The 72,089-nt window shown below is 41.0% G+C and overlaps 1 protein-coding gene across 5 annotated transcripts; it reads right to left on the reverse strand.

The window, feature by feature from the left end:
* Positions 1-21,948: 21,948 nt before the first annotated feature.
* LOC142181649 (uncharacterized) lies at positions 21,949-54,308 on the reverse strand. 5 transcript variants are annotated; one of them, XR_012710508.1, is made up of 3 exons: positions 53,493-54,212; positions 42,513-44,523; positions 21,949-22,211 (listed from the first exon to the last, which is right to left on the reverse strand). XR_012710508.1 is itself a non-coding variant. In XM_075255001.1 (2 exons), the coding sequence occupies exon 2, from the start codon at positions 49,484-49,486 to the stop codon at positions 48,569-48,571; it is 918 nt and encodes a 305-aa protein (XP_075111102.1). In that variant the 5' UTR covers positions 49,487-50,274; positions 53,493-54,236; the 3' UTR covers positions 47,945-48,568. The 5 variants fall into 5 exon arrangements, 1 of the variants encoding a protein (XP_075111102.1); XR_012710507.1 differs by lacking the exon at positions 21,949-22,211 and adding an exon at positions 38,352-38,656; XR_012710506.1 differs by lacking the exon at positions 21,949-22,211 and having other exon boundaries at positions 42,159-44,488; positions 53,493-54,308.
* Between the last annotated feature and the right edge of the window lie 17,781 nt (positions 54,309-72,089).

Here is a 72,089-nt window from a genome sequence, read left to right on the forward strand (position 1 = left end):
TGCAAGTATGGAGTCAAGGATTAGACTCATGCAAACGTGGAGTCAGAGATTAGACTCCTGCAAATGGGAGACAAGGGTTAGCCTTATACAAATACGGAGTCAGGGATTAGACTCATGCAAACATGGAGTAAAGGATTATACTCATGCAAACGTGGAGTCAGAGATTAGACTCATGCAAATGGGAGGCAAGGGTTAGCCTTATGCAAATATGGAGTCAGGGATTAGACTCATGCAGATATGGAGCCCAGGATTAGACTCATGCAAATATGGAGGCAAAGATTAGCCTCATGCAAATGTGGGGGACAAGGATTTGTCCCATGCAAATGTGGGGGACAAGGATTTGTCCCATGCAAATATGGGGGATAGGGATTAGTCCCAAGCAAAGAGCGAATAATAGATAAGGGTAGCGTATGTCGTAGCTGGAGATATATTAGTGTCTGATGGCCGGATGGATGGTGAATTTGCCTTATGTATACATGTTTTGCGAATGCTACCATTACGCCAAATGTGCCTGCGTTCAAAGAAAAATTGTTAGTTTTGTGAGGGGAGGTTGTTTCTTGCTTTGTCTGTCGGCCTTGCTCTGCTTCATTTTGAAAGCCTTTCAAGTTTCCCTAGGTGACACCTGACTATTATGGAAGTAGAGTTTTCGAAAATATTCAATATTTGAAAAATAGAGTTGTTTTAGAAACGTATTGATGTATCAAGTAATTTTGATGAACTAGTAACTGTGACACATCTCAGAGATGTTGCAGCTCTTTTATGGAGTTTTAAGGGTCCTCCTCAAAATTCTCCCCCAGTTTGGTAGATGATCTTTGACTGTTTGTGGATGGCGGACCCTACTGAATCTTCTTTGAAATTTTGAGAATCCTTCTCAAAATTTTGCCCCAGTTCTTGACTGATTGCTAACTTCCTGACGTGCGTCAGCGATGGCTGGACTGGCTCCAGAATTTTGAGGACCCTCCTAAAAATTTTGCCTCAGTTTCTAATTTTGGGGGAAATGAAAATTTTATTATGATTTGACCGAACACATAAGGCTACCTACGTATCCCCTCATAAACGAGAATCAAGTCAAGCGTAGTTCAATTACATCAAAAAACAAATGTGAAATATTCTAGGCATAGTATCTCTTGACTGCGTCTGGATTGATTGGTTTTGGCCAGATTTTCCCATCCATTTCTGCAAGTATGAGTGCTCCTCCTGTCAGGACCCTGTGAACTATGTACGGACCTTGCCAGTTGGGAGAGGATTTCCCTTTGGCTTCATCTTGATGCGGGAAGATTTTCTTCAATACCAGCTGCCCTGGTGCGAAATATCTTGGTTTGACTCTTTTGTTGAAAGATCTAGACATTCTGTTCTGGTAAAGTTGGTCGTGACATACTGCGTTCATCCTCTTTCCATCGATAAGAGCCAATTGTTCATAGCAACTCCTTATCCACTCTGTATCGCTGAGTTCAGCTTCCTGTATGATTCTTAAAGAAGGAATTTCCACCTCGGCTGGGATGACAACCTCGGTACCATAAACCAGCATGTAGGGGGTTGCCCCGGTGGACGTGCAAACTGTGTGCGGTACCCTAACAGAGCAAAGGGTAACTTCTCATGCCACTGATTGTTAATCTCTACCATTTTCCTTAGTATCTTCTTAATATTGTTATTAGCGGCTTCTACGACTCCATTCATCTGTGGTCTGTAGGCGGTGGAATTCAGGTGCTTCATTTTGAAAGTTGCGCATATAGCTTTCATCATATCACTATTGAGGTTGGCGGTATTGTTAGTAATAATGGACTCAGGAACTCCGAATCGGCAAACAATACGATCCTTGACAAAATTTGTGACAACTTTCTTGGTTACAGCTTTGTAAGATGCAGCTTCTACCCATTTTGTGAACTAATCAATGGCTACCAGAATAAACCGGTATCCGTTCGAATCAGTGGGCTCAATCTGACCAATAACATCCATTCCACATGCGACGAATGGCCAAGGTGAGCTTGTTGCATTGAGCTCGTACGACGACACTTTTATCATATCGGCATGCACTTGACATTGAAAGCATTTGCGGACATACTGAATGCAATTTGTATCCATGGCCATCCAGAAGTAATAGGCCCCGAGTATCTTTTTAGTCAAGACGAAGCCATTCATGTGTGGACCACAGGTCCCAGTATGTACCTCTTCAAGTAATTTAGAAGCCTCTTTTGCGTCGACACATCTCAATAAACCCAAGTCAGGAGTTCTTTTGTACAAGTTCCCTCTGCTGTGGAAGAATTGATTTGACAATCTCTGGAGTGTGCGTTTCTGAGTGTGATTTGCATGCTCCGGGTATTTTCTTTTTGATAAGTACTCCTTGATGTCATGGAACCAAGGCTTTCCATCTGCTTCTTCCTCGACATGAGCACAATATGCCGGTTGATTATGGATCCTCGCTAGAATGGGATCAATATAGTTCTTATCTAGATGTTGTATCACTAATGACAAAGTGGCTAATGCGTCAACAAACTCATTCTTAATTATGGGCACATGTCGGAATTCTATCTTTGTAAATCTCTTCCTCAATTCCTATACGTGGTGCAGATATGGCCATATCTTAGAATTCTTGGTGGCCCACTCTACTTGTACCTGGTGCACAAGCAAATCTGAATCTCCGATCACCAACAACTCCTGAATGTTCATGTCAATTTCCATGTTGAGCCCTAGTATACAGGCTTCGTACTCTGCCATGTTGTTGGTGCAGGGAAATCTGAGTTTAGCAGATACAGGATAATGTTGATCCATTTTTGATACCAAAACGGCTCCAATGCCCACTCCTCTAAAATTTGTAGCTCCGTCAAAGAACATCCTCCAACTATCGTATGCCTCGGTAATGTCTTCTCCTACAAATGATACTTCTTTATTATGAAAATACGTTTTCAAGGGTTCGTATTCTCCTTCCACCGGATTTTCAGCGAGGTGATTTGCTAATGCTTGTCCCTTGACCTCCTCTTGAGTTACATAGACGATATCGAACTCACTTAGTAGTATCTGCCATTTGGACAAGTTCCCAGTAGGCATGGGTTTCTGAAATATGTACTTCAGAGGATCCATCCTATATATGAGGTATGTAGTGTAGGCACAGACGTAATCCCTCAATTTCTGGGCTGTCCAGTTCAAAGCACATCAAGTGCATTCAAGTAGAGAATACCGTGCTTCATAGGGTGTGAACTTCTTGCTCTAATAATATATGGCCTGCTCGTTTATTCCTGTCTCGTCATGTTGTCCCAAAACACATCCGAAGGCTCCATCTAACACGGATAGATAAAGTAGCAAAGGTCGTCCTGGTTCTGGCCGGACCAGAACTGGTAGTGTGGACAGGTACTTCTTGATCTTGTCAAAAGCTTTCTGACAATCCTCGGTCTAACTTGTCTTGGTATCTTTCCTCAGCATCTTGAAGATGGGTTCACATATGACTGTGGACTGTGCTATGAATCGACGGATGTAGTTGAGTCGTCCTAGGAAGCTCATCACATCCTTTTTGCTTTTAGGTGGTGGTAACTCCTAAATAGCTTTGACTTTAGTCAGATCTTGCTCGATCCATCGACGACTGACAATGAATCCCAATAATTTTACTGTGGGAACCCCAAATGCACACTTTGCGGGGTTCAACTTCAAATTGTACCTCCTCATCCTGTCGAAGAACTTCCTTAAGTCTGCTATGTTATCTGCGGCCCTTTTGGATTTGATAATAACATCGTCCACATACACCTCTATTTCTTTGTGTATCATATCATGGAAGATGGTTGTCATGGCTCTCATGTAGGTGGCCCCAGCGTTCTTCAAACCGAATGGCATCATCTTATAACAATATACACCCCATAGTGTAATGAAAGTTGTCTTCTCTACATCTCCTTTATCCATCCAGATCTGGTGATAACCCGCGAAGCAATCTACGAAGGATTGGAGTTCATGCTTGGTGTAGTTATCGATTAGGATGTGTATATTTGGCAGTGAAAAATCATCCTTGGGACTTGCTCTATTTAAATCTCGATAATCAACACATACCCTGACCTTCCCTTCCTTCTTCAGAACTAGCATGATGTTAGCTAACCAAGTTGGATATTCGACTACCCTGAGAACTTTGGCTTTAATCTGCTTGGTGACTTCCTCCTTGATTTTCGGACTCATGTCTGGTTTGAATGTTCTATGTTTCTGCTTGACTGGCGGATACATGGGATTAGTAGGCAACTTGTGAGCCACTATAGATGTGCTCAAACTGGTTATATCGTCATACGACCATGCGAAGATGTCCTCACATTCCTTTAGAAAACGGATGTATTCTTCCTTATCTATTGGTGACAAATGAATACTGATGCGAGTTTCCTTGATGGTCTCGGTGTCTCCCAAGTTTACTGCTTCTGTTTCGTCCAAGTTGGACTTAGGCTTGTTCTCATAATTCTCGACTTCTCTGATAATTTCCTCGGGTATTTTATCTTCTTCCTTTGAGTCACAATTCTCATGTTGCATTACCTCATTACATGTCACAATTACTGGTTCATCAGGAAAAGTAATAATAGTGCGGTGGAAAGAAAAAGTGTAAAGACAGTAGTGAATAATAAAGAGCAAATGCATTTGATTAAACTTGCGAAATTGTTCAGGCAAATCAGGGCTCGATGAATCGAGTATTTATTTTTGAAATAAGTAAAGATTAAAATGAAATTGCAGAAATTTTAAATGCCTAAAACGGCTATAGAAGTAAATCCTGCCAAGCTAACCAAGGACTCGGCGGGCTCGGGATAGTGTGGCGATCCAGTTTCTGAGAACATCTCCCTTTTCCATAGTCTGAATGGTGAGGCCTTCTTCCTCTTCTTCCTCAATTATGGCACAACAATCCATGTGCTCGTCTTCCAAGAACAAATCCTTCAGCCCAGCTAGTGCTTCTTCTTCTGCAGTTCCCCATATTGTGCCGGCCTGGTGGAAAGCTTGTTCCAAACGTGGTACCGATTGCTCAAGAGGGTAATATGGTCCACGGCATGGAGGAGACCACTCCCTGTACTCTTTCCATGTATACTGGTATCCGAGCCCAAAGGTGGTACCATGATTTTTCAGCCGTATCGTCTTGGTGATACCCAAGAGGTTCTTTCCCAACCCTTTGTCGGGTTCATATCCAGACCATGCTAGTATGCTTTTTATTTTGTTACTCCACCCTTATCCTTCTCGACAACATAGACCCGTTCGATGTGATGATAGGTTTCCCTTTCTAGCCTTCTTCTATGTCCAATGGCCGGGATGGTTTGACTAGGGTAGATGGGGCTACTCCCATCTCCATGAATGATTACCTCCTGATAGTTCCATTTGAATTTTACGACTTGATGTAGTGTGGAGGGCAAGACTCTAGCAGCATGGATCCATGGTCGTCCCAACAGAAAATTATATGAGGCTGGTATGTCAAGCACTTGGAATTCAACGTCGAACCAAGTTAGCCTCATCTGCAAGCAAAGATTGATTTCTCCGATCGTGGCCCTCTACGACCCATCAAAAGCCTTCACATTCATGTTGTCTGTCCGTATTTCATGGAAATCTTTGTCCAACCTTTTTAGGGTGTCCAGTGGACAAATATTTAGACTCTAACCTCCATCAACTAGGACCCTGGCTATGAACTTGTTTTCAAATTATACCGTAATATGCAATGCTCGATTGTGGTTCAGACCTTCGGGCGGTAGCTCATCTTCGTGGAAGATAATCTTATGGCTCTCCAGCACTTGACTGACCATGTTGGCCATTTCTCCACCAGTGATATTATTGGGTACATAAGCCTCTCTCAGTACTTTCATCAAGGCGTTCTTGTGTGCCTCTGAATTCTGTAATAGTGACAGGATAGATATCTAAGCAAGGACTTTGTTCAGATGGTCAACAACAGAATACTCTTTTGCTTGTTCTTTCCTCCATAGTTCATCTGGCCCGGTCTCAATGATAGGCGACCTAGAAGTTGTATCCTTACTTGAACCTCCCAGGTGTTCAGGTGTATAGACTTTTTCAGTTCTAGTCGTTCCTTGTGCGCGTCAGATACCTCTATCTTAGTCTTCCCTTTTCGCCGGCCCTCGGATACATAATCCCAGGTTATTGCTTTTGAGTTGAATGGGGGTGTGGTTGACATCGACACAGTAAAAGGTGTGACCACTTCTACTTCAAATGGAGCGGAGGTGGCTGTGGGTGGAGTAACTTCTACCTCGAATGGAGCTGATGCAGTTACCTCAACATCAATAGGTGCCTAAGTTTGAACCACGATAGGAGTAAGTGTGATTGCAACCTTAAAATCATCGCCTTCTCGAATGAGCCTGATTCACCCCTCAGGGTCACATTCTTCATTTGTTTCTATAACATGTACACCGTCACCTCTATGATCAGGGAGGGGATTGTTGCGGACATTAGGTGCGGCTTTCTTTGCTTGTATGACCTTGTTTTCAATGAGTGTCTAGCTCTTATCCTTCAATGTTTGGCACTCAGTGGTGGTGTGCCCTTTCATACTGGAATGGTACACACAAGTTTTGTTTGAATTGACCCACTGGGATGGATTTTCTATTGCCACAACGGGAACAGGAGTGACGTAACCTATGGCCTTTAACCTTTCATACAATTTTTTGATGGGCTCAACAATGGCAGTGTATTGTCTGGCCAGCTTGCGGTTGAAGTTGCCTCATGATCTTGGATAATTTTGCCGAGTTGGTGGTGATTTGAAGTGGGATGGTTGGGAATTATAGGTGTGATGGACAGTGGATGTTTAGGAATATTTGGGAGATGAAGGTTGATATGTAGGTGGTGATGCTTGGTATGTGGGTGGAGGTGTTTGATAGGTGGGTGGAGGTGTTTGATATATGAGTGGAGTTGTTTTATAGGTGGGTGGAGGTGTTTGATATGTAAGTGGAGTTTTTGGGCCCTGGGCCACCTTTACCGCCCCAACATCTCTCTTCTTTGACATGCCACCTGATTGTAGTGCCTTATTTGTGACCTGTAGTGCCTCGAAATTCGTTACCATCCCGCTCTTGATTCCTTCCTCGATCCTTTCCTCAAGCTTGATAATATTAGAGAATTTGTGATTTTCGATGACCATCAGTCTCTCATACTATTGTGGATCGTGCCCTGACGAAGAATTTATTCATATGTTCTTCATCCAAAGCGGGTCTGACCTTGGCGGCTTCCGACCTCCAACGAGTAGCATATTCGCGGAAAGTCTCAATAGGTTTCTTCTTGAGATTCTGAATGTAGAAGACATCCAGTGCATTCTCTGTATAGAACCTAAACCGGTCCATGAAATCCAATGCCATGCTTACCCAAATACACCATTGCTTGGGATTCTGGCTGATATACCAAGACAAAGCGTCCCCAATAAGGCTTCTCATAAAGAGCTTCATCCGAATCTTTTCATCTTTTCCAACCCCAACAAGCTTGTCATAGTAGGTCCTTAGGTGAACCTTGGGATCACCTGTACCATCAAACATTTCGAACTTGGGAGGTTTGTACCTCTCTGGCAATTCCACATCCGGCTGTATGCACAGATCTTCATAGTTCAAACCTTCTATTCCTCTATAGCCCTCAACACCTTGAACTCGGCTTGTTAACTTCTTGAGTTCTTCGGCCATGTTCTTAATGAGCAGGTCTTTCTCGGAGGGTTCCGGTGCACAGGAGATTTTTTGGGTAGAATGTGGTATAGTTTCCACGTATATGGGGTTACTTTGATGGGTCCCAAGGACTTGGGTATAATAATGGTCAATGGTGGAGTTTTGTGAATCAGGAATGAGTGGTTGTGTATCTTGGGGAGTATGGTAAGTAGTGGTTGGTGGGTACGAAATTGGTTGATGATGATGTTGTGGTGGAGTTGGTATTGGCAATGGATTGATATTTTGCGGTGGAGTTGCATATTGATTTGGCACTTTGCCTTATTACATTTTAGGAAAAGCAAGTAAAATCCGAACTCCATCATACAGATCTCCCAGCAAGTAATCTATTTGGTCCCAAAAAGACCTTCCTCAGATTCGATCATCCGAACTCCATCATACAGATCTCCCAGCTCGCAGTCCCAATAGCAAGTAGGTTCTGGCCAGATGTCCTCCCTCAGCTCCCTTAGCATTCTGGTAATTTTCAATCCTCTTTATGAATTTGCCCTCCAGCTCAACTATTCCTCGCTCTAGATATTCCAATTTTATATTGGAAGTGATTACCATCTCTTTCCATTCCTCGATCAACCTCACATTCCTCTCATGTATTTCCCGATGCTCATTCTCAGAGTCGTGGACCCGCTTGCGTAGCCTGTTGTATTTGACTTGGGCTTCAGCTTCCTTATCTATGATTCTGTTCCTTCAACCAGTCCCTAGTGTCACCATCCCTTTCAGATTGTCCTCCAACCATGCCGGATAGAGAGGCTCGCACCCCGCATGATATCTGTCTAGCTCAATAGTGCATTTTTCCACAATGATTTTGCAGTGCCACATGTGCTGAGCTTGGCACTTGTAAGGGACGTCGTTATCTTGGAAATCTGCCCTAAAATTACTCATCTTGACGACCCTTGGTACAACCTATTTTCTGCATGCTTGCCTCATAACTCATATAAGGACATATGGATATATCCCTCTCAACTCGATCAACACCAAGTGCTGAGCATCCCTGGACCTGATAATAAACTCGTCTATTGAGAACCATTCAACCATCCACTGCACCTGTCCCTCGGTCAGATTGTTGAAGAACTCTACCCATTCGCTGGCACTTTCTGGCTGAGCAAATTTGTCTGGAATGTAGGTCATCTTCTTAGGGTGATGGAAGGCAATGTGGTCGTTCCAAGCCCTTCGTAGAAATTCTTGACGATAGTGAACCTTTTGGAGATGCTCCAACAACCATAACTACAGCAATAAATTACAACCCTCGAAATGCTTGACCCCTCTTTGATAGCGCTCCAGGGCCCTGTAGATGTCAGCTATGATCATGGGGACTATGGTATATGTCCGCCCATTAATCCCTTCCATTAGAGTCTTGGCGACCATGGCCAACCTAGTGTGGATTCTTCCCTTTTTCATTAGGAACACTATCAGGCCTAGAAAGCACACAATGAACAAAAAAGTGTGGGCGATCTCATCATGGTAAGTGCGGAAAGACTTGCTATGGCCATACCTCTCGTACAGATATTCAAAAGGTATGTAGGAATCCTCCAAGCACACTAGGTCTACATTCATTTTTAGCCCTATCATTTTCAAAAATCCCCTGCCCATACGGTTTTCTAGTACCAAAAGGTCGATACTGTCCCAAGTCAACCCCGCAAGTCCTCCTATTTCCTCTAGAGGCGGTGTCATCTCTATGTCACCAAAACGGAATACAGCTCTTTCACTATCCCAGAACAAGTTAGCAACCTCGATCAATTTGTTGTTTGGTTAAATATCTAGCAAGTAAGGCAAGTTACCCAGGTACTTTTTCACATGCTTCTTGTCACTTGAGGAAAGGCCCTCCCACCAATCTAGCAGTAATGGTGGGATGTTGCTAACCATACCGAATCTGGGGACCTCGTACCTCATTTTCTGCAAAATAAAAGGGTGAGACCTTACCCCCACCGGACTCGACTATTTTATACATTTATGATCAACATATCGACATTTAGTTCTCCAAATTAATGCACAAACCGTGGTTGCGTCCATTGGGATTATAGAAAACCTGATGGACTTTGGATAAGGCTTATCTTAAAGGATTATTATGTGAAAAACATAACTGATCCGACTAGGTTTGACCATGATGCATGCACAATTTAAACAGAGTAAGGTTTTTATGGGGTTTTAGACTGATATCCTTAAGTGGACAACTTGAGGGGGAAGGCACAGAACCATCGACCGCACCGCTGATCGACTGGTTTTACCGCAAATAAGCCTTTCCGAATTTAAGAGCACAACCACTCATTAAAGCGTTGCCATAGGATTTGAGACGCACAAGTGGAATATGATGCGGAGCATAATTTATGTAGCAATTCATAACATGTAGTCAAGTATTTTCACGTAGGAAAATAAATACAGTATTTAAATAATTGAAAGACAGTTACATGAAAAAGGAAATAAAGAGACAAGTCAGTTTCGGGGTAATAAAGAAATCATAAATGCTTGAAAAATAGACAGTTAAATTCAAATAAGGGAGAAGGGTACGAGATAAACATATTTGGACTAATTTGTAAAAGACAAATTTGTTATGGTAAGAGCCTAAATATATCCCCAGTAGAGTCGCCATGATGTCGTGCCCCCTTTTTTCCTCTCTTTTGATGGGGAAGTCCGGGTTTCGACATTCACGGGGTGTAATGACTCATCTCCTTTTGGGAATTGGGTATTCTATGAGTCACCACCTAACGGATTATGGTGCGTTAGGGCACCTAGAGCAATTAACTCTTGGGTTGGTGTGCATTACCAGAGATTAGAGTAAGGGCTCGAAGTAACCTCGAGGGGAAGGTGTTAGGCACCCCTCTTGGTCCGCAACTGTGGGTCCTGCCCGAACATATATTCACAAATTAGACCATTACAAGTAAACATTTGAATCAAATAGGTTTCAAGTAAAGCACGTTAGATAACTCAAGTAATAAGATTTAGACAAATTGTAAAACAAAGGTTTAAATAAAGAAAGGATTTGGTAAAGATGGATCCTAGGTTGGTTATCCTATAGGATCACCCTACACAATGTCCGGTAAACACTCCTCAATGAGGGGCTACATGTGATGTTAGCGCGTAGTCATCATATCACATGTCTACCCTTCCCATGCCCTTATTGGTCATGCAAAGAGAGTTTCGTCAACTATTTCTGTTGTGTGCTGCTACCCGTCCCTTCTTAATGGTCTTGGAGGGAGTTATGACATCTGCGTATAGTTGGTTCTAGACGTACCCCTAAGGTTTTAAAAGGCAAAAATTCTAAGGCGACAATAAAAAAACATTTAGGACTTTCAACACATAAAGGTAGCAATTAGAGGCTCAGAGTTTCCTCCTCAAACAAACACATAAGCAGCACGACTCAAGCATAGTTAAGGTCTTTTATTAGACAATGTCCTAAAGCAGGATATCTAGGTGAATATGCAGAAGACAAATAACCTCTTTTAGACTCAGAAGTTATAACCCTAGCAGTTGCCTATGAATTTTTAAAGCCTGTTAGGAATCAGAAAACATTAAGCAATAGAAACAATTTCAGAGATGCAATTTTGAAAACGCCCTAAGGGCTTGCCTATACGTGGAGTACTAATGTCTATATTAGTACAGAAACAAAGAAGGTTTTGAAATGGATTCCTTTAATATCTATAGTCAAGATATCTAATGAGATTGAGGCAGTTTGAAAGAACTTGTTTCAGTAAATACTTAATACTTAATAAAACCAATTCAGAAATAAACTAGGCGTGATCAAGTTGACTTATTTAGACTAAATTAGATTGAAAGGCAGAATTTCAATTATGATTCAGAGTATGCCAGAGTTCAAAGGGTTCTCAAGAGGATCCCAAGGTAGTACATATACTGGAAGGGGCAGAACTTATTGAGTAAGAGTAGAGAGAAAGTGATTTACACAAGTTGAAAAGTTTTAGTAAATAACTGTATTAAAACAAAAGTCTTTTTGAAAGTAATTTAGTAAAGCAACAGAGACTGTTTGAAAAAAATATAAGGAGTAGTTAACAAAGTCCAAACACCTTAGGACAAGTTCATACATAACCAGGAGTCACAACATCAAGGCAGGTTTGGTAATCACAAACAGGGGTAAATGGGGTTTGGGAATACATAGGACACATAATTAAGCAAAGACCTGAGAATTACTATAGTCATGCCCAGAAGCAGCTAACTCGACATAGTCACAAAATCAGACATAAAGAACAGACTCACAAGCAGGGGGTAGGGATTTGGGGAATTCATGATGGTACATATAACAAGTCAGAGATGATTGGTGTAGACATGCTCAGAAACAAACAGAAGTGGAAATATATTGATCTCAAGGGAGGGGAAGACATGATGACATGCTAGTAATGTAACCCTCAACTACAAGTTTCACAACAAAATCACAAATAGAAGCAAATTAGAAACAAGATGAATTGAAACAATAAGAGAATCATATTGTTGTTGGAACTTTGAATTGAAACTAGGACATACCAGTAAAGAGGACAGTGAGCAGAATGAAATAACAAGAGAACACAAATGGTTAGCCTTGGCTTGCAGCCAGCTATCTTAAAGCAGTAGCAAGTAGCACAGGAGAGAGAGCAGAAATTGTTAAGTATAAGAGATAGTTTTGAACAAAGAGTTCCTGTCGGTATGTGTTAATGAGAGAGCATATATATAGTTTGAAACTAGGTAGAATAGTAAGGTAAGAATCAAAATCAAGCAGCAATTATGGAACTAGGTATCAATTAGTATAAAATTAGTAGAAGTACTCCCTTAATTAAGGGAGTTAATTTCAAACGGTAAGGACAAATAAGGAAAGAGATCACATAAGACTGAAATATAACACACATGGAAATAGTTTCAGCATAGTGCAAGTATAGAACATGTAATTAAGGCTAAGTACATAATATCTAAATTAAGGAAATAACAAAAGAGTTGGTTGACAGCATAGTCAACCATAAAATAATGCAAGGAAAATAACTTAGAGGCTGAAAATTAGTAGTGAATATTACAAGAGATTAGAAGGATATTAATCACAGGGAATCAAGTATTCCGATGGACAATAGTACTGATTTAGGGGGGAATTACCATAAATTTCTATGAACAAATGGAATAAACACACAATAGGCTAGAAGAGGCAAAAATCAGAAACCTCAATAGCACAGTAGGGTAAAAATTACACAAAATCAGGGATTTGCCTAGAACATAGTACTGATTAGAGGAGTTTAACAGAATGAACAGTAGTGACGGAAGAAGCAAAAATTAGAAACCCTAATGAGCATAGTAGGGTAAAATCATAGAAAACTCAGGGATTCGTGAGAAACAAGGAAGCATATTGATTAAACGAACAAATCATCAAATATAGACTCAGAACCCAGGGTTAAGACCAAGAACTAGGGTTTTCACATAGACGAGTTGAAAAAGGAGTAGAAATACAGAATCGGTCGAGATATGCAAAGGATAGAGGTTTAAACATAAAGAAAAATCGATTTAAACAAGTGTAGAAGAAGCTCCTAGAAACCCTAACTTTAAAGAAAGTAAAAACAGCCTGAAGTCGACGATTTTTCAAAATAGGTTCGAGAACAGTGTAAAACATAGAAGGAACAGACTCGAATCGTTTAAAATGGTCTAGATCTAAGAGATACAAACGAAAATTAGGGTTTCAAAAGAAACCTAAATAGAGATGGAAGTACCTGCTTAAAACTTCAAAGATTTGCCCAAAATCACACTGGAGAAGCCATGAACAGCCAAAACAACAACCCTAGATACAAGTCAGCATGTCTCAAGGCCCTTGAAGGCCTAAAAGAGGATGATCAAGGCAATGGAGGAGCCATTGGAGGCTTAGGGTTGAAGAGTGGTCGCCGGAGAAGACCGGAGAAGGGAGGCAGTTGAAAAGGATTTAGGGTTAGGTTGAGAGAAGAGAGGAGACGAGAGGATTCATAGGCGGCGGGTCGTAAAGAATGGCTAGGGTTAGGGGGTATTAGGATTCAAAAAGGAAAAAATGGATGTGGACTGTTGATCTAGAAGATCAACGACCAGGATTTGATCGGGTAGATGGGTTCCGGGTTTGGGTAAGCGCATATAGGGTCTGGGTCAGGTATTTTAATAAGAAATTGGGTTGGGGTTGGGTCCAATTTGGGCTGCAATTAAAATGCCAAATCCGGCTATAATTTAAATAGCCACTTTTTCCTATTTAATTTATAATAAGTAATAAACGAATTCTGGAAAAAATAATTTTCTATACCAAAATGATTTAAAATATGTAATTATCATTTTAAAAATATAGGGACAAATTTTATGCATATAAAATGTAATTATACATTAAATGGGCTAACATTGCAATTATATGCAATCTAGCTTAAAAAAATACCAAATGCAATTATAAAAATGCATAAAAAATATATTAACCATATTTTGGCATAAATATAGAAATTAAATGAATAAATAAGCATAACAATATTTTGGGAAATAATTATTGGGATTTTATGAATAAAAGGGAAGGAAATAAATCAATTTAAATCCTTAAAATTATGGAAAAATTATAAAAAACCTTGTGCATGCTTATATATGCATATATATGCTATTTCAAAGGTATTTATGCATATAAAAAATATATAGGAAAAAATTGGATATCAACAACATATTAGAACACGAATGTGATCCACCCTATCTGATAACGTACCCTTCCACAATAAATGTGTTTAGTAGATAAATCTTACCCGATTTAGAACGTGCATCCTTATTAGACCTACTAATAGCCTCCAAATCAATTTTGGATCCTTCTAAAGTTCGTAGATATCCTTAAAAAAAATTACAATAACATATCTATATTACATACCATCAAGTGGCAACCTCTTAGCGTACCTTCACTTTTCAAAACAATGTAATAATATGCCTCAGGAACCCTCTTAGTCTTCAAATCCTTAGAATACTAGAATCTTCATATTCGATCACAACTACGCTACTCAAATAACTGACACATTCCTCACATATAGCCAGTCCATGAGAAGTACTTCTATAATTCTTTCATGCCACAAAGAAAAATATAGACATCAGTAGTCGATCAACCAGTACTGTAATACTAGTCAAACATCTGCAAGTCGAAACAGAGTGCGCCTTCTGGAGTGCGCACCCTTCTTAGGTTGTATCAAATGATTCTAGCATTCTTCTAAACATCTAAAATCGTCCATGTTGTCTAGAACTCGTGACCCCATCCAGGCGAAAATGATAACACGCAACACGTTCCTTATGCTGGTAGTAGACATCTAGCTCGAGTTGTGGTTGACACTATCAAGAACTCTTCAATGCCAGGTTGCACACCACCATGCCATCAGAAGTGAACTTCCCCAACTCAACCAAGTCACGTAGGCTGTCAAACCAAGAGTATTGTCATAGAACGCTGGTGAAGCATTACCACACTAGAAGAACTAGTTACCTTTGTTGCTATGCTGACTCAACACCAACGAGCTGACCTATTTCTTCGAATCCTCCTCGACTTGTCCTCAGGTAAACACTTTCCCTTGTTGGTACACAATGATCCTAAGTCAAAGCTCGCTGCGGAAGACCCTAGCATGAACCACATCGTCCGAAAGCCCATTAATCATTATATTTCCCTTTGAGCATCCATCAATGTTTCAACCGAGATATCCATCTAAAGAGACCTTCTATGAATTTGAAGATGTATGGTTAACCTCTTGATACTAGAATGTAAAATTAGCAATAATATAGATGTACCACAAGTTCCAGCACTATCCCATCAAAATCTCAGATCTTAGTCATGCACAATTTCGGGGAAACCCTTAACACTGCATATATACCTCAGACCCAAGACTGATATGACACTTGCCCATGCAATCAGATTATCGATAGTAGACTCCCCCACTTGGCGCGGAGTCATAGAGCATAACTTTTGATGATCCATATTACCAACCTTCATAAGCTCGTACAACACCAATCAGATACACGAACCAGTTGCATTCCACACTTGAACAACTAAAGATCTACCAATACGTCTACATCCTTAGTCTGGACAATACCTCGAGACAATGATCGAGCATCTATGGCTTCAAGGGATATAAGATATATGAGTGGATGTAAAGGGATATAAGATATATGATTCAAGTTGAATTAATGTTGCACGATAAGGAATGAAAAGAGTGGTTCCTAATAGTTTTGTAGCCTCTCAGTGATAAGTACAGATGTCTTTGTACCAATCCGCAAGATTCTATTAAACTTGGTTATGCCTCGTAGCACCTATGAACATAGAGCTCAAATACCAACTTGTCACGACCCCAACTTCCCACCTTAGGATGTCGTGATGATAACTAGTCTCTAAGACTAGGTAAGCCTAATACATCCTGATTCAATCATTTATCATAAACCATTAAATGACATACATAGCCGCAAACGGACAATAGTTATACATTTCCCAAAACCAATAGCACAGGGTCATAAGTACTACTAAAACACACTAGAATTTCTAAAAATAAATACTGTGTTGAATTACAATTTAGCAGTAGCATAACGAAGTAATATGGTGACTCCAAGGCCTACGAACGTCAAGCAGGTAGACCTCGAAGTATCCCACCGCGCAGACACAACTCTCAACAACACAATCAGAATACCTAGATCTGCACAACAATGTGCAGAAGTGTAGCATGAGCACAACACAATGGTAACTAGTAAGTTTAAAGTCTAACCTTGGTTAAGTAGTGACAAGGCCAGGTCAAGACACCTACTACACACAAAGAAATCTTTTAAAGATATACATAAGCTAACAATGGATAGGACATCAATGCAAGACCAACAACGGAAAAATTATTGATTTACAACCAACATAAAAATAATAAAAGCATAAATGACAACAAGTAGTAAACGAGTAAAAAAGAAATAACATGATCAAAACACCGATGAGATATAAATGAACTTAAATAAGGAAAAACTAATGACAACTCAAATAGTCAAATCGCTCCCAACGCATGGACTTACAACAAGAATTATCCCGAGGAACCACACCTCGTAAACCACGAGTCATGGACCATAATTTTCAAATCATACACATGTGGCATCTCGTGCCCACAATAACAATCTCCCTCGCACAACAAAGCTCATGTGCTACCGTGTACTTTGCAACCATGATAAATATAAATTTAGATGTCCGAAAGATATATTTAAACACCATAAAATATAATAACAATCTTGAATAAAGTAAGGTGTCAAATAAAATAGTGAGTTTATTTTAGTAATCAAGTAAAGCAATATAACATACAATTTGCACGAAATAGAGTGTAAGATGGGTTTAGTTTAGTAATCATAAAATTGAGTAAAAGCATCATTTTTAAACGAAGCAAACCATATGTTATATTAACAAATTAAATATAGAATTTGGTAAGGAACAACATGATAACAACTTTAAGTAAGGTAGACATCTACCAGGTTGATGGGTTTAATTTGAGAACCCAATTATTGAAAGTGCGATAACCATTTAGAATAATAAGGCACCGAGTGAGATAATGAGTTCTATCTTGAGAGGCACATAGACTAAACATGTTAATAATTCTTTTATTTAAACCATTATGTTACCAACAACTCAACAATTTATGATATAGTCACTCCACACAATTAAATTCATTTTCATAGTCAATTCACCAAGTTATAATGGAGACACATATCTTCATGTTAAAACAACACAACAAATCACGTAGAATACATGACTTACTCAAGAAAACACAATCGTTCCAACACCAAGATAACAACGAATAACCAAACATAGTCAAAATTCAGATGAATGATTGAAGGAAGAACAATGACTGTTCAACAACTTGTTCCAACATGGAATGTACAATGAAAATCACAACTGAGGTACCGCCTCGTACTAACATTTCACAATTTTAATTACAATATTTATTTATATCACCGTGTGAGCCTTACATTTAGTTTTCAAAATCATTTTTCCCATAATAGCTACACGCGTTTTAGACCACCTTAACTCACCGCGTGGCTTCAAGTAGTTCCCCAACTAGAAACATGCATATCAAGCCCACCTTATCTCACCTCATGCATATTAACCCCTAGCCTTATACTCTCACATGCATATCAATATCACAAAACAACCACAATTTGCACTACAAGTGCCCATATACCACAACTTGTAAAAAGTCAACAACACCACTATTTCCACAACAAATACCAAAAGGTGTACATGAATTTCAACAATAACAAAAATGAATGAGAATGCTCAACAAGGAAAGGTATCTTAACAATTAACAACTTCGCGACAATGTGATAACGGCTATTACAATTTCAACACCAATAACTCAACAAGATGATATTCCACGAAATAACAACTTCAACTAAAAGTGATTCAACAATTTAGAGGTAATAAGACAATAAGAAAGGCAATAACTACAACTAAAGCATATAAGAGCAAAATAACAAGAAAGAGGTAGAACAAGTGCTAACAACATCAAATAAAGCATGTAAGAGTAGAATCACTGTCACGACCCAAATCTCACATGTCGTAATGCGCTTATTGTAATACTAAACAACCCGACATTCAAAATAAACCACACATTTTTAAATTTGAAAACATAATAAATTAAGCTTAAGAGTAAAATCTTTTAAAATAGCGGATACGAAAAATACCGTGACTCATTAGACAACTCCCCAAAATTTGGATGTCACTCAGTACAATATAAAAATATAGACATGCTTTCAAGTTCAACAGTTTAATCTTAAACAGAAAAAATATGCCAAGTGTGGATGTAATTAGAAACAATCCATCTCTATCTCTACATGTCAGGTATACATGCTAACTATAATGCAACACATTGATAAAAATCATATGCATACTCTCGGAGCATCAATGCACTCAGTTCACCCAGTCACTCAATCCTCACAGTCACTCAATCCTCCTAATCGCTCGACACTCACTTTCGGCACACGTGCTCGGCACTCTCACTCGCACTCACACTAAGTAGGTACCTACACTCACTGCTGATAAGTCATACTCTGGAGGGGCAGATCCCGCCCAAGCGCGATAATAAACCAATCATGGCATGAATCAATAAAGGCTGCTACGACGTGTAGCCCAATCCCATAAATATCCTCACCATCAGGCCCTCGGCCTCACTAAATCATCAATCTCTCCAGTCTCTCGGGCTCATAATGTAATGAAAATCAGCCCAAATAATGATGATATGAAGTATTAATAAATGGAAACAAAGATTGGGATATGATATGTGAATAATAGATGTGTTACATAATTGCAAATTAAGAAAGTAATTTAACAGCAATACGGCCTCTAAGGGTCCTAATAGTACTAGTATATAGCCTAAACATGATTTCTAACATGAATCACAACTTAATCTCTTTAACACATGGATATATAGCTACACAGTTCCACAGAATCGACCGAGTCACAATTTCTACTATGCACACCCACACGCCCGTTACTTAGCATGTGTGTCACCTCAACATAGACCACATAACACGTAATTCAGGGATTCGTACCGTAAGAACCAAGTTTAGAAGTGTTACATACTTTAGACCGTGCAAATCTCTACTCTAACAAGCCCTTGCCTCGCGAATTGGCCCCCAAATGCCTCGAATCTAGCCACAAACAATTCGATACAATCAAACTAGCTATATAAATCAATTCCATATGAAAATATTAAGTTCTTATTCAAAGGACAAAAAGTCAACTCAAAAAGTCAACCCTGGGCCCACGCCTCAGAATCCGTCAAAATTGACAAAAATCCAAACACTCATTCAACCACGAGTCCAACCATACAACAATTACTCAAATCCGATCATAACACGACCTTCAAATACTCAAATTAAAAACTATGAGGTTTTTACAATTTTTCCCCAATTTTTTCAACCCAATGTTTTCCCAAAACCGAGTTAGAATCACTTACTCCAATGACTCTCTTGGAAATCTCTCCAAGAATCGCCTTAATCCGAGCTCCCAAAACTAAATTATGCAACATGGCTCAAACCCTTGTTTTTGATATTATATAATCTGCCTAGAAGTCCTCAATCGCGATCGCAAAGCACAAAAATAAGCTTCCAAGAATTCCTCTTACGTGAACACGGAATCTCCAACGCGAACGCGACTCACAACATCCCAGAACTATGCAATCGTGAACGACTTCATGCATTCACGATGAACAATTATACGTGAACCCCCAACCTTCTCTTTTCCTCTACGCAAACGCGACTTAACCCACACATTCGCGATTCACTGCCTCACTAACGTACGTGATCGCAGGCGAATGCGAGACCTCTCTCCCGAACGCGTACAAAGAAGCCAGCACCAGCAAAAATAACACTCCTCCAAGTTCCAAAATGTGCCGAACATGATCTGAATCATACTCGAGGCCCCCGGGACCTCAACCGGACATACCAACAAGTTATAAAATATCATAGGAACTTAGTCGAGGCCTCAAATCACATCAAACAACATAAAAAATATGAATCGCACCCCAATTCAAGCCTAATGAACTTATGAACTTCTAACCTCTACATTAGATGCCGAAACCTATCAAACCAAGTCCGATTGACCTAAAATTTTGCACACAAGTCATAAATGACACAAATGACCTATTTAAACTTTTAGAACCAAAATCCAAGCACGGTAACCACAAAGTCAACTCTCGGTTAAACCTGTCAACTCTCCAAACTTTCATTTTTCCAGCTTCCGCCAATTCAAGCAAAAATCACCCATGGACCTCCAAGTAGCTATACGGACAAACTACTAAGTCCAAAATCACCATACAGAGCTATCATAACCATCAAAACTCCATTCCAGAGTCATTTACACATAAGTCAACATCTGGTCAACTCTTTCAACTTAAGCTTCCAACCTTGAAACCAAGTGTCCCGATTCACTCCGAAACATCCCCGGAACCCAATCAACTACCCCGACAAGTCACATATCAACAATTAAGCATAGAATATGCAGTAAATGGGGGAACGAGGCTATAACACTCAAAACTACCGGTTGGGTCACTACATCCTCCCCCTCTTAAACAGACGTTCGTCCTCGAACAGGTCTAGAGACATACCTGGGGTCTCAAATAGGCGTGGACATCCACTTTGCATCTCTCGCTCGGTCTCCCAAGTAGCCTCCTCAATTGGCTGACCTTTCCACTGCACCTTCACTGATGCTATGTTCTTTGACCTTAATTTTTGAAACTGTCGATCCAAAATGGTCACCGACTCCACAGGATAAGTCAAATCACCATCCAACTAAACCGTGATAATGTCCTAAACATTAGACGGATCGCCGACAACTAAACCGTGCTAGTCCTCTCAAGCACCTCAAAAGGCCCAATATACCGAGGGCTCAACTTGCCCTTCTTCTCGAGCCTCATAATACCCTTCATGGGTAAAACTCTAAGTAGTACCTTCTCCCCCCACCATGTAAGCAACATCACAAACCTTCCGATCGGCGTAACTCTTCCTGTCAAGACTGCATCGTGCAATGTTGATCCTGAATCAACTGAACCTGTCCAAAGCATCCCAAACCAAGTCAGTACCTAATAGACTAGCCTTACTCGGCTCAAATCAACCCACCGGAGACCGAAATTGTCCCCCACACAAAGCCTCATACGGAGCCATCTTAATGCATGGTAGCAATTGTTGTAGGCAAACTCTGCAAGCGGACGAAACTGATCCAAAGAACCCTATGAAGTCAATGACACAAGCGTGTAGCATATCCTCCAATATTTGAATAGTGCACTAAGACTGTCCGTCCATCTAAGGGTGGAATGATGTGCTCAAATCAACATGTGTGCCTAACTCTCGATGCACTACTCCCAAAAACTACAATGTAAACTGCATGCCTTGATCTGAAATGATGGACATCGGCGCAGCGTGAAGGCGAACAATCTTGTGGATGTATATCTCAGCCAACCGCTCCAAAGAACAAGTAGTCCTAACTAGAATGAAATGCACAGAATTGGTCAACCGATCCATAACCACCCAAATAGCATCAAACTTCCTTGAAGTCCGTGGGAGCCCAACTACAAAATCCATGGTGATATGCTCCCATTTCAACTCCAGAATCTCAAGACTCTGAAGCAATCCACCCGGTCTCTAATGCTCGTACTTCAAGTGCTGACAATTTAGTGTCACGACCCAAACCGATGGGTTGTGACGGACACCCGGTACCCCTACTCAACTGAGTACCAACGTAATGTATCTTTCTCATTACATCAACATGTGTAAATGGGCCATAAGGGCCATATGAGGTAACAAGAATAAAACATGAGAGAACACTCGACATAAAATGACCCAACCTGATATATTGACTTATACATATGACGTATGGGGCAATAAGGCCGGCATGATCCTTTATATACTCAAAACATAGGCCGAAAAGGCCATACAAGAATCTGTATACATAACATCTATCACAAGCCTCTAAAAATACATAATATCATTAAGGTCGGGATAGGGCCCTGCCTTACCAATGAATACATGCACTAATCATACTTACCAAAGTAGCAACTCCGAAGCATATGGAGCACACCAACCCCTTCTGCTGAGCTGGTAGCCTATTTGGAAGACTCTCAACCTGTCTATTAGGACCTGCAGGTATGAAACGCAGTGTCCCCAGGAAAAAGGGACGTTAGTACAAATAATGTACAGAGTATGTAAGGAATGAAAATTAGTAAATAATAGACATGAGAGAAACATGGAGTAAAAGACTCAACATGTAAGTCTGGATAACTCTGTAAATTATGGAATACTTATAGTGTCATGCATATGTGTATGAATGTCATGTCGTGCATAGGTACATGTGTTCATAACATCATCAAGCCTCTGAGGGCATCCCATCATATCATCTCGGCCTCTGTGGGCGAAATCATCAACGCATACCACCTGATCAGATGGTGGTGCATATATATCACCATAAAATTTCCCCCGAGATCCCTATATATATATATATATATATATATATATATATATATATATATATACGCATATATAACACCATCTGGTCATGGGTCAATCTACATGTATAAATGAATGCAATGCATGAGAAGTACGTTAATAAAATCTCTCAAAACATCATAAGGCCATTATGCCTGTGATTAATATCATGAAGTAAACTTTATCAACTTACGTATTTTCTGAGACCCATGAACATATGATAGAATAATAGGATACATGGGGAATCAAGAACATAGGCATCTCTAGCATTTCTATGAATAGAGTCATTTAGGAAACTTGTGCATTTGCTCGTTTTGTTTGTATCGTATGGATCATGCCAAAAGGAAAGAAGGGATATCTTTAACATACCTGAGTCGATTCTCTTGGTAATCCTTCTAACACACGTCTTTTGCAAAAAACATGTAACGGTGGATCGAAGTAGGAAAAATTCGTATGATATTCTTGAGAAAGATTGTACCATACTACCTTAGAATTGCACGTCACGTTGCTATTACATAATTCAAAATTGTATTAATGAGATATGAATAAAGCTTACCTTAGACACCCAAATCTCTTAAAATTCCATCTAGCAATGTGACTAAAGAGTCACTTAAATCAATATTCTTGGGCTTCCACGTTTGGGAGGGTTTAATAAGCCTTATCCAAAATTTTAATTATTCATTAATTTATTATTTAACTAATTAATCTCTCGTTAACCAATAATCATCCAATTACACACATAATTAAGAATTATCTCAAATTACTTAAAATAATACTCACTTTTAACATACCTTATATACCTTACTATCATGGCCATGTGGTATCTTATATGGTACTAGTCCATAAATACCAGATATTTTAGCAGGGGCCGTATTTTATCTCAAAATGTCAAACTTCGATGAATTTTTTTTTTCGATTTTCTTACCCTCTCACCTTTATGAATTTACTCATCACTTGTTTGAAATAACATAATGCTTATAATCTCATTCATGAACTTACGTCGATTAACTTACGACAAAACTTAAACGTACAAAAAAATACGGGATGTAGTAACTCATTTTCAAGCATTCATCAATTTTCTTATGACATACTTTTACGTACAAAAATATCGGGTGTTAAATCATTTCCCCCTTTGGAATATTCATCCTTTTTTTAACTAATGTATTTATTGTCCTCATAACCCGTAGCTCTTACGAATGCTTTAATACTCTTCTTTCCATTAAGACAATTGTTCTTTGAATAAATTCAAAGGCCAGGCATTCCCCCCTTTAGGCCTCTTTCTCACACCACGATCTGTGGTCAGAATTCTTCTAACCTCTTAACTCTTGCTACTTTTTGTCATGTAGCCTGTACAACTTTTTCCTTATATCTGCGCCTATGCGACTCTTCTCCCCTTTTTCCTCCAGTTTTTGGCCAATCTCTAGGCATCACTTTGTAAGCATATACAGAGCTTGAAAAGCTATCTCTTTGGGCATTTATAGGTGTACTGAAGTTCTTTGCTCGATACTTTGTTGAACTTACGAATATTGCTATACCTTATTTCATAGACCTGGTTATCCATTCGTGTGACCTTAGTGCATCTAGGCAGGTCATGTTATACCATTACTCTTACTTCGATTAATCGTAACTGAGGTCTACTACCAAACTCCAGGTTACTTTCGTTGCTTATCCCATACTTTGTCACTCCATCCATTGTTATTCACATCAATATTGATCTACAATGTACCACTGATAACTTAAAACATTTTATGTAATACCTTGCCACTAGGGCTTATATTGCATCGATGAATGTTTGAAGTGATTTTCCCGACCCACTTTGCGGTGATATTGTACTTCAATAACCGTATTTTATAGCATCCCAATGCGATTCACTTACATAGGTATTTTAATCTCGTACAATTCATAAAATCCTCTTCAAATCATTATTCAATTGAAGGCCCAAACGTCATCTGTTATCTATCACATTTACACCATCATTATACTATCAGGGCAGCATTCCATCTCTTCTAAATGCCATTAGACTTAGACTCATTTGAGTTCATTCAGGCTATACTGAGCTTTGTATAACTTAGAGAAACCATCAGCTCTTTTGTTTTCATGGTCTTAATCCTAAGGACTTTATCCATTCTCATCACCTTCTCACTCACCCTTTCTTATCCTTACTCCTCTCTTCCTAAAACCTTGTCGCTTTACCATACTTTAGCTTGCGACCTACACATATTCATTTATACTACTCGCAACCTTCCTTCAACTTGCTTGCGCCATTGATTTCCTTATGTGATTTTGGAAAATCAAGCGAGACATCACATCGTCTCTATCTCTTCTTTACTCTCTTGGCTAGATCTCTCGGTATGTAGAAACCATAGGCCGGAAGATATGCTACTGATGATGCCACTATCATTCTTGGATACTGAATCCCCACGCTTCTAGCCTTTTATCCGAAGTATGGACTATTCATAACCTTCTGCATTTTGAGTATCTCGTATGTTGTTCACCTTTACATTACTTACCTTAATGTCTTGCATCACACCTTCTATATCTTCCACGACCTCCCTTCTACATAGGTATAATTCATATCCACAACTTGAACTTTTATTATAATACTTGCACCTCTTTACATGATTCGGTGAGTGGTTCACACTGACTTCTTATAAGGCTGGTACTCTTCTAACTGGTTTATCGTAGAGCTATTATAAAATATGGCTACTGTACCATCTCTCTTGCACCTCTGATATTAAGAGTGATTATGCAATGTTCTCAATCACGATGTACATAATTTTCTAGGTCCAATAATCAATTCCTAATTTACTTACTTGATGTAACCCTTTAGTTTCCTCTTTCCTCTGATCAACCTTTATGTAGGCTTAAGCTATCTTCCGATCTGCGGCTCATGGTATTAGTTATTACTTTTGCCCTTCATTGTCGCTATGGAATATCCATGATTCAATCTTTTAACAGTTCAATCCTTTGTCTATGCCCTAGGCTCAATTCTTTCTTTTAACTTATACCGGAGTCTTCTACGTCTGTATGAATGTCAGCATATATGCTGCATATATAAAACTCCGAACTCTTAAGTGCGTTCATAACGTACTATGGGTCATTAATCGAATAATTCTTTTTGTTCCTTCTTAGCTTTCTTTAAATGTAAGCAATTACTTTTCCTGGTCTTTTTGCCCCCTTATTGCGCGCATATTTAGCTTATCTTAGTTCCCGCACATGCTAGAGTTTTTGTGAAACTTCATATGATCTCGAATATTACTTTTGATTCTTCTTCTCGTTCAGTAGCTGAGCTTAGCTTGAAGCCTGTTATTGTACAATGTTGTTGTGAGACTATTATTATAAGAATATTCCCTATTTGGGTCACTGAGCTTAGGTTGAAGCCTTCTTCCTTACTTTCTCAGCTTGTCTTTCACTACACTACGGTTGCTTCTAAACTGAAGTTTTGACTGTCTTCCTAGTGGAACTGTCTTTTATTTCTGTAACACTCATACGGTATCTTTAACTTTCCCAACTCTTATTTTAATATACCTCAAGTATTACAATGTCATATCTGCCAGACTGAATTCCCCACGTTGGGGTTCCCTATGTTTACCTTGCACGATCTGTTGATTTGTCTGTATCCTCTTGTCTAGCCATAACTAGGCTCTTCCTGAATCAACTACTAACTACTCGTTGACCCATTCTCATATCAATATTCCGCGTAATCTTTCTTGGGTTATTTCCTTTGTCTTAACTTATGTCTTGCATACTAGCTCCTTATTTATCATTAATATGTTGGGTAGGAACCCTTACTTCCTCTTCTTGACGTCGTGTTTGCATAATGTTCTGGAATCGTAACATATTTGTAGGCTTTGAATAGGTGATATTTCATCCTTTTCTTATTTTTATCGCATTTCGTCTTTACCACTCCATAGTTACTAGAATCACTTAATTCTGACTTAATTCCACATCACTCTATATTCCCCCCATTTAAGGGATTACTAACATTTAGTGCTACGATGATTTACGTAAAAATGTTTTACCTCTTCATCTTTGGCATTTTTTCACATCATCGATGACCCTCACTCTCCTTGCGGTAATCGTTCTATACCAAGGATAACAAATTTCCTTACTCACGAGGGAGACACCTAGTGTAACTGGCACCTACAGTCCCTTAAGCTTAACTTTTCTCACATTGCTTGGTTTAGGGAAGCGTCTTCCTAAATGACCATTCTCTGAATTCCTCATGAATCTTCTTTTGTTGTCCATTCTATTATCACTGGAACACAATATGAAATTCTTATGATGCTGACTATTATCAAATCACTTAGCCCCTAATTCATGTTTAGTTTATCTTGTTCAACAGCCCATACTAATTTCTATTACTCTGGGGATTATCTCTCCTTTCTGGTAGTCGCGTTGGAGTCATGAACTTATTTCTCGAAATGAGGATATAAAATTATGGTCTATAATCCCTTGTTGTCTCAAGGCCTGTCACGTCTCGTCATTTCCTTCACTTAAATATAGACTCTATAATATTGTTATTTTTTATCTACCATTGTCATCCATGTATCACGTCTTACTCATAATGCTCCATTAACTCACTTTTTATTTCTTGCTAACACTTCCGTCAATCACTTTATTTCAAAAACTTTGACAAGGCATTCTTTTGGTTTTAGCTCCCCCTTCCTCCATCCACGGGCTCTTCAGGTTGCCTAACATTCTCTCCCTACTAGCCATACTAAGGTAATATTTATCCCTTGTAGGCTTCTAGTGCCTATGTTTATAGTACTCACATCTAGGTGTACTATTTTAGAGTGCACCATCTAGGTATCTCACAAGGAGATTTATTAGCACATTTGCAATATCCTTCGGATATGTCAACTAACGCAAACAATCCACCCATCATTTTGGGTCACTCTAACCCCAGTCGGATCTTGATATTTCTTTTTCTTATACTACTTCTGTTAGCTTCCATAGGGCATTAATGAGATGGGTGTGGCCAATTGTACATAAATCTATTAGAATTGAAGGTAACTCAAAATTCTTATATTTCTCTGCTTGAATTGTAAATAATGATAACCTTCACTAACTGGGTATCTCGTATCCTTCTTCTTCTTGCTTCTTTTACTTGTTGAAATTTGTATCTATCTTTTAAATCTCTCGTTGCCTTTCACCATAGGGTTAGATAGATATTCTTGCCTTAAGGCTCCTTATAAAGAGGCTTACATGTCTTAGTACGCACATGATTTACTGAAGACCTTACATTTACTCATCATAAACATCATGAAAAATCAATTTCCTCTAATTCAACTCTTCCAACCATATTCAATCTTGTTTACCGTGAAATGGTAACAACAATTAAATTTGTAAATGGGATTCTAAAAATACGTGATCTATTATGCTAGTTGTTAGAGTAGATGTTGCTAAGAATATGAAGTTTAATGACAAAATACAAGCTAAAACGAGGCAGTAATCAAACTGAGGGGCTTGCTATCCTGGTTTCGGATCGGTCGATGGATGACCTCGAGGTTGGTATCCTGGCTCGATCTCAATCTATCAGGGTTAGTCGGGAGTGGGAAAATCAAGTAGAATATGATCAAGCAATACTCTTTATGTCCAATACCAAACACTAAATGAAGAACAAGTATGAAAACTATAGACGCTAAGAATGGTCTCGAGCCAATAAGAACGAGGAAGTTAGAGAGAAAAGAGAAAGATATTATTGATTTTGTGGAGAAATAGTTGGAGCAACATCATACCCTTACAAAGTAGTATGGGTTCCCTTTATATAGGAGGGGAACCCGGTTATAGTACACATGCATCAATTGTAAAGTATGGAGATGAGATGGCTAGACGCGATGCTTCGGCATAGGCTCTAGATAGGCCGGCTCTATCAGACTTAGCCGTGTGCCTTGGGAACTTCCCCTTCCGTTCTAGCCTCGACCTTTGTCTTGTTCGAGTCTGGCCTCGACGAGCCTCGAGGGAGGGGACTCAGTCACAACTCCATGTCCTCGGGGTCTTGAGACATTCTTCCGAAATGGCCAAATAGCAAGGAATTAAATCCTTTGATTTCACCGCGTACAGACAGTCTCCACGTTTCTTAGAACGGAGTGATGGGAAATGATCCTGATGCCTGACTCCTCGAGCTTCTTATGGTGACGTAATACCAATGAGCAACCTGTGGCGCCAGATTGTGGCAACCGGGGTGCCCCATGGACTTGTACATTTTGACATCATTCAATGCATTGCCAATTCACGTTCTCCAAGGTGAATGTACCACCGTCGATTCGGTTCCTCAAGAACGCAGTAATTGCATCTGCCGGAAAATATTCCAAAACCTCGATGGTCGTGTCGTTACCCCCTATAAATGGGGGTGCCTTGGCCTTTTTTTTCCTATCCCAGTGCCTTCGTTGGCTCATTTGCCTATTTCTTCCTATCATCTTCTTCTATCCTTGAACACTATGGTTGGGGCTCATGGCGTCAAGGTCGTTAGGCAAAGCTTCCGTAGGCTGTGTTGTGGACTGTTGCCGGAGCTTCCCTTTATCGAACATGACCATGTTGTCCTATTGTTGCTGTGGTCATTGTTATGTTTGTCGTTGGCCCAAGACGATGATGGACGGGGAGTCAGTTTTCCCCTTGCTCGCAAAAAGAAAATTTGGATTACATACTTCTGCTCAAAAGGGGGCTCGGATTATACACCGCTGCTCACCTTCATACCCCGGCACGACGTGGTGCCTTGCCTTGAGCTGGTGGCTTTCACGACTAGATGTTCCAAGAAGTGGACTCTAAGTAGCCATGTAAGGGGGACCAAGGCTCGCTCGGTCCGCTGTCTCTCTGAGGTTCTCTTGGCCAGCGAGGTTCCTTGAGCTTCGGAGGGCTATGGTGTTTTTTCATCCCTCCTTGCTTTTCGCCCTATCCTTTGTGGATATCATTGTGGAAGGCCGGGATGAGGCAACAGAGGATGTGTGTTCAGATGTGACCGCTGTGTGATTAAGACCTTCGAAGGTAGAACCTCTAGGCTTTTACCTCGCGTGTGCATCCTTCTGTTTCTTTCTTTATGCGTAAGATCCTCTATAGGCTTTTGTAATTGTATGTAAGGACCACTCGAGGGCTGTTGTACATAGATATTTATGAATATCAAGATACTTTCTTGATTTCTGTTTTCGATTCTTGCCCCATTATTGTACGCTTTTGTGCCCTTCGAGGCCTTGAAATGTTCCCCTTTGTCGGCTGCCGACATTTAACTTGGATACGAGCATTCTTTTCGATCTTCTGCTGATTGACATGGCTCTTTTTTGAGCCCATTGTCGCACCTCGGGCCGGGCTTGAATTGATCTGATAGGCTCGGGCTATCGAGCCCTCCATGTTGCATGGAGATAGTATGCTAAGTTTTGGAGCTTTCGAGAGTGGCATCCTGAGCGAAGGTCAGCTTTGGGTACCTGGGGGTCTTCTTTGTACTTGATGTAGATAGCCTTTTAAAGCGTAGTGGATAGACTTCCGTTAAGCGGTTGCCTATGCTTAGGCAATGCCTCGATCCCTCCTAGAGCCTTCATGATCGGAGCATCGCGCGCTTAGTTTCTTTTGAGAAAGGGAAACCATGAGATCGAGCACCGCCTCGAGTTAAATGATGGCATTTAAGGCTTCTCGAAGCTTGACTTCTCTTTTGGCGGAATCCTCGAGGTCGGGCATTACCTCGAGATTGGAGACAATACAGTTGACTCGTTGAGACCTAACTTCTTGTTGATGGATGCCTCTGGGGTTAGGTACCGCTCTAGGATCTGTATCGAGGCCGTTAGCCTCCTAGGGCTTACTCTGGACAGGCGAATCGTCGTTGTTTCCTGCATATATGTGGGGTGGATTTTGTTTCTTTGGGAGATCTCATTGTTTTGGATTGATATCCCTCTGCCTTGGCATCGGGTCCTTCGTCTCTTCAGGCGCAAAAAAGTATTGGAGCACATCTTTTCCTTAGTCTATCAATTCTATCATAGCCATGGTAGCTACTTCGGGGCCGGCCCGGCAGGGAGGGGAGAGTTCCACTCTCAATGTTCAGGATCCGCAGGAGTTCACTCTGAAGACTGTGTCTTTGATAAGAGAGGAACACCTGGAGATAGTGAGGAGATACTGCGGATGGAGCGAGGGGATAGAGGTGTAGGTGCTTTCCCCAGATGAGAGTATCACGGACTCTCCTGATGGATATTTGAAAGTATACCTATATGCCTTTGCATTTGGCCCTCTTGACAGGGTCGTACTTGGTTTCTGCTTGAAGTATCGGGTTACTTTGGCGCAAATACATCCATCATTTTGGCAAGTGGTGCTGATGATGAGGTTCTTTGCGGAGAAGGCTAGGCTCATTCACGCTCAGCCACCTCGTCAGACTGTACCGGCCTTCATCATCGAGGCCTGTTAACCTTGCGGTGCTGTTCTTCTACAACCTTTGTTGTCGATGACGGAGAAGATAGGGACAAAGAATGGGTCAGTCGATTCGTTTGGGTCCGGACGACTTACATTATCCCCGTGGAGCTCTTGCCATTTCCCGAGGGATAGAAATATGCGCGCGAGTGGGGTGTCTTGCGCTCCTTTTGATTTGCTTATAGTAAAAGCCAGTTGGATAATCGTGCCTCTTCCTATTTTGCAGCAACTTCATGGACGTCGGGTGAAGTTCTTGATTTGCCCGGCTGGGTCCGGAGGTTGGCGACCCATTCGACTTGCGATGAGAGTAGGTGGCGAGCTATGTCTTGTGATAGATGGGAAGCGAAATACTAGGGTATGCGCGTACGCTACTCCTACCCTCGCCTTCATATATTTGAGATTATATTTTCCTTTTTTTGTATTGGATTTGTCGTTGTAGGTGTCAGGTAGTTCCTTGGGGCGAGGCAGTGCTCTTTCGGAGAGGGGAAGGAGTCGTCGGCCTCCGAGGCGAGGGACGATGGCAATAAATATGATTTGCACCCACAGTGTGGTGGAGCTTTTGATGGGGCTCAATGGGCCCGTGTCTTCGAGGAGAGGACGTCGCCCGAGCCTGCTGTTCCCGGAGTGTTTGATTCCAGAATAGTGGTTCCTCCAAGTGAATATGCTTTGCCCGAGGTTGGTTCTTCTGGGGCCGAAGGGGTAGGATCAACAGTAGTGTGCTCCGCCTTCGAGGAAGTCCGCCGACTTCACTTCATGGTGAGTTTCAGTGCAGTCCTTCTGTATTTCGCCCTTTCTTTATTGAGTTTTTCTTTGTAGGCCTTTGATAGGATCAGGTCTGAGCTGCTCCATCACAGGGCCAGGCTTCAGCAAGCAATGGACAAGGGTGAGTCCTTTAGGCTCCTTAGCGATGAGAATGAGGTTGAGTTGATGTACTGGCAATATGAGGCGTATCGAGGCACGAATTATGACAGCTATTTGCTGGAGCAGGTAACCTTCTATAGTACACTCTTCGCTCTTTTTGACCCTTAAGGTTAACCCTCTTGCCTTCTTAGCTGCAGAAAAAGACGGAGGCCTTGGAATACCTTAAGGGCAAAGCCGACCGCGTCAGGACTGCTTGTGCCGAACTGAGGGCTTAGTGCAGGCTCAAGCTTTAGAGGAGAGGGGCGCCTTGGCCAAGGTTCCCGCCTTCGAGTCCCAACTCCGCTTGGTGTGTGACAACGCTACAGTTCAAGTGGATATGATCGGGAAGCTCGAGTCCGATCTCTTAAAGATCAGGGCTGAGATAATCGATGCCCGGGTTGAAGCAGCATTAATTCAAACCAAGTCTGATTAGGAGATGGCGATTTGTATGAAGGACGCTACTGATGTCCCAGCCGAGTTGAAGTGGGCCCTCAACTGTGAGAAAGGATCGAGGAATATGTTTGTTGCAAATCCCGAAGAGAGGTACTCGAGGAGATCAGCGCTAGGGGCTTCTTCTCTCGGAGCAATTGGCTCGAGCCAGGGCAGACGAGCGCGGCGCTTGGTCCCTTGTTGCTGGCATTATTGAGAGTGAATCTGGGGCTGGCAGGCTGTAGCCTTTTGCAACGGAGTGTAGATTTCGTCAGTTTTCCATTTTGTACTTTGATATTTGCAGAACTTGTTTGTAGATGGAGATCGCGCCTTTTGCGTATGTAAATAAGAGAATACATGAAGCTTTATCTCTTTTGTATCTTGTTATTTCATTGCTTGCGACCAGGCAGTCTAGTTCTCGGTGTCTGGCGGGAACCCTATGGATCCGGAGCTTACTAGATAGGCCCGGAGGCTTTTAAGTGCTATTTGTGACATGAGTAGGCGTCAGGGTCTTTGTGCTTTGCCCAGCTGTTTAGGCATAGTCTCTGAGTTGGGTCTTGATTCGAGCTTACCTGACCTCCGATCTCCCACGCCTGCATGAGCGGATGATGATTGTCCTTATTCCTTGCCCTTGGGTATTTGTATTTCAACTATTTCGGGTCTCGTCTCCAAGTTACGTTGCAACTCGAGCTTTAATTAACCCTTAAGTTCTTTCGTGCATGCATGGGCGAATGACGATGGCTCTTACGCCTTGTTGGATCTAAGAGACCTTTTGAGTGTGTGGCCTGGGGGCTTGTTTGGCCGGTGAGAATCGATCTTATGCTTTTGCCCGTGGGTATTTTGTAGTTAACTATTTTGGATCTGGTCTCCGAATCGGGTAACAACTCGAGCTCATTTTAATCCTCAAGTTTTCAATTTTCAAGCTGGCAACAGTGGCTCTTACACTATTTGGTCGTTGACACCTTCTAGTATGCGGCCCGAAAGCTCGTTTGGCTGGAGACAATGGCTCTTATGATTTTGCCCGTAGGTATTTTGTAGGCTTTGTTTTACTCTCGTTAAGGTCTTTTTTGAAATGATTTTTCCTGACCCATTGTCGGTTCTGGAAGAACCTCGATCTCAAGTCGTTAGCGGCGATGTTCGAGCACCTCGAAAGGTTCTTAGCTCGTAGGCTGAGTAGTTTGAAGCCTTGTGTTTTTTGGAGCTGACATGGTCGAAGCTCGTTTGCCTGTTGAGGGAAGTCTGTTTTAACCGGTTCTTTTTGAAGTATATTCGAAGTAATGGCATGCGATTTTGTCAGCAACAGTCGGGCATCCCCGAGTCGCATTAATTTGACTAGAGCAGCTATTTTGACCATAGTCATATGTGTTTTGCTGGAGCCGTTTTTGATCTCGAGTGATAGTTTAGGCGTCTACACCGAGGGTATGCCCTTTCGGGATTCTTACAAATGCGACATATAGCTTAAACTTTGGGATTGAGTTTTACGCATGTAGTAAGGTCTTACAAAGTTTTCATACCTGTTGAGGTCTTACAGTTTTTGTTGCTATGCAGAATAGACCTGGTTATACCGAGTTTTCCCGCTCGGGGTCTTACGGCCTTGGGTTTTCCAGGGTGCGGCGATTGGCGACAGTCTCCGAGTCATGGAGTTTGCTTAGGCTCGAAGGTGAGTATTCATGAGCTCGAAGTTACCTTGTTGGGGCTTTATGAGCCTAGAGTTCCAACCCTGGGCTCGTGTGGACGCCAAGTTGTTGACGCTAAGTCTCCAAGTACTTCGGGACACATTTGATGGAGGGATCCCCATCGAAAGTATGCTGAAATTCCCTTTTATGGAGTGTGAGGTGCTTTTGGTGATAGATACCCTTCGATCTATTAATGTAGTTGTGTTGTTGCGTTAAATAAATCTTTGTTGGACCGAGTTTGCTCACTTGGGGTCTTATGGCCTCAAATTTTCAAGCGCGTGGTGATTGGCGACAATCCTTGGAGATTAAAGGTACCCCTGATGTTGGTGACGCTAGGAGATTTCCGAGTTGCCTTACCCGAAAACTTTGAGATTTTGGAGTTTCGACCCGGAGGCCATCTGAGCGGTGAATTGCTAGCGTCAGTCTCAAGTGTTTGGGGCGTTTTTGGCGAGAGAATTGTAACCTTACTTTTTCAAAGGTGTTTTTTGACAAAAGATATTCTTTGATTTCTTGGTACAATAGTACACATGTTCGCCGATGGGGGACTAACTATACGGACACGGTTTTTCCAATCGTTTGGTCTGGTATATTGCTTCCGTTTTCTAGCGGGTATGTTTCTGGGGAAACACCCTTTATTGTTCAAAGGGTTGCTTGCAAGAGGAGTCTTGAGTATTTGCAGAGTTTTCCTTAGGCATCTCGCAGTCGTCGCATCGTTAAAAACATTGCCGGTAAAATATTCTTTTGGGAAAAAAACTCGGTCAAAGGAAAATAGTGCAACGGGTATGTTTTTAGAGCCTTTGAGGTCTTCGGGCAGTGCCAATGCTATGACAGCTTTAGTCGGGTGCCTACACAAGGGTTAGTTCTGAATTCAAAACAAAAAAAAGGAGAAGGTCGTACCTTGAAGTGAGATGCGCTGGCGATGCCTCGGGGTTGATTTGTTGTAACTGCCTGAGGCGAAGACGCAGTACGGACTTCCGCTTCGTTTTGTCAAGTTCGATCGAGGGTGAGACCCGATTCGCCATTTGGCTTATTCGGGGGCAGAGGCATGAGCGTTGGTATCACGTCGTGTATTGCGAACATTTCCCTTGCCGCATGTTATTCCCCATAGACAATTTTGATCCCGTCTTTTGTTGAGAATTTTATCATCTGGTGAAGGGTGGATGGAACTGCTCTCATGCAGTGTATCCATGGCCACCCGAATAGGGCATTATACCTCATGTTTCCGTCGATGACATAGAATTTGGTGTCTTGAGTCGTGCTCGCCACGATGACCGTGAGGATGATTTCTCCTTTCGTTGTTTTGCTTGCCATGTTGAATCCATTGAGGACCCGAGTGGCAGGCACGATTTGGTTGAGCAATTCGAGTTGTTCTACTACCCTCGACCTAACAATATTGGCCGAGCTACCTTGATCCACGAGTACACGTTTTATTTGAAAAGAATTTACAAAGAAGGAAATTACTAGGGCGTCATTGTGGGGTTGAGACAGGGTCTCGGTGTCTTCTTCGCTGAATGTGAGGGCGTCTTTGGGGATATATCCTTGAGTCCGCTTTTCTCTAGTGATGGATATTTTTGTTCTACTCATTATGATTTCCTACGGGGCATCGGCGCCCCCTATGATCATGTGGATGACGTGTTGCGGATCGTTTGCCTCGTTCTTTTTGGTTTCTCCCTTTCTCGGAAGTTATTTTTGGCTCGATCGCTAAGAAATTCTCGGATATATCCTTTGTTAAGCAGCCGAGCTACCTCCTCTCGTAGTTGATGACAATCCTCAGTCTTATGGCCATGCATGTTGTGAAACTCGCATACTAAATTGTAATTCCTTTGCGATGGATCTGATTGTATCGGTTTGGGCCGTTTGGCGTCTCTAATACATCGACGTTGAAGTTGTATTCTAACAGGTGGCGTGAACCTATTGGTACTACATTTCAATCAATCTTGGCTCAGTTGATGAGCCCTCGACGGTCTTTTCCTCAATCCACCCTCCGATCATTTCGGGGTAGGTTGCGCCTCGGCTCTGATCTTCGAGTGGTACTAGTTGTGGACATCCGACCAGGTCATGGCCGGGTACTCGATCAGGTTCTGTTTCAGCTATATTAAAGTGACCGAGCTTCGTTCGTTCAGGCATTGGGTGAAGGGCCGTACTACCCAGTCGTCGGAGACTAGCGGTAGCTCCATCCGTTCCATCTGAAAGCAGGACACGAATTCCCGCAAAATATCGTTCTCTCTTTGCTTGATTTTGAAGACGCCAGACTTCCTTGTTGCTACCTTGATGGCCCCGGCATGCGCCTTTGTGAAGGAATCTGCTAGCATGGCGAATGAATCTATGGAATTAGGAGCCAAGTTGTGATACCACATCATGGCTCCCTTCGAGAGTGTTTCCCCGAATGTTTTCAGCAATACTCACTCTATCTCATCATTCTTCATATCGTTGCCTTTTACTGCTCAGATGTAGGCAGTAACGTGTTCATTAATGTCAGTGGTACCGTTGTACTTAGGGCATTCCAACATTCTAAACTTCTTTGGAATAGGCTTTGGAGCCGCTTCCTCGGAGAACGGCCTTTGTATGATCTTCTTCGAACCCACGCCCTTGAGGACCGGGGGTGCACTCGGGATCTGATCGACCCTAGAGTTGTAGGTCTCGACTTTTTTATTGTTGGTTGCTATCATTTTCTCACCTGATTCGATCCTTTTGGTAAGGTCCTCAAGCATCTTTATTATGGCAGAGTCGGCTACCGATCTGTTATTGCTCGATCTTTCGGGTACTTGTTCGGCGGGGGGAGCCGTTTCCAGCGCTGCTGTGTTGGGAGTCTTCGGATGACTTTGTAACTGAGCGATGGCCAACTGTTGTGTCTGCAACATTTCAAAAATAACATGAAGGCTAACTTCCTGTTCTTCAAGGGCTAGGGTTTTTTGGGCCTCCGTTCGGTCGCTGTGTCGTATGCTTCTGTCAGTGTGCGGAGTTTCGTCGACCTGTTGTGCGTCCTATGAGTCCACATCTACTAGAATCGCCCCGGGCGCATTATCGGGGTGCTGTGGTTGCGTTTCGGCAGCCGAGACAGCCACGCCGTTTTCCCCGTATTTTTCAAGGTTGTCGTTCTCGATTCTGTTCACCGAGCCAGACATTGTGACCTGAAATCAAGAGTTCTTGGACAAGAAAAGTGTGAAAGATAACTTGCGTTTTTGTAATGTAACCAGCAAGAAAATAATCACTATTATTTTTAACCCCACTGTGTGCGCCAAACTATTTACCGTGAAAATGTTAACAACAATTAAATTTGTAAATGGGATTTTAAAATTATGTGATCTATTTTTATGCTAGTTGTTAGAGAAGATGGTGCTAAGAATATGAAATTTAATGACAAAATACAAGCTAAAACGAGGCAGTAATCAAACCGAGGGGCTTGCAGTCCTGGTTTCGGATTGGTAGATGGATGACCTCGAGGTCGGTATCCTGGCTCGATCTCAAGCTATCGGGGGTAGTCGGGAGTGGGATAATCAGTTATAATATGATCAAGCAAGGCTCTTTATGGACAATACCAAACACTAAATGAAGAACAAGTATGAAAACTACAGACGCTAAGAGTGGTCTCGAGCCAATAAGAACGAGGAAGTTAGAGAGAAAAGAGAGAGAGAGATATTATTGATTTTGTGGAGAAATAGTTGGAGCAATATCAGACCCTTACAAAGTAGTGTGGGTTCCCTTTATATAGTAGGGGAACCCGGTTATAGTACAACATGCATCAGTTGTAAAGTATGGAGATGGGACGGCTAGACGCGACGCTTCGGCATAGGCTCTGGATAGGACGGCTCTATCAGACTTAGCCGTGTGCCTTGGGAACTTCCCCTTCCGTTCTAGCCTCGACCTTTGTCTTCTTCGAGTTGGGCCTCGATGAGTCCCGAGGGAGGGGACTCGGTCGCAGCTCCATATCCTCGGGATCTTGAGGCATTCTTCCGAAATGGCCAAATAGCGAGGAATTAAATCCTTTTATTTTGCCGCATACTAATCTCTTACCAACTGTCTTTCTGGGTGTAGGTATCGTCTTATTACAAATATAAGTTAGGAGTTTGAATCTTATAAGTGAGATCTACCACACGATCTAGAGTAAGAAGAAAGAGTGACAGTCTTAAATGCACTGTAGCCTCCTGCTTATAAGTGTGGTGCACAACACACCCATAAACAACACTATAATAGACACGGCTTGTAGACTCCCTAGGACAAAACTGCTATGATACCATTTTTGTCACGACACAAATCGATAGGCTGCGACGGGTACCCGGTACCCTTACTCAAGCGAGTACCAACGTAATGTATCCTTCTCATTACCTCAACATGGGTAAATGGGACATAAGAGGCATATGAGGTAACAAGAATAAAACATGAGAGAACACTCGACATAGAACGACCCAACCTTATATACTGACTTATACATATGACATACAGGCTAATAAAGACGGCATGATCCTTTATATACTCAAAACGTAGGCCGACAAGGCCATATAAGAATCCGTATACATGACATCTGTCTACAAGCCTCTAAGAATACAAAATATCATAAAGGTCGAGATAGGGCCCCACCATACCAATCAATACATACACTAATCATACTGACCAAAGTAGCAACTCCATAGCAAATGGAGCGCACCAACCCCTTCCGCTGAGCTGATAGCCTACTCAGAGGAATCGCAACCCGTCTATTAGGACCTGCGGGCATGAAATACAGTGTCCCCATGCAAAAGGGACATTAGTACAAATTATGTACCGAGTATGTAAGGAATGAAAATTAGTAAATAATAGACATGATAGAAACATGGAGTAAAAGACTCAACATATAAGTCTAGATAACACTGTAAATCATGGAATACTTATAGTGTCATGCATATGCGTATGAATGTCATGTCGTGCATAAGTACATGTGTTCATAACATCATCAAGCCTTTGAGGGCATCTCATCATATCATCTCAGCCACTGTGCACAAAATCATCAACGTATACCAGCTGATCAGGTGGTGGTGCGTATATAACGCCGTAAACTTTTTCCCATATCCCATATAAATATAATATACATATATACGCTTATATAACGCCATCTGATCATGGGTCGATGTACATGTATAAATGAGTACAATGCATGAGTACGCCAGTAAAATCTCTCGAAACATCATAAGACCATTATGCCTCTGATTAATATCATGAAGTAAACTTTATCAACTTACGTATTTTATGAGACCCATGAACAGATGATAGAATAATAGGATACATGGGGAATTAAGAACATAGGCATCTCTAGCATTTCTATAAATAGAGTCATTTATAAAAGTTGTGCATTTGCTCGTTTCATTTGTGCCATATGCATCATGCCAAAAGGAAAGAAGGTATAGCCTTAACATACCTGAGTCGATTCTCTTGACAATCCCTCTAACACATGTCTTTTGCAAAAAACACATAACGACGGATCCATGTAGGGAAAAATCCGTATGATATTCTTGAGAAAGATTGTACCGTACTCCCTTAGAATTGCACGTCACGTTGCTATTACAAAATTCAAAATGGTATTGCTCTACATGGACATAACGTTACACAAATCCACTACGAATTTATAAGCTTTCTTTGTTGCTCCTCCACCATTGTTTCTAATACATATATCCCAAATTAATGAGATATAAATGTCTTTTATCCTAGTGGTGTGGTCCCTACTTAATAACGCTTACCTTAGCCACCCAAATCTCTTAAAATGCCATCTAGCAATGTGACTAAAGAGTCACTTAAATCAATATTCTTGGGCTGCCACGTTGGGGGTTTATTAAGCCTTATCAAAATTTTTAATTATTCACTTATTTATTATTTAACTAATTAATCTCCCATTAATCAATAATCACACAATTACCCACATAATTATGAATTATCTCAAATTAATTAAAATACTACTCACTTTTAACATACCTTATACACTTTACTATCATGTCCATGTGGTACCTTGTATGGTACTAGTCCATAAATACCGGGTATTTTAGCTCGGGCCGTATTTTATCCAAAAAAGTCAAATATCGACGAAATTTATTTTCTTCGATTTTCTTACCCTCTCACATTCATGAATTTACTCATCACTTGTTTGAAATAGCATAATGCTTATAATCTCAAAATAATCTCATTCCCGAACTTACGTCGAAACTTAAATGTACAAAAAAATGCGGGAAGTAATATATCATTTCCGAGCTTTCATCAATTTGCTAATGACGTACTTTTACGTACGAAAATATGGAGTGTAACATTTAGGCACCGAGCTACAAACCCCACTCCATCTTCCTCCATCCTCCTCTACCAATAGTAGTGCCTCAAGTCCTGATATATCTTTGCGGCACTCGATAAATGGAATAACGCAAATTATGGGCCTCCCCAAGAATCAACTCACATAGCCCATTAACATTGGGCACACAAATATGACCCTGCATCCGCACCACCCCAGTATCTCCAATAGTGACCTCCTTGGCATCACCATGCTGAACCGTGTCCTTAACGACAAGCAAATGCGGATCATCATACTGACGCTCTTTGATGCAATCATATAAGGAAGACTGAGAAACCACACAAGCTAGAACTCGGCTATGCTTAGAAACATATAATCTCACAAACTGGTTGGCCAAGGCCTAAACATCTAATGCAAGTTGTCTCTCACATGCGGGAATAAATGCAAGGTTGCCCATAGTCACCTCCTTTCTAATCAAGGCATCGGCCACCACATTGGCCTTCCTCGAATGATACAGGATGGTAATATCATAGTCCTTTAGTATTTCCAACCATCTTTGCTGACTCAAATTTAGATCCTTTGGTTTGAACAAGTGATGGAGACTACGATGATCCGCAAAGACCTCAGAAGACACAACATAGAGATAATGCCTCCAAATCTTCAGTTCATGAACGATAAATGCTAACTCCAGGTCATGAGCATGTTTATTCTTCTCATAAGGTTTCAACTGGCACGAAGCATAAGAATCACTCTACCGTCCTACACCAAGAGACACCCAATACCAATCCGAGAAGCATCACAATACACTATTTAAGAGCCTGACACTGAAGGCAAAACTAGAATTGGAGTTGTGGTCAAGGTAGTCTTGAGCTTCTGAAAGCTCTCCTCACACTCATCCAACCACCTGAATGGCGCACCTTTCTAGGTCAATTTGGTCAAAGGCGCTGCAATAGACGAGAAACCCTCTCCAAAGAAACGATAATATCCGGCTAAGCCGAGAAAACTCTGAATCTCCGTAGCTGAAGATGGTCTGGACAAACTTTGAACTGCCTCTATCTTCTTTAGATCTACCTTAATCCCCTCACTAGACACCACGTGCACCAAGAGCGCCACCGAACTAAGCAAAAACTTGCACTTGGAGAACTTGGCATACAGTTTCTCTTCCCTCAGCCTCTGAAGTATAATTCTTAAATATTGTGCATGCTCCTCTTGACTACGTGCGTATACAAGGATGTCATCAATGAATACTATGACAAAAGAATAAACATACTGTCACACCTCCTTTTTGACTTACACCCCGTAAAGGGTATAAATACAAGGGAGTCTTTCCAATTAAAGGACAATCGAAACGGGGTTAATTATTGAAATTCAGAGTCGCCACTTGGGAGATTTATGGTGTCTCAAGTCACCGGTTTAGAATCCCGAATCGAGGAAAGATTTAACAGTCCGCGAACCAGAAATCCGGGTAAGGAATTCTGTTAACCTAGGAGAAGGTGTTAGGCACTCCCGAGTTCCGTGGTTCTAGCACGGTCGCTTTGATCATACTTGGCTTATTAAATTATCTAATTACTCATTTTAGAACCTTTGTGCATTTACTTTTCACCGCTTTTTAATTAAGAAGATTATATTGAAACGAGTCACGCGCACGTGTACCCATTTATTTGGTGCGTCAGAAATCATGTCATGCGAACGTGTCCACAATTAGTAACGTTTTATTATTATTAAGAAAAATTAGTCGAAGTTGCGCGAAGGCATACCCCAATTTATTTTTCAAAAATCATAATTATGTCACGCGAACGTGTAAACAGTCGCAATAGATAGATTAAGTGCGTGCCTAAAAGAAACATTTCTAAGGATGTTCATTTTCACAAATTCCACACTAACTTGCCAACTTAATTAATCTAACAATTAATATACTCATTCAAGAACGTAGATAGCTATACAAATTCAGAGACATAATTTTATACAATTAAGTTAATCATTGAATCAATTATACAATTAGGTCCAACTTAAGTGAGTCTACATTTTGAAAGAAACGTATAAAAGTTTGGCTTCTAAACTAATACGTATTACAAAAGCTACCGTAACAAGAGCATAAAATAAAGAAAAACATGAAATTGTCCTTACTTCAAGGATAAGAAGATGAAGGATGAAATCTACTGTAACAAGAAAATAAAATCAATAAGAAAAGACAATAAAATAAAGAAAAAAAAACAACCCAAACATCTCCAAGCTGCTGTAACAAGATGGAAGAACAATGAAAATTAAGAAAACAGATCTTTTACATATGAGAATACGAAGATGGAAACGGACCTTTTTTATATGGAAAAGCTTCTTCAATACAAAGGTCAAAGCGAATAGAGAACTCGCCGGAAACTCGACCTCGTCCGCAACCTAGAACTCGACTTAAAGCTTGTGTTTCGAGGATTGTTCAGCTGGAATTTTGGTAATATTTTGGTACTGTGTCGTGATGGAATTAGCAGCGATTTAGCTATTGCTCCAGGGTCGTTTCTGGGTCTGTTTCGCAGCAAGTTTGTTGCGTTACAACTCTAAGTTCACGGCAGCCTTATCTCTAGAGGAAGCACTGAAGAAGCGTTTTTGGTCTTCTTGGTTGTAGCCTCTAATTTTTAGGTCTTAGAATCTATATTTGGTCTCATGTGTATCTTGTGTATTTCAACTCATTTTTTAGGCGTCTGCTGAAGAAGACGATGGACTTTAAAGGGAGGGTTCATTTTTTGTTATGGGAAACGGCGGATTAGTTTTTTAGGGTCCTCGTTCTCTTTCGCCTCTTTTCAAACTCTTTTTTTTCTTTTTTTTTCTTAAAATCTTTCCACCCCCCTTTTAAAAAATGAAGACCCTTCCTTTTTTAAAATAAAAAATAAAAAAAAATCCCACCATCCGTGAATCCCTCCCCCTTTTCAAAAGATGTCCGTGTATTCCTCCTCCTTTTTCAAAAGATGTCCCCCATTATCTTGGAGTTGGTGTAAGGTGTGGTGGGTTTGGATTGTTATGGGTTAGATCCGAAAATTAGGCCTAAAAACGGGTAGTTTGAACCCAAATATTATTCTTTTGTCCGGACCCGAGAATAAGAACACGACGTTGTTCAATTAATCCTATGTAAGTAAAATAACTATCAAAATAAGACTAATATTTAAGACAAAACTATATCTTTTTTTTAATATTTTTTTTTCAAGATTAAAATAGCTACAATATATTAATAAAACTATTTTTTTGTAATTTTCGTTTTTTATATAAAGATAAAATATAAAGTAATATTTTTGTATTTTTTCAAAATTAAAATGACTACAAAACATTAATAGAACTATATTTTTTGGTAATTTTCGAAATTATATAAAGTACAAAAGTAAGGTACATTTTTTGTATTTTTCAAGTTTATGAGAAATACATAAACTAAAATTTATATATATATTTTTTGTAATTTTTCTTTTGCGATGAAAATAAAGTAAAAATAGTTAAAAATAACTAATTAGACCCAATTTCAAATATTCACGCTAAAATGTAAAAATTCTCGGGGAGGGTCAAAAATCACGTGTCTACAGCTGCCCCTCTTTGACTGGAAACACGAAAAATTTTCCGACAAAGAACGACTAGACATGTTTTTGACCCGACCATTATTTGGAGGGACTACACTAAGGAAAGGAAGGGAATGTGACCGAGCCCGAGTATCTGAGCTTCCTACATATCCTTGGTTATACAGGAATCAGGCCACGTGTAGTTCGGAAATGAGAGAGATGGTAGAGTGTACCGAGGTGAAGAGCCGATCGAGGTGCCATTCCGTTGAGGTTCCGGTCCGCGGTCCTGTCATTACATCAAAGATGAAAACTGAAAAAGACTAACTAAGCCTATTAGCTACTAGTTACAAGGATTCCTATCTTTAAGTCTTCTGAAACTTGGTCTTGAGTCTTGAATGGTGCTTCATACAGACTTTGGATTTGAACCTTGACACTTGCTAGTTGTAGGTGCTAGTTCTTGAGCAGACCACATCTGTTCTCCACTTCCGTACTTTGGATTCATTTTTTCTTCTTTTTTTTCTTGTTTTTTTTTCTTGTTTTTTTATTGTGACCCGCTTTTGTTGACTATCTCAGATTGTTGACTTGCATTCTTGAGGCGAGCTTCTGCTATTTATAACTTGGTTGAATGCTGGGGATTTTTGTTGTAGCCTTCTGCTTCCCGGTGCTAGGGATTTTTATTGTTTCCTGCTGGGGATTCCTGTTGTAACCTTCTACCTTCCGGTGGGGTTACTGATTTCCAAAATCTGCAGTATAAGACTAAAAAGTATTCCTCTTGTTATACAGGTGGGCGCCTGAAACATGAAATGTAAAGATTGAAATGTATTCCTCTCGTTATACAGGTGGGCGCCTATTTCAACACTTGTAATGAAAAGACTGAAATGTATGCCTCTGTTCTATGGGCGGGCTCCCAACTTCAACACTTGAAATGAAAAGACTGAAATATATGCCTCTCGTTATACAGGTGGGCGCCTGGCTTTAGGAAAACTAAACATCGATAATTTTAAGAAAACTAAAAATGACTCTTTTTTTTTTCAAACGTTGTTTTTTTTCAATTTCAAACGTTTTTTTAGCATCTTAGGAGAAAGATTCATCAGACTAAGATTTGGATCCTAGGAGAAGGTTCATCAGACTAGGTCTCTATCTTAGGAGAAAAATTCGTCAGACTAAGATTTTGATCCTAGGAGAAGGTTCATCAGACTAGGTCTTTTTTTTGGTATCTTAGGAGAAAGATTCATCAGACTAAGATTTGGATCCTAGGAGAAGGTTCATCAGACTAGGTCTCTATCTTAGGAGAAAAATTCGTCAGACTAAGATTTTGATCCTAGGAGAAGGTTCATCAGACTAGGTCTTTTTTTTGGTATCTTAGGAGAAAGATTCATCAGACTAAGATTTGGATCCTAGGAGAAGGTTCATCAGACTAGGTCTCTATCTTAGGAGAAAAATTCGTCAGACTAAGATTTTGATCCTAGGAGAAGGTTCATCAGACTAGGTCTCTATCTTAGGAGAAAAATTCGTCAGACTAAGATTTTGATCCTAGGAGAAGGTTCATCAGACTAGGTCTCTATCTTAGGAGAAAAATTCGCCAGACTAAGATTTTGATCCTAGGAGAAGGTTCATCAGACTAGGTCTCTTTTTTTTGGGTATCTTAGGAGAAAGATTCATCAAACTAAGATTTGGATCCTAGGAGAAGGACCATCAGACTAGGTTTCTATCTTAGGAGAACAATTCGTCAGACTAAGATTTTGATCCTAGGAGAAGGTTCATCAGACTAGGTCTTTTTTTTGGTATCTTAAGAGAAAGATTCATCAGACTAAGATTTGGATCCTAGGAGAAGGTTCATCAGACTAGGTCTCTATCTTAGGAGAAAAATTCGTCAGACTAAGATTTTGATCCTAGGAGAAGGTTCATCAGACTAGGTCTCTATCTTAGGAGAAAAATTCGTCAGACTAAGATTTTGATCCTAGGAGAAGGTTCATCAGACTAGGTCTCTTTTTTTGGGTATCTTAGGAGAAAGATTCATCAGACTAAGATTTGGATCCTAGGAGAAGGTCCATCAGACTAGGTCTCTATCTTAGGAGAAAAATTCGTCAGACTAAGATTTTGATCCTAGGAGAAGGTTCATCAGAATAGGTCTTTTTTTGGTATCTTAGGAGAAAGATTCATCAGACTAAGATTTGGATCCTAGGAGAAGGTTCATCAGACTAGGTCTCTATCTTAGGAGAAAAAGTCGTCAGACTAAGATTTTGATCCTAGGAGAATGTTCATCAGACTAGGTCTCTATCTTAAGAGAAAAATTCGTCAGACTAAGATTTTGATCCTAGGAGAAGGTTCATTCAGACTAGGTCTCTTTTTTTGGTATCTTAGGAGAAAGATTCATCAGACTAAGATTTGGATCCTAGGAGAAGGTCCATCAGACTAGGTCTCTGTCTTAGGAGAAAAATTCGTCAGACTAAGATTTTGATCCTAGGAGAAGGTTCATCAGACTAGGTCTTTTTTTGGTATCTTAGGAGAAAGATTCATCAGACTAAGATTTGGATCCTAGGAGAAGGTTCATCAGACTAGGTCTCTATCTTAGGAGAAAAATTCGTCAGACTAAGATTTTGATCCTAGGAGAAGGTTCATCAGACTAGGATTTTGATTGGGAGGAAAATCTATCAGACTAGGACTTTTTATCCTAGGAGGTAATATGTGAAGATCAATGGCAAGATTTTATGCACAATAGCAAGACAAATAAAGGCAAATATTTGAGAAACTTCCCTTTGTCGGCTCTTCTCGTCTTTTCTCCTTCTTCTTTTTTTTGTTGTTTTTTTTTCTCTTCATTTTTTTTGAATCACTTTCCCTGCACCACTTTGTTCCGGTTTCATACAAAGAAATTTGTCAGTTTTAAAAATGGTGGTCGGTTTGTGGCCTTGAGTCTTGTGCAGCTTGGCTTCTGCTCAATCAGCTTGAGTCGGCTTCAAGAGACTTTTGCTCTGAATCAACCCTAATTGTTTCACACCCGGTACCATTGTATTTCTGGCTCAATCAGCATATCCCAACTGGAGATCTTTTCTTAGATGACCTTTTCTTATATCTTGAATGACTTCCTACTTTTGAGAAATTTGTCTCTCAGAGAGAATCACAAGTTATCTTTGTTTGCGCCAAGCAAGCTAACAAGAGTCTTTTGGGGGAGCCTTTGTATGAATCCTCAAGGCATGTTGACATTAACAACTGAGTTTGCTAGCCAAATTTACTTTGTACAACTGAAAAGCTGGTAGCAGATTTTGAAATCCTTTCTTTCTTGTTTTGAGAAGGACTAACTCAGGGTGAAGGACACAATGACGCAAAGAAACAAATATTAACAAAAAATGCTCCTGTCAGAAGGACAGAAGGAAGAATTTTTTTTTCAATAACTAGCCTTAATGATCATGACATGCATTTTGGACTCAACGGATACAATCCTCTCTTTTACCATTCTTATGATCTTTGAAGTCGGGCGTATCCGTGCCAATTCTTTGCATCAACTTCGCGACTCACTTTCGACTAGTGGTGCCCCGAGGGGTTTTCACCAACAAGTCTCTCTCATTTATTCATCTCTGTTTACCGTCGTCTTACAGTGCCTGTGAGGGTTTTCACTAATAAGACTCTCTCATTTTTCTTTTCTTTTTCTTTCCCTTTTTGTGAGAAACTCGACGGTGTTCTACGTCATGCGACAACCGTTGCTCATTGCATGCTTCTCTTGGCATTCTTGAAGGCATATCGGGAGGTCTTTATTTGGAAGGATTTTGGATAGGGTTGGGGAAAAAAAGGACGTCATGAAGGCTCAAAATAAACTCAAAGAAAAAGGGGTTGTGGACTTACAACTCTTGGAATCGACTCTTTCAAACGTGAAATAAAATCTCTGCCCCAGTTTTAGATGCTGGGGATTTTTTTTTGGATTTTTCTATATATTTTTTTTTCTTCCTAAATTCTTCTTTGGTTGGACCGAACCGTGAGGCTGCCTACGTATCCCTTTTTAAGGAATCAGGTCGAACGTAGTTCAAACATCTGACCTAAACTATTTTCATCATTCTTTCTCTTTTTTTCTTTTTTTTTTCTTTTTTCTTTTTTCTTTTTTTTCTTCTTTTTTTTTCTAATCTTGATTCCAAAAGAGGGTAGTCAAAGAAAAATAACACAGGCTCAAAAGGGGTAGCAAATGGTATAAAGTGTTTAGGTTTTTCATCATTCTTTCTCTTTTTTTTTCTTTTTTTTTTCTAATCTTGATTCCAAAAGAGGGTAGTCAAAGAAAAATAACACAGGCTCAAAAGGGGTAGCAAATGGTATAAAGTGTTTGGGTAGCAGAAAAAGGGCCTCCTAGCCTCGAGAATGCCAGTCATGCTATCTTCTTGGTGTGTCGTGGTCACAAGACACTTTCCATCCCTTAATGTCAAACCTTACAACAAACTTCAATTGATCCTTCTTCAAGCCCGATCTTCACAATGATTGGAAGGTGAATTTTACCCGAAGTACTTCGACTATTTATTCATCCTAAAAAGTGTTTTTTTTATTATTTTTTTTGTTATCCAATTCAAGATTAATCAGTTTCTAAGATCTGGCGAAAATTTCCGCATGCATGTCATGTCATTAGAACTAGAATGACACAATAGGACAAACTGTATTTTGTTGAATAAGGATGGAAGGGTTTGACAACTAAACAAGCAACCTAAAATCCGAGTAAAATCCTAAAATAACCCGGCTAATGGAAAATAGCCACAAGACAGACAGACAAGACTCATACAAACAGAATGGAGGGATAGAAGGGTTTGACTCAATAAAACAAATAAAATCTGGATCACAGAACAAGCTTAGGCCTGACATTTAGACACAAATCCGTTCATCAAAATCAGTAGAGCCTTCTCCAATTTCGGCATCATTATCTCCAGTTAGCAAGCTCCCGAGAGGATTCTCAAACTCCATGTCACCAGGCGTCTTCCCCACAAAGTGTGCATCGTGATGTGCAGGTAAAGGATTTTGCGCGATATTCTGGGTGTCACTATCTTGGATCACAATCAGATTTTCCTGGATCATCCTTTCTATTTCTCTTTTCAAATCCCGACAACTTTCAACATTGTGCCCCTGGGCATTGGAATGGTATTCACACCTTTTAGACGGGTCAAAGCTTCTTGCACGTGGGTCCACATGATTTGGAGGAATTGGTGCAATCATGTCATGATACTTTAACTTCTCAAATAAGCTTTCATAGGACTCTCCTATTGGTGTAAAATTATCTTTCAACTTTTGTTCCCCTTTATACCTCTGGCTTGGATGTGGGTTATAGGGCACCTGAAAATTTTGTGGAGACTTCTGAAGATTTTGTGATGCTCGTGCTCGCCTCCTGGGGCGTTTTGGTGGCTGGAAAACATACTGAGGTGGAGGGATAAAGTATTGAGGGTTCTGAGGTGGATAATACTGCTCAGGGGAGCCATGGAAAATCTGAGGAGGCTGCTCATACCTTCGAGATGTACTCCTGGGACCTCTTCTAGACCCTGATGTCATCATGATTTCTTCAATCTCCTCATTTGTGTCGCTAAGATTATCATACTCAACCCGGACAGCCTGAGTTGCGGCTTTTAAAGCTGCTTGACTTATAATTTTGCCTGTCTTAAGACCATTCTCTACCATTTCTCCCATTTTGATTGCTTCCGAGAAGGATTTGCCAATTGCGGACACCATGTTTTGAAAGTAATCTGGCTCTTGCGCTTGAAGGAAGACAGTTATTAGCTCGGGGTCATCCATGGGTGGCGTAACTCGAGTTGCTTGTTCTCTCTATTTAATGGCATATTCCCTGAAACTTTCACTTGGTTCCTTCTTCAGGTTTGAAAGGGAAATGCGGTCTGGAGCAATGTCGATGCTGTATTGGAACTGCTTGACAAAGGCCTGTGCCATGTCATCCCAGACATACCAGCGAGACGTGTCTTGATCCATAAACCATTCGGAGGCTACTCCCGTAAGGCTTTCCACAAAATAAGCCATCAACAATTTTTCATTTCTTCCCGCACCTCTCAGTTGATTGCAATACCTTTTCAGGTGGGCTATGGGATCTCCATGTCCATCGTACTTTTCAAATTTGGGTGTCTTGAAACCAGGCGGCAAGTGGACATCGGGGAACATACATAGATCTTTGAAGGCAACACTCTTTTGACCTGCCAACCCTTGCATGTTTTTCAACCATTGTTCTAAGCTTTTCACTCTTTGGGCCATTTCTTCCTGTACCATCTTTCGGGCAGGCTTCTCAATCTTTGCAGGAAGATCAAACGAGTACGAGTGGTACTCAGGAGAGTGGTACCGCTCTTGTTGTGTCGCAAATTGTGACTGATGACGAGGCTGTCCTTGACCACCGGCCCATGCTTGACACATTTCGGTCATTTGCTGTTTCAATATTCTATTTTCCTCAACCATAGTAGACTTGTGTTGAACCCTCCGACCCTGAGTCTCTGGAGTACTTGTAACAGCTTCGACGTCAGTTGTCATTTTTCCTTGGACCTTGTGTTGGCCGCTTACCACAAACCGACCACCTCAACTTTCTTCACAATTCAAAACAGAACATGTTAGAATGGACTCAGTCGGTCCTTATAAATCAATATATTTTTTCATCATTTTTTTTGATTTTTCATATTATTTTTTCATCATTTTTTTTTCATTTCATTTTTCTTTTTTATATATATTTTTTTGTTATGGTCGAATCTTATGGAGATTGCCTACGTATCATGACCCCGCATGAATCAGACCTTGCGTAGTTCGGAACAATAAGAGATAAACAATACTCAACATTTTTTTAAATTTTCATATTAAAACAAACTGGGTTTCAAAGGTTTGAAGATGACCTACAAACTCGAAAATCAAACAAACCACATATTTTAATCAAAAGATTTACAAAATCCAAAAACAAACGGCCAGCTTCCTTTCTCCGTTTCACAAATGCAACCGAACGGTTATTTTTGCAAACGTGGCCCCTTCCAAATTTTGAGGCCGGAGAGGATTATTTTATGACACTTTACACACTTGTCCGTTCTTTTACGAAAATAACCTTTCGACAACTGAAAGATACTCTAAGGCTATTTTGGCAAGAACGGTTTAAGACGCGGTCGAAGCTGGCTCAACTTATTTTGACTAAAAAACCAAACGGTGTTCACCTGACCGTTGACTCTCATTTTTCAAAAATAGAAAACTCAACATTGCAAACACGGCCTTTCAACGCCTCGGGGACGAAGATTTTTAAGGCTGTGGGGGTCCACTAGACCAAATCTTAAACATGACCCGAAAAGTGGTTATTTATGCAAAGTCAGCCCTCCGGCGTCCCTTTCGGGAACATTCGGCTATTTTTGACAAAACAGCATCACCCGACTTATTTTTGACTCTTTTTATCATTTTTCAAAAATAGAGAACTCAACATTGCAAACGCGGCCTTTCAACGCCTTGGGGACAAAGATTTTTAAGGCTGTGGGGGTCCACTAGACCAAATCTTAAACATGACCCGAAAAGTGGCTGTTTATGCAAAGTCAGCCCTCCGGCGTCCCTTTCGGGAACATTCGGCTATTTTTGACAAAACAGCATCACCCGACTTATTCATGACAAAATTAAAATTTTGACATATTTTTTTTAATTATGTTTTTGGCTATTTTAGCAAAAGGTGGGGTTGGACCCGATGAGGGTTGCCTACGTATCTCACATCCGGTGAGAATCAAACCCGCGTAGTTCGGGCAAACTAACCGAACTATTTTAAAACAGGATTTTTTTTCTTTTTCAACAGCAAATAACAAAACCACTTTCCAAGTACGACTCTTTCATTTTCCTTTTGGCATTTTCAGAAACAAATAAATAAAAAAACTATTTTAAAAATAAGACTTTTTTCATTGTCATTTTTTCAGGGGAAGACAAACTATTTTCCATTTTTTTTTAAATAAGACAGAACAACAATTTTTTTTTCTATCTATTTTTTTCTTTGCTTTTACTAATAAGACATTTTTTTATTTTCTCAAATTTTCTGCAAGAGTTTTGACAGTATTCGGGAATTGGTTTTTTTTTCAAAATAAACAATCAATTCCCTAACCGCTTATTTTTTTTTCAATTTCAAAATATTATTCTTGATATTTAAAAGTCGGTCAACGCACAAGTCCGAATCAAATAAATGTGCAAGTAAGAGCAAGTAAGATGCATCAGGATGGTCATTTTCATTTTTGGTACACCTGTCCTAGACAGACCCAACCCCTGTGTTGAGCCTCCAAAGTCAAATGCACGTGATGCAAACAAATGTTCCTACTAGGGATCCGGCATGAAGCTGAGTTATTCTAAGTGAAAAATTTGAGGCATATTGTTCTAGCCCTGGCTTACCCAAGTGGACAGCTTGAGCTGAAGTGGGGGCAACGTACCGGGAGCACAAAAGTCTACCCGGCCTAGTTACTTGTCCCAACTTCGTCTTATTTGGTATGACTTCTAACAGAAAGGTGGGCCACGCCCACGTGTACACCATAAATTCAGAAGACTCAGAAAGAAGAAGGGTTTCGTAGTAGTTTTATATACACAATTCAGATAATATTAAAGCGGTAAAAGCATCATTTAGCACATTAGGCATATATCATGTAAAAATCAGATAATAAATAAAGCCAACTATAACAGTTATTTTAAGCTCTAATTCTTGAACCCTGAACCAGTGGTTCTGGTTCTTTCGTCCCCAGCAGAGTCGCCAGAGCTGTCACACCTCCTTTTTGACTAACACTCCGTAAAGGGTATAAATACAAGGGAGTTTTTCCAATTAAAGGACAATCGAAACGGGGTTAATTATTGAAATTCAGAGTCGCCACTTGGGAGATTTATGGTGTCCCAAGTCACCAGTTTAGAATCCCGAATCGAGGAAAGATTGACTCTGTTTAACAGTCCGCGAACCAGAAATCCGGGTAAGGAATTCTGTTAACCTAGGAGAAGGTGTTAGGTACTCCTAAGTTCCGTGGTTCTAGCACGGTCGCTTTGATCATACTTGGCTTATTAAATTGTCTAATTACTCATTTTAGAACCTTTGTGCATTTACTTTTCACCGCTTTTTAATTAAGAAGATTATATTGAAACGAGTCACGCGCACGTGTACCCATTTATTTGGTGCGTCAGAAATCATGCCATGCGAACGTGTCCACAATTAGTAACGTTTTATTATTATTAAGAAAAATTAGTCGAAGTTGCGCGAACGCATACCCCAATTTATTTTTCAAAAATCATAATTATGTCACGCGAACGTGTAAACAGTCGCAATAGATAGATTAAGTGCGTGCCTAAAAGAAACATTTCTAAGGATGTTCATTTTCACAAATTCCACACTAACTTGCCAACTTAATTAATCCAACAATTAATATACTCATTCAAGAACGTAGATAGCTATACAAATTCAGAGACATAATTTTATACAATTAAGTTAATCGTTGATTCAATTATACAATTAGGTCCAACTTAAGTGAGTCTACATTTTGAAAGAAACGTATAAAAGTTTGGCTTCTAAACTAATACGTATTACAAAAGCTACCGTAACAAGAGCATAAAATAAAGAAAAACATGAAATTGTCCTTACTTCAAGGATAAGAAGATGAAGGATGAAATCTACTGTAACAAGAAAATAAAATCAATAAGAAAAGACAATAAAATAAAGAAAAAAAAACAACCCAAACATCTCCAAGCTGCTGTAACAAGATGGAAGAACAATGAAAATTAAGAAAACAGATCTTTTACATATGAGAATACGAAGATGGAAACGGACCTTTTTTATATGGAAAAGCTTCTTCAATACAAAGGTCAAAGCGAATAGAGAACTCGCCGGAAACTCGACCTCGTCCGCAACCTCGAACTCGACTTAAAGCTTGTGTTTCGAGGATTGTTCAGCTGGAATTTTTGTAATATTTTGGTACTGTGTCGTGATGGAATTAGCAGCGATTTAGCTATTGCTCCAGGGTCGTTTCTGGGTCTGTTTCGCAGAAAGTTTGTTGCGTTACAACTCTAAGTTCACGGCAGCCTTATCTCTAGAGGAAGCACTGAAGAAGCGTTTTTGGTCTTCTTGGCTGTAGCCTCTAATTTTTAGGTCTTAGAATCTATATTTGGTCTCATGTGTATCTTGTGTATTTCAACTCATTTTTTAGGCGTCTGCTGAAGAAGACGATGGACTTTAAAGGGAGGGTTCATTTTTTGTTATGGGAAACGGCGGATTAGTTTTTTAGGGTCCTCGTTCTCTTCCGCCTCTTTTCAAACTTTTTTTTTCTTAAAATCTTTCCACCCCCCTTTTAAAAAATGAAGACCCTTCCTTTTTTAAAATAAAAAATAAAAAAAAATCCCACCATCCGTGAATCCCTCCCCCTTTTCAAAAGATGTCCGTGTATTCCGCCTCCTTTTTCAAAAGATGTCCCCCATTATCTTGGAGTTGGTGTAAAGTGTGGTGGGTTTGGATTGTTATGGGTTAGGTCCGAAAATTAGGCCTAAAAACGGGTAGTTTGAACCCCAAATATTATTCTTTCGTCCGGACCCGAGAATAAGAACACGACGTTGTTCAATTAATCATATGTAAGTAAAATAACTATCAAAATAAGACTAATATTTAAGACAAAACTATATTTTTTTTAATATTTTTTTTTCAAGATTAAAATAGCTACAATATATTAATAAAACTATTTTTTTGTAATTTTCGTTTTTTATATAAAGATAAAATATAAAGTAATATTTTTGTATTTTTTTCAAAATTAAAATGACTACAAAACATAAATAGAACTATATTTTTTGGTAATTTTCGAAATTATATAAAGTACAAAAGTAAGGTACAATTTTTGTATTTTTCAAGTTTATGAGAAATACATAAACTAAAATTTATATATATATTTTTTGTAATTTTTCTTTTGCGATGAAAATAAAGTAAAAATAGTTAAAAATAACTAATTATATCCAATTTTACATATTCACGCTAAAATGTAAAAATTCTCGGGGAGGGTCAAAAATCACGCGTCTACACAATGTGTAGACAGGGTTAGTCAAATGCATGAACGCTGTTGGGGTGTTGGTCAGCCGAAAAGACATCACAAGGAACTCATAGTGGTTGTAGCATGTCCTGAATGTCATCTTTAAAATATCCGAGTCCCGAATTTCAACTAGTGATAGACAAACCTCGAATCAATCTTAGAGAACACTCTAGCTCCTTGGAGATGGTAACAAATCATCAATGTTAAACCGGTGCACCCCAAGGTGACACACTAGGACTAATAAACACCTTATCAAGAAGTTCGTGAAGTTGCTCATTCAATTCCTTCAACTATGGTGGTGTCATACGATACGGAGGAATAGAATTGGGCTAAGTGCCCCGCACCAAGTCAATACCGAAATCAATATCCTTGTCAGTTGGCATACCCGACAGGTCTATAGGAAATATATTCAGAAAGTCTGGTACTACCGAAACAAAATTAGTACCAAGAGTATCAGCATCAACGTCTCTCACGAAGGCCAGATATGACAAACACCCCTTCCCAACTATCCATTGGGCCTTCAAATATGAGATCACTGTACTGGGAACATAATCTAAAGAAACTCTCCACTCGATACTTGGAAACCCCGACATCGCCAACATCACGGTCATAGCGTGACAATCCAAAAAAGCATGACGCGGAGACAACCAGTCCATACCCAAAATTATATCAAAATCAACCATACTAAGTAATAAGAGATCAATTCTAGTCTCAAATCCTCCAATGGTCACCACATACGACCAATATACACGGTCCACCATAATATTATCCACCGGCGTAGATACATGAACAGATGAAACTAAGGACTCACGATGCATATCTAAATAATAAGTAAATTATGATGATACATAGGAATAAGTAGAATCAGGGCAAAATAATGTTGAAGAATCTCTTTGGCACACTGAAATAATACATATGTTAATTGTATCTAAAGTAACCGCCTATGGCCTCGGAGGAATAGCATAGAATCGATCCTGACCGCCACCTAACCTCCCCCTCTAGGGCAACCTCTATTTTGCTGAGCCACATCCCGAGCTGGCTGGGCAGGTGGTGAAGTAACTGGTGTAGAAGTTATAGGCTGACCCCTCTATTGAACTGGACCTCCCGAGCAATGGGGACATTGTCTCCAGACATGCCCAAACTCCCTGCAGTCGAAGCAACTCCCCGATAATGGTGGTGGGAACTAAATTGGGCCCCGAGTACCAGAATAACTACTAGAAGGACTTGGCATAGATGAACCCTAAACTGATGGAGCACGGGATAAACTATCTGTTAGGAGAGCATTGAGAGATGACTGACCTAGACAAGCACTGTATGAACCATGGCTATCTGATGCAACACGATGAACTAGAAGGGCCATCTGAGCGGGCCTATAAGGACTACCCCTACTGTGGTAGGACTGCCCCCAGAATGAACACTGATGAAACCACATGAACCACGAGGTCTTTTGGCCTCCCTCTCCTCACGCTCATGACTACGGACAAACTCTTGTCGTCGAGCAATATCAACCACCTTGTCAAACCTAGCACCCGATGTATTCTCCCGAGTCATAACAAACTGCAACTAATAGTTAAGGCCATCAATGAACCTCCTAATCCTCTCCCTATCAACGGAACCCAACCAGATTACATGACAAGCAAACTCTGAAAGTCTCATCTAATACTGGGTAACATATATACCCTCCTGCCAGAGCTACTCGTACTGACTACGCAACTCCTCTCCGCAGGTCGGTGGCACAAACTTCTCTAAGAAGAGAACAGAGAACTTGTGCCATAAAAGTAGTGCAGCATCGGCCGGCCTGCTCCACTCATAGGCCTCCCACCATATAAAGGCCTCCCCTGTTAGCTAAAAAGTAGTAAGTTAGACCCCACTAGTCTCCAAAATACCCGTTGTGCAAAGAATCCGATGGCACCTATCCAGGAAAGCCTGAGCATCCTCTAACTCAGCCCCACTGAATGATGGAGGCTTAAGCCTCCCAAACCTCTCTAGTCTCTTCTGCCCTCATCACTTATAATGGGACACACTTGGGCCTGAACAACGACAACTGGCTAGGATTGTAGTACCCCCGGTATCTGAAGTCCCTACACCACCTGCTTTGGAGTATGGGCAGCGAGAGTCTAAGTACCTCCCCCGGTATGAGAAGTGGCTGGCGCGGTCTGAACAAAAACCACCTGAGCAAGCTAGTGCAAATAGTTAATATTTGGGCTAAAGCCTCCTGAAGGCCTGAAATCACAATAGGCACAGCTGGTGTCAGAGCTGGTCCTTCTGGCTTAACCACATTTGGAACCTGCTCCTGAGCTGGAGCAACTGGTAGGTCTGCTGGTGCTACTCTAGCTACTGTACGAGCTGTACCTTAGCCTCTAGGGTAGCCTTGGCCTCTCATGGCCCTATCTTGTAGTACTGGTGGCCGTCCGCCCGATCGAGTAGCACGTGTCCTCACCATCTGTGAGAGAATAGAATAACAAAATTTAAGTTCCAGATTCAATAAATTCGCACGAGAAGAATAAAAGAAAGTGAAGCTTTCCTAAAGGTTTAGCAACCTCTCAAAGATAAGTATAGATGTCTCTATACCGATCCGCAAGACTTTATTAAACCTACTCATGACTCGTGAGACCTAAGTAACCTAGGCTCTGATATCAACTTGCCATGACCCAAATCTCACATGTTATGATGGAACCAAATGCAATACTAACCAAGCCAACATTCACAATGAACCACACATTTTTAAATCTGAAAACATAATAAATTAAGTGTAAGAGTAAAATCTTTTAAAATAGCTAATATGAAAAATATGGTAATTCATGACACAACTCCCCAAAATCTGGATGTCACTGAGTACATGAGCATCTATGCAATAGCTTAGTCTGAGAAACTGTATAGGAAGATAGAACAGTATAATGAAAACAACAAGATAAAGGAGGAGAGTCAAGGTCTGCTGACACCAAGCCAGCTACCTCGAGGATCTTCGAACTGATAGAAAACCTTCAAAGTTAGCAACCACCATACCCAGAATTACCTGAATCTGCACACGAACTATAGAGTGTAGCATGAGTACAACTGACCAATGCACCCAATAAGTTACTATATGCGGTAAAATCGGAGGGTCTAATTTTCGGTCATCACGACGATTCATAAGCACGTTTCTATAGGCTCGAGATTATAGTTGAGATTAACACCCGAGGGGTTATCGACGTCCAGCCTCAAGGCAGTGTAGACGCGATTAGTTATGCAATTAGTTATGGAAAAGTCATCAGGTATGTCGGCATCAACTAGGGAGTAGGAACCTATGTTGGAAAAGTCATCGGGTTATGCCGGTATCACATAGAGAGTGGGACCCCATGTTGGAAAAGTGATCGGGTTATGCCGACATCAACTAGGGAGTGAGACCCTATATTGGAAAATACATAGGGTTATGCCGACATTAACTAGGGAGTGGGATCCTATGTTGGAAAAGTGATTGGGTTATGCCGGCATCAACTAGGGAGTGGGAACTTATGTCGGAAAAGTCATCGGCTTAGGCCGGCATCAACTAGGGAGTGGGACCCTATGTTGGAAAAGTCATGAGATTATGTCGGCATCAACTAGGGAGTGGGACCCTATGTTGGAAAAGTCATCGATTTATGCCGGCATCAACTAGGGAGTGGGTCCCTATGTTGGAAAAGTTATCGGGTTTTGCCGGCATCAACTAGGGAGTGGGACCCTATATTGGAACATTCATCATGTTATGCCGGCATTAACTAGGGAGTGGGACCCTATGTTGGAAAAGTCATCGGGTTATGCCGGCATCAACTAGGGAGTGGGACCTTATGTCGGAAAAGTCATCGGGCTATGCCGGCAACATCAAGGGAGTAGGACCCTATGTTGGAAAAGTCATTGGGTTATGCCGACATCAACTAGGGAGTGGGACCCTATGTTGAAAAAGTCATCGGGTTATGTCGGCATCAACGAGGGAGTGGGTCCCTATGTTGGAAAAGTCATCGGGTTATGCCGGCATCAACTAGGGAGTGGGATCCTATATTGAAAAATTCATCGGGTTATGCCTGCATTAACTAGGGAGTGAGACCCTATGGTGGAAAAGTCATCGGGTTATGTAGGGATCAACTAGGGAGTGGGACCCTGTGGTTGCAAAGCCATCGGGTTATGTTGGCATCTACTAGAGAGTGGGACCCTATGTTGGAAAAGTCATCGGGTTATGCCGGCATCAACTAGGGAGTGGGACCCTATGTTGAAAAAGTCATCGGGTTTTACCGGCGTCAACAAGGGAGTGGGACCCTATGTTGGAAAAGTCATCGGGTATGTCGGCATCAACTAGGAAGTGGGAACCTATGTTGGAAAAGTCATCGGGTTATGCCGGTATCACATAGAGAGTGGGACACCATGTTGGAAAAGTGATCGGGTTATACCGGCATCAACTAGAGAGTGGGACCCTATGTTGGAAAAGTCATCGGGTTATGCCGGCATCAACTAGGGAGTGGGACTCTATGTTTGAAAAGTCATCGGGTTATGTCGGCATCAACTAAGGAGTAGGACCCTATAATGGAAAAGTCATCGGGTTATGTCGGTATCATCTTGGGAGTGGGACCCTATATTAGAAAAGTCATCGAGTTATACTGGCATCAACTAGGGAGTGGGTCCCTATGTTGGAAAAGATATCAGGTTATGCCGGCATCAACTAGGGAGTGGTAACCTATGTTGGAATATTCATCGGGTTATGCCGGCATTAACTAGGGAGTGGGACCCTAAATTGGAAAAGTCATCTGGTTATGCCGGCATCAACTAGGGAATGGGACCATATGTCGGAGAAGTCATCGGGTTATGCCGGCATTAACTAGAGAGTGGGACCTTATGTTGGAAAAGTCATCGGGTTATGCCAGCATCTACTGGGGAGTGGGACCCTATGTTGGCAAAGCCATCGGGTTATGCCGGCATCAACGAGTGAGTGCGACCCTAATTTGGAAAAGTCATCGGGTAATGCCCGCATGAACTATGGAGTGGGACCCTATGTTGGAAAAGTCATCGGGTTATGCCAGCATCAGCTAAGGAGTGGGACCCTATATTGGAAAAGTAATCGGGTTATGCCGGCATCAACTAGGGAATGAGACCCTATTTTGGAAAAGTCATCGGGTTATGCCGGCATCAACTAGGGAGTGGGACTTTATGTTTGAAAAGTCATCGGGTTATGTCGGCATCAACTAAGGAGTAGGACCCTATAATGGAAAAGTCATCGGGTTATGTCGGTATCATCTTGGGAGTGGGACCCTATATTAGAAAAGTCATCGGGTTATACTGGCATCAACTAGAGAGTGGGTCCCTATGTTGGAAAAGATATCAGGTTATGCCGGCATCAACTAGGGAGTGGTAACCTATGTTGGAATATTCATCGGGTTATGCCGGCATTAACTAGGGAGTGGGACCCTAAATTGGAAAAGTCATCTGGTTATGCCGGCATCAACTAGGGAATGGGACCATATGTCGGAGAAGTCATCGGGTTATGCCGGCATTAACTAGAGAGTGGGACCTTATGTTGGAAAAGTCATCGGGTTATGCCAGCATCTATTGGGGAGTGGGACCCTATGTTGGCAAAGCCATCGGGTTATGTCGGCATCAACGAGTGAGTGCAACCCTAATTTGGAAAAGTCATCGGGTAATGCCCGCATGAACTATGGAGTGGGACCCTATGTTGGAAAAGTCATCGGGTTATGCCAGCATCAGCTAAGGAGTGGGACCCTATATTGGAAAAGTAATCGGGTTATGCCGGCATCAACTAGGGAATGAGACCCTATTTTGGAAAAGTCATCGGGTTATGCCGGTATCAACTAGGGAGTGAGACCCTATGTTGGAAAAGGCATCGGGTTATGTCGTCCTCAATTAAGGAGTAGAACCCTAAGTTGGAAAACTCATCGGGTTATGCCGGCATCAACTAGGGAGTGGGTCCATATGTCGGAGAAGTCATCGGGTTATGCCGGCATCGACTAGGGAGTGAGACCTTATGTTGGAAAAGTCATCAGGTTATGCCAGCATCTACTAGTGAGTAGGACCCTATGTCGGCAAAGCCATCGGGTTATGCCGGCATCAACGAGTGAGTGCAACCCTAATTTGGAAAAGTCATCGCGTTATGCCCGCATGAACTATGGAGTGGGACCCTATGTTGGAAAAGTCATCGGGTTATGCCGGCACCAACTAAGGAGTGGGACCCTATGTTGGATAATTCATCGGTTTATGCCTGCATTAACTAGGGAGTGGGACCGTATGTTGGAAAAGTCATCGGGTTATGCCGGGATAACCTAGGGAGTGGGACCCTGTGGTTGCAATGCCATCGAGTTATGTTGGCATCAACTAGAGAGTGAGACCTTATGTCGGAGAAGTCAACGGCTTATGCCGGCATCATTTAGGGAGTGGGATCCAATGATGGAAAAGTCATCAAATTATGCCGGCATCAACTAGGGAGTGGGACCCTATGTTGGAAAATTCATTGGGTTATGCCGGCATCAACTAGGGAGTGGGTCCCTATGTTGGAAAAGTTATCGGGTTATACCAGAATCAACTTGGGAGTGGGACCTTATATTGGAAAATTCATCGGGTCATGCCGGCATTAACAAGGAAGTGGGACCCTATGCTAGAAAAGTCATCGGTTTATGCCGGCATCAACTAAGGAGTGGGACCTTATGTCGGAAAATTCATCGGGTTATGCTGGTATCAACAAGGGAGTAGGACCTTATGTCGGAAAAGTCATCGGGTTATGCCGGCATCAACTAGGGAGTGGGTCCCTATGTTGGAAAAGTCATCGGGTTATGCCGGCATCAACTAGGGAGTGGGTCCCTATGTTGGAAAAGTCATTGGGTTATGCCGGCATCAACTAAGGAGTGGGACCCTATGTTGGATAATTCATCGGTTTATGCCTGCATTAACTAGGTAGTGGGACCCTATGTTGGAAAAGTCATCGGGTTATGCCGGGATAACCTAGGGAGTGGGACCCTATGGTTGCAAAGCCATCGAGTTATGTTGGCATCAACTAGAGAGTGGGACCCTAATTTGGAAAAATCATCGGGTTATGCTGACATGAACTAGGGAATGGGACCATATGTTGGAAAAGTGATTGAGTTATGTCGGCGTCATCTAAAGAGTGGGACCCTATGTTGGAGAAGTCAACGGGCATGCCGGCATCAACAAGGGAGTGGGAACCTATGTTGGAAAAGTTATCGGGTTATGCTGGTATCACATGGAGAGTGGGACCCTATGTTGGAAAAGTGGTCGGGTTATGCCGGCATCAACTAGGGAGTGGGAATCTCTGTTGGAAAAGTCATCGGGTTATGTCGGCATCAACTAAGGAGTAGGACCCTATTTTGGAAAAGTCATTGGGTTATGTCGGTATCATCTTGGGAGTGGGACTCTATATTATAAAAGTCATCGGGTTATACCGGTCTCAACTAGGGAGTGGGTCCCTATGTTGGAAAAGTTATCGGGTTATGCCGGCATCAACTAGGGAGTGTTAACCTATGTTAGAAAATTCATCGAGTTATGCCAACAATAACTAGGGAGTGGGACCCTATATTGGAAAATTCATCGGGTTATGTCGGCATCAACTAGGGAGTGGGTCCCTATGTTGGAAATGTCATCGGGTTATGCTGGCATCAACTAGGGAGTGGGATCCTATATTGGAAAATTCATCGGGTTATGCCTGCATTAACTAGGGAGTGGGACCCTATGTTGGAAAAGTCATCAGGTTATGACGGGATCAACTAGGGAATGGGACCCTGTGGTTGCAAAGCCATCGGGTTATCTTGGCATCAACTAGAGAGTGGGACCCTATGTTGGAAAAGTCATCGGGTTATGCCGGCATCAACTAGGGAGTGGGACCCTATGTTGAAAAAGTCATCGGGTTTTACCGGCATCAACAAGGGAGTGGGACCCTATGTTGGAAAAGTCATCGGGTATGTCGGCATCAACTAGGGAGTAGGAACCTATGTTGGAAAAGTCATCGGGTTATGCCAGTATCACATAGAGAGTGGGACCCCATGTTGGAAAAGTGATCGGGTTATGCCGACATCAACTAGGGAGTGGGACCCTATATTGGAAAATTCATAGGGTTATGCCGGCATTAACTAGGGAGTGGGACCCTATGTTGGAAAAGTCATTGGGTTATGCCGGCATCAACTAGGGAGTGGGACCTTATGTCGGAAAGTCATCGGGCTATGCCGGCATCATCAAGGGAGTAGGACCCTATGTTGGAAAAGTCATCGGGTTATGCCGGCATCAACTAGGGAGTGAGACCCAATGTTAGAAAAGTCATCAATTTATACCGGCATCAACTAGGGAGTAGGTCCTATGTTGGAAAAGTTATCGGGTTTTGCCGGCATCAACTAGGGAGTGGGACCCTATATTGGAAAATTCACAATGTTATGCCGGCATTAACTAGGGAGTGGGACCCTATGTTGTAAAAGTCATCGGGTTATGCCGGCATCAACTAGGGAGTGGGACCTTATGTCGGAAAGTCATCGGGCTATGCCGGCATCATCAAGGGAGTAGGACCCTATGTTGGAAAAGTCATCGGGTTATGCCGACATCAACTAGGGAGTGGGACCCTATGTTGGAAAAGTCATTGGGTTATGCCGGCATCAACGAGGGAGTGGGTCCCTATGTTGGAAAAGTCATCAGGTTATGCCAGCATCAACTAGGGAGTGGGATCCTATATTGGAAAATTCATCGGGTTATGCCTGCATTAACTAGGGAGTGGGACCTTATGTTGGAAAAGTCATCGGGTTATGTCGGTATCATCTTGGGAGTGGGACCCTATATTAGAAAAGTCATCGGGTTATACCGGCATCAACTAGGGAGTGGGTCCCTATGTTGGAAAAGTTATCGGGTTATGCCGGCATCAACTAGGGAGTGGTAACCTATGTTGGAACATTCGTCGGGTTATGCCAACATTAACTAAGGAGTGGGACCCTATATTGGAAAAGTCATCGGGTTATGCCGGCATCAACTAGGGAGTGGGACCATATGTCGGAGAAGTCATCGGGTTATGCCGGCATCAACTAAGGAGTGGGACCTTATGTTGAAAAAGTCATCGGGTTATGCCAGCATCTACTGGGGAGTGGGACCCTATGTCGGCAAAGCCATCGGGTTATGTCGGCATTAACGAGTGAGTGCAACCCTAATTTGGATAAGTCATCGGGTTATGCCCGCATAAACTATGGAGTGGGACCCTATGTTGGAAAAGTCATCGGGTTATGCCGGCATCAACTAAGGAGTGGGACCCTATGTTGGAAAAGTAATCGGGTTATGCCGGCATCAACTAGGGAATGGGACCCTATTTTGGAAAAGTCATCGGGTTATGCCGGTATCAACTAGGGAGTGAGACCCTATGTTGGAAAAGGCATCGGGTTATGTCGTCCTCAACTAAGGAGTAGGACCCTATGTTGGAAAAGTCATCGGGTTATGCCGGCATCAACTAGGGAGTGGGACCCTACATTGAAAAAGTCATCGGGTTATGCTGGGATCGACTAGGGAGTGGGACCCTATGTTGGAAAAGTCATCGAGTTATGCCTACATCAACTAGGAAGTGGGACCCTATGTTGGAAAAGTCATTGGGTTATGTCGGCATCATCTAGGGAGTGGGACTGTATGTTGGAAAAGTCATCAGGTTATGTCGGCATTAATTAGGGAGTGGTACCATATGTTGGAAAAGTCATTGAATTATATCGGCATCAACTAGGGAATGGAACCCTATGTTAGAAAAGTCATCTGGTTATGCCGACATCGACTTGGGAGTTGGACCCTATGTTTGAAAACTCATAGGGTTATGCTGGCATTAACTAGGGAGTGGGACCCTGTGTTGGAAAAGTCATAGGGTTATGCTGGCATCAACTTGGAAGTGGGACCCTATGTTGAAAAAAACGCAGCTAGGGATTGGAGACCTTATACTACCATGATTTTGAATTTTTCTTCTTTTCGTTCTTTTCATTTCATTTCATCGTCATTTTTTTCATTTCTTTTTTATTTTATTTCAGAGAATGAGTAAATGCAGGAAAGAATTTTGGAGGAGACTAGCATTTTTGGGTTGTTTCTGCAAAGTTGTTTCTAGCCCTTGCGCAGTTTCTTTTTAGTCGCGCATGCTTCTTGCAAGGTTGCTTTTGGATTGCACCTGTTTCCTTTTTTTTCAAACAAAGATCAATTTGTCAGTTTGAAACGGTGGTTGGTTTTGTGGCCTTGATTTTTTCAATCACTTGTTCTCGGCCCTTTCAACTACAACTGGTTGCTTCCTGAATATTGATTGCATTTCTGACCCTGGAGAAACTCTGGCTTTTCCAGACTTTGCCATGATGAATGGTCGGTGGGACTCACCCTTTTCGACTATATTTTTTTTAACCTCTGTAGGCCTTTCCCTTCTGACTTGTTGTTTTTCTTCTTCTTTTTTTATATTTTTTTTTAAACTTCGGAGCATTGGGGAACTTTTGGCTCCTTAAACTTTGCTGCAATGGCTAGTCGCGTGGGACTTAACCTTTCCCAACTTTGTTTCGCCTTCATAGGCCTTCATTTTTGGCTTCTTTCTTCCAATTTTAATTTCAGAGCATTTGGGTTATCATTACTATTCAAACCTTTGCCGAGACAATTAGTCACGTGGGACTTAACCTTTTCGACTTTATTTGCCTTTATAGGCACTTCAATTTGATTTTCTCCTTCCAAGAGTTTTCAATTTCAAAATATCAGTCACCATGGCCGGTCGAAGTCGACTTGATGCCCTTGCCGAGGTTGGGTGCCTTCATGTGTATTAGCTTGTATCAAAGGAGAGCCCTATAAATTAGTCTTACCATCCTTTCTTTGTCTTAGTTTCGGAATAGAGTTAGACCGAAAGGGATTCAAAGAAAAACAAACAATGTAAAGGACAATGAATTTAAATAAAAGGTATCCCTTTTAGGGAAAGGACAGAAGGACTTATCTGGAGTACATGCGGACTTCAATGAACATGACATGCCATCTGGACTGGATTCCTGATCTATGCAAACTGTCCGACGCTCAGAAATTCATCATGACTTGTGCCTTAAAATCGAGAAACCTTGCCTAGGACTGTGTAAATATTGAAGATCCTCTTTTCGATCAGCGGTGCCCTTTGCGGGTTTTCACTAGCAGACCACCCTTATTTCTCTTCTCAGCATCACCTTGTAGTGCTCTTTGCGAGTTTTCACTAACAAGACTCTCTCATTTTAATTTTCTACTTAACATCGCCTTACGGTGCCCGTGGGGGTTTTCACCGATAAGACTCTCTCATCTTATCTCTCTCATTTGGTTGTATCAGATCCAAGTAACTGTATCCTCCAATCTTGGACATCTTTACCGATTGATCAGAAGGACTTAAACAGGATTTGGGGTAAAAAGAATTTGGATTAAATTACAACTTTGGAACCTTCCAGGCTAAACCATCACCGAACCATTATAACTTCTGCCCCAGTTTCAACTTGTGGGGGAATTGGGATTTTTATTTTTGTGTGACTTAACCCCAGAGAGAAGTTGCCTACGTATCCTTTCGGAATCAAGTAGAATGCAGTTCATGGAACTTTGTTGGAAATTTTCTTTTGTTTTTCTTCTGTTTTGTTTTCTTTTCTCTTTTTTTTCTCATTTTTCATTTCATTTTCTTTTTGCCCTTTTCTTCCCTTTTTGTATTTTTCTTTTTCGTCTCTTTTCATTTTTTTTCATTTTCATTCATCATATTTTCAATAATAACTTCCAGGTTCCAAAGAGGGTAATCAAAGAATGGGAGCTGGCTCAAAGGGTTTGCAAAGGGTTGAATATTTGGATAGTGATAAAGAAAGCCTTCTTCATCCCAATCAGAGGACATTAATGTTATATAGAGGATCCAAAATAGTACCTTTTGACTGCATTTGCATTGACAATCGTTTGAGGGACATTTCCTTCGATGTGTTCCAAGTACAACGCAATATTTTGGCAGCGCTCTTGTTGCAATGTATGAACCTTTCCAATATGGAACCAATTTTCCTTCAGCTTTCCAACTCTTTGTTTTATTTCCTTAAACGTATCTTCATTGTGATCTAATTCTTGATTCATTATTTCGAAGTCTGGCAGCATTTCAGGATTTGGGCATGAAGTTCGCAAGCATGTCATGTTATTGAAATTTGCATTTAACATAACTGAAAAGAGAATAAGAAAAGTGACAAGATTAACAAAAGAGACATTCATGGACAGTGAAATATTAATTTCATTTGATTTTTTTTTATTTTGATGATTTTTTTTCATTTTAAAAGATAGAAGGGTTAACATCGGAAAGTAAGACAATAAAGTAAAACATCCTAATCACACCTTGAGATAATATGGATGTAGAAAGGATAACAAGACCGGCTATCGAGACTCCCCTCTAATAGGGAACATCCAGGCTAGGCGACTGGTTTTGGCTTTTCTTCTATCTCGTCGATGGTTGCGATGGCCTTCAGTGCCAGATCAAATTCCTCATTTCACAAATCAGTCTGACTATTGGCCCAGTGTTTGAGCCGGCAACGGATCGTTTGTAAAATCAGGAACCTCTTCGTCCCGAATAACGATTCTTTCAGCTTCGATCAAATCCTCGACTACCTTTTTGAGGGTCCAACAGTCCTCTGTACTATGTACCACTGCTCAGATTGGTATTCACATCTTGCATCAGCTTGGTGCGAGGGGGACTCAGGGTTTGGCTGATTTGGGGCCACTGGCTGCAGCAGACCTCGCCTGACTAGCTTTTAGAACAAGCCCGAGTTGATTCGCCAATAGGGGTGAACAGATTCCTTTTTAAAGGCTCTCTTGGGCGAGGATTGTACTGGGGAACATTTGATTTGGGATTATATAGAGCTTGGTAAGGATGGGCATTTCTGGGAGGTGGAGCTTGGTTTTGTGTATATTATTGTGGCCACGTGCAAGGTTGCGCGTTCATCACCGCATACCAACAAAACCAACCACATGAATAGAACCTGGATTTGCTCATACCACAACCTTGTTAGTTTTGTGACATTTAACATATAGAAAATCGCACGTTGGGATGCAATGCACCTAACAATCAAACGCTTCTACCATGTGTTTGAACGGTTGCATGTTTCATCCCGGCCTTAACTAACCCTTTCATGATGTACCTCTTTTTTTTTATTTCTACCTCTCTTTAATCACTCTTGATTTTTTTTTTGTTTCTGTCGCTCTTTTATTTTTTGGAACTCTTTTTTCTTTTTTTGTTTTTTTTCACTCTTTTATTTGTCGAATCCGATAGGGATTGCCTACGTATCAAGACGTCGCATGAATTAGATCATTACATAGTTCAGGAAGATTGAGAATGGAGTAAATAAGTAAACTCTTTTTATTTATTTTTTTGTTTTTCTTGTTTATTTTTTATAAAACTCAGACCATGAGAGCTTTTAGAAAAAGAAACATGCAATTTTTTTTAATTTCATTTTTTTCTTTTTTCTTTTTTGTTTTTGGAATTTTCGAAAGAAAGGCTTTAGAAGAAGAAAGAAAATATTTTTGAATTTTTTATTATTACTTTTTTTAAAAAAATTTGGAAAAAAACTTCTAGAAAATGTAGAAAATATTTTTTTTTGGAATTGGAATGTTGCCTCTTAATTTTCAAAAGAGGGACTTTTAAGAAAGTATTTTTGATTTCTGAGTTGTTTTTGAATTTACAAAAGTACTTCTAAAGAAAAGCAAAAATATTTTTGGACTTCAATATTTCAATTTTGTATGACATTTACAAAAGAAAAACTTCTAAAGAAAAAAAGAATATTTTTTTGTATTTTTGTTTCTGATTTTTTTTTTTTAATTTTTGGGAAACATACTTCAAAATGAAGGAAACACGTATTTTGGATTTTGATTATGGATTGATTTTCTTTTCCTTATGAAAGAATTCAAAAACAAAAAAACTATTTTTGAGGTGATTTAGGACTTAAGAGCACGATCGGAATGTATTTTGGAGGTTCAGAGTAGATTTAGGCTTGAATTGGCGAAATTGGAATTTTGGCGTTTTCCGGTTGATAGGTTAGATTTTGATATAGGGGTCGGAATGGGATTCCGGAAGTTGGAGTAGGTCCGTTGTGTCATTTTTGACGTATGTGCAAAATTTCAGGTCATTCGGACGAGGTTTGATAGACTTTTTGATCAAAAGCGGAATTTGGAAGTTTTTGAAATTCTTAGGCTTGAATCCGATGTAAATTTGGTGTTTAGATGTTGTTTTGAGCGTTCCGAAGGTTGGAACAAGTTTGAATGAGGTTATGGGATATTTTGGCATATTTGGTTGAGGTCCTGAGGGCCTCGGGTGAGTTTCGGGTGGTTGAACAGATTAATTCATGTTGGAGAAAGTTGTAGAAAATCTGTTGTTGGCGTTGCAGACGTTTGGCCCTTTGCGTTCGCGAGTGGGCTCTCACGTTCGCGAAGGATTAGGATGAGAGGAAGGAGGTTTAGCCTTCACGTTCGCGATGGGGGTCCCTCGTTCGTGAAGGGTTGGGGTTAGTGTGCTTCGTGTTCGCGATGGGTTGAGAAGCTAAGGCTTCGCGTTCAGGGTGTCACGTTCACGGTGAAGGTTTAAGTGGTCAACGGGACTTTTTGCTTCACGAACGTGAGGCGTTGACCGCGTTCACGAAGAAGGAATGTGAATAGCTTGGCAGAATGTTTAAAAGACCATTTTCGCGATTTTGGGTCTAAGTTTCACCATTGTTGAGCGATTTTGGAGCTTTTTGAGGAGGATTGAAGAGTGAATCAAGGGGAAACACTTGGAGGTAAGATTTATGGACTTAATAATTGATCCTAATGTGATTTTTACCTAATTAAACATGAAATTTGTGAAATCTAAAGCCTAAAATTGGAAGTTAGGGCTTGGAAATTGGAGACCTAAATATAGGGATTTGAGGGGTCATTTGTGGTTGGATTTTGGTATTCATGATATGTACGAACTCGGAAGAGTGTAAGGATTCTTGTTTTATAATTTTTATCAGAATTCGAGACATGAGCCCGAGGGTCGAGTTTGGCCAATTTTGAGATTTTTGATGTAAATTGGTTATTTTCGAGTGGACTTTGTTCCCTTAGCATATTTTGATGGTATAAATCTGTTTTTGGATAGATTTGGAGCATCCAGAGGCCGATTCGAGAGGTAAAGGCATCGCGGGCTAGAGTTTGGACCGGATAGATGTAAGTAATGATAAATGTTGTCCTGAGGGTATGAAACCCCGGATTTCACATCGTTCTGCTGCTTTGAGGTGACGCACATGCTAGATTACGAGCGTGGGATCGTGCACTGTTGGTGATTGTGACTTAGTCCGTCCCGTATGACTGTTAAATTATATATTTGATTGAAAATTGTTTGCTATCACCGTGTTTTGGAAAGTATAATCACGTTTTGGGCTAAATACTATATTTGGGCCTCGTGCCAACTATTTTGGACCCTTAAGGGATTTTTACTACTATTCCTCACTGCTTTGACTTCATATTTGTACTCAGTCATGCTGTATTCTACTATTTTCATAACTCAGCCATATTTACTCCGTTTTTGACATTTTAAATGACATTTTGGGCTGAGTATCATGTTTTAATTTTGCCCGAGTGGCTTGAGAGATTTCTGACTGACTGAGGCCGAGGTCCTATGTTGTGAGGATATTATGGGATCGGGTTGCGCACTGCAGCGGTGTGTACTGATTCATGATTATGAGGCTGAGGGCCAGTTTGATTATGCCACGATATGGCTTGATATAGCCCTTGGGCTGTAGGAGCCCCTCCGAAGTCTGCACACCCCAGTGAGCGCGGGTACCCAGTGTGAGATGTGATATTGTCCGAGCGACTCTTGTTGTTTCATGTTATTGCCCGAGGGGCTGATACGAATGATTGTGAGATAGCCCGAGGGGCTGGTTCTGTTGGTATTTTGCCCAAGGGGCTGATTTATGTTTCTATCTTTTTCCCCTTATTTTCATCACTCGTTTGAATTACTCAATTATGTTTTAAAGAGGTTTTAACTGAACAAGGTGTTTCTACGAGTTTTTACTGTTTTATTGCATAGTTCTGGTTTTATACTATTTTGTTGTAGTATTATTCTGTGTTTTACGTGTTTTCTTATCGCTCAACTGCCTTTACTTTTATTACTTACTAAGTTAGCATACTCACATTACTCCCTGCACCCTGTGTGCAGATCCGGGAGTCTCGAGTCATGCTAGCGAGTGTTGATTTTCTTTCCAGCAGGCTTGTTCGGAGTTGACTAGGTAGCTGCTCGCCGTTCGTAGCCTAGTGTTTCTCCTTCCTATCTTTATTTCACTTTGTACTAGCCTTGTATTAGACTATATTGTCTTATCATACTCTTAGATGGATTTTAGATGCTCATGACTGGTGACAACCCGATGTCGGGTTGTGTTTGTTTCCGCACTGTTCTATTGTAATCTATATTTTGGGATTTATAGATTATTAATGACTTAAAATGAATTATTATAACAGTTTAGTTGGTTTGGGGGGTGTCGGCTGGCCTTGTTTCACGATAGACGTCATCACGACCAGGTCTAGTTAGGGTCTTGACAAGTTGGTATCAGAGCCTAGGTTACATAGGTCTCACGAGTCATGAGCATGTTTAGTAGAGTCTCGTGGATCGGTATGGAGACGTCTGTATTTATCCTCGGGAGGCTACAGAACCTTTAGGAAAACTTCATATTCTTGAAATCTTGTCGTGCGAATCTGTTTTTCCGAGTACTAAACTTTTGTTATTCTATTCTCTCACAGATGGTGAGGACACGTGCTACCGGTCAGGATGGATGACCACCCGCGGTCGAGGCCGTGGTAGGGGCAGGGGTGTAGCCCGCACAGCAACTAGAGAAGCACATGCAGATACACCAGCCACCCCAGTTCATGATCAGGTCCCAGATGTGGACGCTCCAGCAGCACCAGCTCAGGCAACAGCTATGCCTATTGTGATTCTAGGTCTTTAGGTGGCCCTAACCCAGATTCTATCAGTATGCACTAGCCTAGCTCAGGCGGTCTCAGTTACTACAGTCGCAGCTACTTCTTAGGCCGGGGGAGGCACTTAGACTCCCGCCGCTCGCACACCTAAGCAGTTCGTGCAGGGACTTCAGACATCGGGGCCACCTCCAGCCTAGCTAGTTACAGTTGTTTAGGATTATGTAGCTCATGTTATGTTAGAGGACGAGCAGCGCAGGTTAGAGAGGTTTGGTAGAATTCAACCTCCGACCTTCAGTGGTATATAGGGCGAGGATGCCTAGGGTTTCTTGGACAAGTGTTAGAGGATTCTTCGTACAGCGGGTATTCTAGAGACCAACAAGGTCGCTTCTTTTCAGTTTTTTGGAGCTGCCTTCACTTGGTGGGAGGCTTATGAGAGGCATAGGCCTGTTGGTGCA

This window comes from Nicotiana tabacum, chromosome 6 (genome assembly GCF_000715075.1).
Source record: "Nicotiana tabacum cultivar K326 chromosome 6, ASM71507v2, whole genome shotgun sequence".
Classification (NCBI taxonomy): Eukaryota; Viridiplantae; Streptophyta; class Magnoliopsida; order Solanales; family Solanaceae; genus Nicotiana; species Nicotiana tabacum.

Excerpts from the sequence above, each read along its gene's own strand:
- LOC142181649 (XM_075255001.1), bottom strand. The coding sequence starts at position 49,486 with ATGGATGACCCCGAGCTAATAACTGTCTTCCTTCAAGCGCAAGAGCCA.